General features: G+C 52.7%; 5 protein-coding genes across 10 annotated transcripts in view; 3 read left to right on the top strand and 2 right to left on the bottom strand.

Annotated features, from left to right (window-relative positions):
* Positions 1-2,619: 2,619 nt before the first annotated feature.
* ACADSB (acyl-CoA dehydrogenase short/branched chain) lies at positions 2,620-14,520 on the bottom strand. Of its 3 annotated transcripts, none has more exons than XM_078855223.1 (12): positions 14,446-14,520; positions 12,781-12,955; positions 12,491-12,591; positions 12,092-12,298; positions 11,812-11,982; positions 11,309-11,434; positions 10,939-11,031; positions 10,753-10,842; positions 10,193-10,330; positions 9,576-9,675; positions 9,323-9,389; positions 2,620-6,048 (listed from the first exon to the last, which is right to left on the bottom strand). In XM_078855223.1, the coding sequence occupies exons 1-11, from the start codon at positions 14,479-14,481 to the stop codon at positions 9,325-9,327; spliced, it is 1,302 nt and encodes a 433-aa protein (XP_078711349.1). In that variant the 5' UTR covers positions 14,482-14,520; the 3' UTR covers positions 2,620-6,048; positions 9,323-9,324. The 3 variants fall into 3 exon arrangements, with proteins under 3 accessions (XP_078711349.1, XP_078711348.1, XP_078711347.1); XM_078855222.1 differs by lacking the exon at positions 2,620-6,048 and adding an exon at positions 6,378-8,180; XM_078855221.1 differs by lacking the exon at positions 2,620-6,048 and adding an exon at positions 6,378-8,323.
* A 1,090-nt stretch (positions 14,521-15,610) lies between these two features.
* LOC144931418 (large ribosomal subunit protein uL24) lies at positions 15,611-20,096 on the top strand. Of its 2 annotated transcripts, none has more exons than XM_078855225.1 (4): positions 15,611-15,688; positions 17,310-17,494; positions 18,627-18,767; positions 19,887-20,096. In XM_078855225.1, exons 2-4 carry the CDS (start codon positions 17,327-17,329, stop codon positions 20,013-20,015), a joined length of 438 nt encoding a protein of 145 aa, XP_078711351.1. In that variant the 5' UTR covers positions 15,611-15,688; positions 17,310-17,326; the 3' UTR covers positions 20,016-20,096. The 2 variants fall into 2 exon arrangements, with proteins under 2 accessions (XP_078711351.1, XP_078711352.1); XM_078855226.1 differs by having other exon boundaries at positions 15,648-15,688; positions 17,313-17,494.
* Positions 20,097-21,950: 1,854 nt separating this feature from the next.
* ATP6V0E1 (ATPase H+ transporting V0 subunit e1) lies at positions 21,951-29,236 on the top strand. Its single transcript, XM_078855230.1, has 4 exons — positions 21,951-22,137; positions 23,613-23,660; positions 27,918-28,026; positions 28,422-29,236. Exons 1-3 carry the CDS (start codon positions 22,034-22,036, stop codon positions 28,009-28,011), a joined length of 246 nt encoding a protein of 81 aa, XP_078711356.1. The 5' UTR covers positions 21,951-22,033; the 3' UTR covers positions 28,012-28,026; positions 28,422-29,236.
* Positions 29,237-29,997: 761 nt separating this feature from the next.
* ENTPD4 (ectonucleoside triphosphate diphosphohydrolase 4) lies at positions 29,998-41,194 on the bottom strand. 3 transcript variants are annotated; one of them, XM_078855228.1, is made up of 13 exons: positions 40,922-41,194; positions 38,282-38,386; positions 37,689-37,964; positions 36,733-36,938; positions 36,396-36,546; positions 35,832-35,935; positions 35,664-35,732; positions 34,817-34,971; positions 33,775-33,968; positions 32,536-32,899; positions 32,068-32,153; positions 31,473-31,634; positions 29,998-31,314 (listed from the first exon to the last, which is right to left on the bottom strand). In XM_078855228.1, exons 2-13 carry the CDS (start codon positions 38,287-38,289, stop codon positions 31,074-31,076), a joined length of 2,016 nt encoding a protein of 671 aa, XP_078711354.1. In that variant the 5' UTR covers positions 38,290-38,386; positions 40,922-41,194; the 3' UTR covers positions 29,998-31,073. The 3 variants fall into 3 exon arrangements, with proteins under 3 accessions (XP_078711354.1, XP_078711355.1, XP_078711353.1); XM_078855229.1 differs by having other exon boundaries at positions 34,844-34,971; positions 38,276-38,386; XM_078855227.1 differs by having other exon boundaries at positions 38,276-38,386.
* A 12,326-nt stretch (positions 41,195-53,520) lies between these two features.
* Positions 53,521-69,743, top strand: part of LOC144931421 (mitoferrin-1-like) — a 22,895-nt gene continuing 6,672 nt past the window's right edge. Inside the window, exons 1-3 of the mRNA XM_078855231.1 lie at positions 53,521-53,809; positions 65,209-65,425; positions 66,847-66,903. Of these exons, the coding sequence (XP_078711357.1) occupies positions 53,654-53,809; positions 65,209-65,425; positions 66,847-66,903 (430 nt within the window). The 5' untranslated portion in view covers positions 53,521-53,653. The remainder of the gene's footprint in view (positions 53,810-65,208; positions 65,426-66,846; positions 66,904-69,743) is intronic.

Consider the following 69,743-nt stretch of genomic DNA (forward strand, 5'->3'; position numbering starts at 1 on the left):
TCGGAGACGGAGGAGGTGGGGGCGATCGAGAGGGAGCAAGAATAGAAGAGAGAGTTCGAGGGGTAGAGAGGGAATGGGAGCGAGGAGGGGGGGATCAGCAGTCTTCTCCCTCGCATCCACACCCCCATGCACACCCCCATGCACACCCCCATGCACACCCCCATCCACACCCCCATGCACACCCCCATCCACACCCCCATGCACACCCCCATCCACACCCCCATGCACACCCCCATCCACACCCCCATGCACACCCCCATCCACACCCCCATGCACACCGCCATCCACACCGCCATCCACACCCCCATGCACACCCCCATCCACACCCCCATGCACACCCCCATCCACACCCCCATGCACAACCCCATGCACAACCCCATCCACACCCCCATCCACACCCCCATGCACACCCCCATCCACACCCCCATCCACACCCCCATCCACACCCCCATCCACACCCCCATCCACACCCCCATCCACACCCCCATCCACACCCCCATGCACACCCCCATCCACACCCCCATGCACAACCCCATCCACACCGCCATCCACACCGCTCGGAGGGCCGTGCCGTGCCCGTGTGAGTGAATATATGAATTGGTGGGGAAATTAGTGAATGCGTGAATGTAGTATTTGGTGAGTGACCTGCTGAGGCATGTGACTGGGTGAGTGGATATGTGCGTGAGTGCGTACATGTCTTAATTGTTGAGTGGATGTATGAATGGGTGGGTGTATTGATTGGTGAGTAACCTAGTGAGTGTATGAATGGGTGACTGGGTGACTGAGCGTGTGAATGGGTGATTTTAGTGAGCATATTTATTGGCGAGGGGGTTGATTTTGAATGAGTCCCTCGGTTGATTTTGAATGAACCAATCATTCGAGAGGACATTTAAAGGGTCACTGTATATCTCATCTGAACATTCGTTCATGTGCACCTGCGCAATTCATTCCCTGTGCGCATTGCGCGTGTCGTGGTTAAATATAGAACCCGTGTTAATATTTATATATATATACACGTATATATATGGCAAGATGTGTGTAGAGATGTGTGGGGAGCCGTAGCGCGCTGCGCTAAATATCTGAACCGGTCCTGGGCCTCATCTAGGTCGACTCAGCCTCAAATGAGTACCTGGTGTGGTGTGAAAACATCACCACTGGGTGCTCGCTAACAGCACTTGAGATCGCTGTGTAAAGTGCACACAGTATATATATGTGTGTGTGGTGTGGGATGTTGTTATCACTTCACATCTTTCACCTCAAATATCCCTTGAGACGGAGGGTCTCGTGTGCGAACACGCAATGACACGTACACACAAAGACAAAGATCTCTCGTGTCGCCTTCACAGACTATTGGGGCCAGTGCTGTTAGCGAGCAGCACCGATGAAGGCCAGCACGGCACACGAGAGGGTGGTTGGCCAACACCACGCCCGGCCGCCTTTTTCTCCCCAGTGGCGATGTTTATATACCACACCAGGTACTCGTTTAACGCTGAGTCGACCTAGGGGAGGCCCAGGGCCGGTTCAGATAATCGTCACCGGTGTTGGCCGTGAGCGGGAATCGAACTCGGGTCAGCAGGTTCGTAGCGCAGCGCGCTAACCGCTACACTACCGCTACACAAACATACATTGCAAAAACGTAAGGACGCGTAAACAACCATTTTAAATCTGTAACATATTCATAATTCAGAAGAATGCACGCACAAGTGAATTCTTCACGGTGTGCGTGCATTCTTCACGGGGTGCGTGCATTCTTCACGGTGTGCGTGCATTCTTCACGGTGTGCGTGCCTTCTTCACGGTGTGCGTGCCTTCTTCACGATCGGTGCTCGCGAACAGCGCGCGCGGCCCTGCAGCGCGCGCCAATTCGTTCGCTGCGAGTCCCGCAGCTGCGTCCGTGGGGGGCGGGGGGTCGCCTCGTTCAGTCACCCCCAGCGGGGCGGGGGGCGGGGTGGTGGTGATGTCCATTGCGCGATGACAGTGATGGTAATAATGACGGTGTCTGTGGCCTGGTGATGCATTGATGGTGATGATGATGTCTATTGAGTGATGGTGATGATGATGTCTGTTGAGTGATGGTGATGCTTGTTGTCGTTGATGACGATGTCAAATAATTATGGTGTTGATGTTCATTGGTAATTAATTGATTATAACGTTCAATGAGTGATGTTGCTGTCGATGGAAGATGATGTCAGTTGATTATTAATGATTTATTATCATAATGATGATGGTTGTGATGTTTATGATTGTGACGCTGTCTATTTAATTATTAAAATGATCATGAAGCTGTTTATTAAGGATGAAGATGGTTGAGATGATGTTGATTGGTTATGAACCCATGATGCTGCCTATTGATTAATGGTGATGATTGTGAACGATGATAGATGATGACAGTGCATATTTATGATAAGGATGATTCCGATTGATGTCGATGATTATGATGATGCCTCTTATTGATGACTCAACACGTGGGTTTTCGCAGCCAGAGTTATAACTCGTAATTCATTCATTGGTTAGGCTACGTGATGATGGTATTATTTAGGAAAGCACTGATATGATCATCATTACTTTGAGTGATGATGATTTTAATGACAATGGTGGAGCGACAGTCACGAAATCTATTCTCCATCGACAGCATGGTGATCATTCAAATCAACATTATCACAGATACCAGTCAATATTTTTTTCATCATTCAATTATCATCCTCAATAGACAGCAACATTATCATAAAAAGACATCAGTGTCAATAACATCCCCATCATAATTTCATTATTATAGCCACCATCATACAAGACCGATAGAACGTCTCGTTGTCATCATCATGCCAATGGCACCTTCATCAATTAATAGAGGGGCCGTCATCATCATCACCACCATCATCAGTTGCGCCGTCGCCCTTCATATAACCACGTGACACCCAATTAACATTGACATCTCAAGCGACACAGAGACACATAATCACCATCAGCAGTATCATCATGATCATTATCAGCAATATCCATGAGCCATCCACTGCTGGATGAAGGCCTCCCCAAACCGTCACCACCTCCCGCGTGACCCAGCGATGCCACACTCCGTTACCAGCGTGAGCCGTGATAGTGACGATGGTGGAGGTCCCATGATGTGTGGATCATCATTCAACGAGCAGTGTTGTGCTGTCCGCGTTTGTGGCGCCTACAGCGTTGACAGCAGCATCATCGTCAGCAACATCATCATCAGCTAGTACCGACTATAATCACACAGGAATGTCTGTCCTTAACGCTCGTGACGTCACTCCACATCGACCAGCCCCCCCTCACTAATAATCATGAGCAGGTGACGTGCTCCAAATCGACACCCCCCATTAATAATTAGCGGGTGACGTCACTCCACATGGGGGGGGCAAAGCGCCTCCTCCCCCTCCTCGGCGTCAACTCACAACCCTCACTACAAAGGCAGAACCCTCACGTCACGTGATCTCCGTCACGCTGTTGAGACATCAAAGTAAAAAGGACGTCGTGATGATGAACGAGGGATTATCACCTTTATACATCAAAGAGGTCTGTGTCACCGCGCCCTTACAAATTGCACACGAATGGATGCGATGAATATCACGTCGCGGGCTGCTTTTCGCTTGCAAGTTTCAGATTTACTGCAATACACCCGTCCTTGGACGGGCAAAAGGCGAGTGATGATGATTTGGCAACATCATTCGCGAATCTGTGAAGATGCTGCGGATTAATATATTCAGGTAGAGAAAGAAAAAGATGGGGTAGAGAAAGGTCTCGGAGATTAAATGTCATGGAACCCGATTTGAATGCGAACACAATGATGCTGATGATAATGAGGCGATCTACAAAACAAGGCGCGCAGAGATCCAGAGCAGAGCACGTGACCCGCGTGCACGGGCGGCGAGACACACTGGGGGGGCGAACTTTTCCGAAAGCGCACCCAATCAATGTGCGCCTTTACACGGTGCACCCAATCAATGTGCGCCTTTACACGGTGCACCCAATCAATGTGCACCTTTACACGGTGCACCCAATCAATGTGCGCCTTAACACGGTGCACCCAATCAATGTGCGCCTTTACACGGTGCACCCAATCAATGTGCGCCTTTACACGGTGCACCCAATCAATGTGCGCCTTTACACGGTGCACCCAATCAATGTGCGCCTTGACACGGTGCACCCAATCAATGTGCACCTTTACACGGTGCACCCAATCAATGTGCGCCTTGACACGGTGCACCCAATCAATGTGCACCTTTACACGGTGCACCCAATCAATGTGCACCTTTACACGGTGCACCCAATCAATGTGCACCTTTACACGGTGCACCCAATCAATGTGTGCCTTGACACGGTGCACCCGATCAATGTGCACCTTTACACGGTGCACCCAATCAATGTGCACCTTTACACGGTGCACCCAATCAATGTGCGCCTTTACACGGTGCACCCAATCAATGTGCGCCTTTACACGGTGCACCCAATCAATGTGCACCTTTACACGGTGCACCCGAGCAAAAGGTATGGGGTCTATAAACTAAACTATTTTTTTTATTCAACCAAGTAAGGCCAACTGAGCGAAATATCTCTTTTTAAGAAGCGACCTGGCCACAAATAATAGCCCAATTAAGTGGCTTATCTTGTGGACATGTATATCAGCCAAATACTCTCAACGATGCTTCTAAATGTGAAGATTAAACCCGGAGGACCCGGAAAAAAATCCACGCGACCACGGGGAGAACATGAAACTCCAAATATACAAGCGTCGGGGTCGAACCCACGACCTCACGAATACCAAGGAAGCTCGTTAACATCTCGCCACCGCAGCGCGCCTGTGTGAGTCTGTGGGTCTGTATGTGAGTGACTGGTGAACGGCCCGAGACCGTCAACCCACTCGGCATGAGAAACCGGTTTTATCACGGGCAGCGGCTGAAACCCGGATGGGAACTCAGGTTTTCAAAGTCTGCGACCTCTGCAGTCCACACGAGGGCAGCCTCTAGCAGCCACCGCACGACTCGCCTCCTCCGTACGCGTCTCTGTCTCTCCATGTCAGACAAGAGAAGCATTTGCCCAAAACAATTATATCTGTAAATAAGATAATAATTTTACACCTTATTTTGGTATTTTAATCAAACATATTTTTAATGTCTCATAAATTAACACTATAAGTGTTTATAGTATGAGTACAGTTTATATATATTTTTTATATAAAGCATTTGTTACACATCACATTAGCAACACGGCCTTCAGGAAGTGCATCTTATGGGCTACACTGGTTCAACACCAGCAAAACTCTCAAAGGGCTTCGACATGCTGTGTCTCATTAGCAAAGTTAGGCTTGCTTGAACCATTGGTTAAACACAAACTACTCAATTGGTATCGTGCGCAGCAACAGGAATCGCTCCCTACTGGCAAACCAATGGCCTAGAGAGTACATCTCTTGAGTTTTCACCTAATTAAACTAAATACACGTTCAACACAACCCAAACCCTGGACCAGTTTCAACATAAAGTGTCTCATCAGCAAGTAGAGTCAGCCTTTGCTTGAACGAATGACGGTAAACCTCCAGACGTTTAAGAGGCGAGGACGTTGTCTGTGCGAAGGCTGCGCAGGGCGGGGCTCCCGCACGGCGCTCAACTCACGGCCCGAGGGCGCTGTGGCCAGTGGCCACCATGGGTACTGCGAGCACCGCCCACACCCCATTGGCACCGCCCACACCCCATTGGCACCGCTCACACCCCATTGGCACCGCCCACCCCATTGGCACCGTGGGCACCACAGGCACCGCGGGCGGTCAGTGTTCGAGGGTTCGGTTTGCGTGGGTCAGACTCCGTCCCCAGGGCACGGGCGTAGCTGCGGAGTCACCGGCGGGGAGGCGCGAGGCGTCGTGGCTTCGCGGCGCAGCTCGTCGCACGCGAGGATCCAGGGGCCGGCGCCGTGGGGAGCGCCGCGGAACGCGACGGGGCCCCCTCCCCCCGCGGTCAGCGCCGTGCCAACAGAACCGGCGGAGCGCAGTCTCCGCTCATTGCAGAGGCTTGCGATTCCGATGCAGCTGGCCGCCCTGGTAAATACGGCGAGTGTATTAACCGTGAAATACTATGCGCAATCTGCTTGAATGGACTTTAAGGATCCCGTGATATCATTCGAAAAGAGTAGGCCATTGTGTGCTGGCGTCATGGTTCAAATTTGAAAAATTATATCTAAAATTATTCAATCAGGATCACACAGCGGCAACATCCCCCCAACTGTGAAACAACCGCAGGCCCGTGTCCCACGTGAAACACAGCGACACCTTGACGCCCGACAACTGCCTCGCGCTATAAGCACAGCGTGAATAGCACGCATGGACGACGTTGCTGTTGAAACAAAAATATAAGAAACGTGCTTCAGTTTGTGAGGTTGACCTTACACGTGACTTTATTTTAAGAACATTTCGCTGGACATAACACAAGCAGCAGTGTGCGTGTTTGATAGAGCGAGGCCGCGTGCAACGTCACAGCAACGCAACTCCCAGTCGCGGCTCCTGCATCGGCGCTTCTCAACCACTCCACCACAATCGGGGAAATGGAAACTAAACTCGACACAGCGCCCATCGCAAGTCTTCACGTCACCCAAGTGACTCTGATAAAAATTAAAACTCATTAGAAGAAATGTTCGCGATTGAAAAAGGCCGCAATTTATTAAAATGATTGGCAATAATGCACGAGACACAGCCAACGTGAGGGTCCGGACTCAAGTTCTGGGTCAGGCCATGCAACAATCTGGCCAAATTTGTGCCGTGTGACCCTCCATCATCCGACATAACCAAATTAACTTGTCACGTGGTGCATTTAACAACACGCCAACTATGACTACACCAAGCACCTTGAGGACAAGATCCAGGAAGTAAGAATTTTTATTGTTTGATCTTATGATGGAAAGTTAGTCCATGGCATTATGTGGGCTAACCCAAAAATCAATAACGAATGGCAAGAATAACGGCTCGGACACGTGACCTATGCTGCATCTGACCAGAGGATTCCTGTATCGGCCGTGGCTTCATGGCCAGCAACCTCCTGGCAGTCAGCGGATGGGCTTGGCTCACTGATGAGCCCATGTAATAGCGAACCACAGCCATGTCTCCCACACTGTGCATGCACGAATGCCATTAATCAAGGCCCCGGCAGCTGAAAGACCAACTTGTACTTTTTGGTGAATGAAACCCATTCTTTACATGTTTTATGTATTTTCCTGTTTGTAAAACTCACTGAGGTAGCATTGATATAAATTACACTTAAATACATGAGTGACAGTGGCTTAGGAGTACTCATAGTTGCCGTGTCAGTCCCAGTGCTGACACCACTGAGATCCTGAATCCGGAGTTTCAGCCACACAGTTGCGACCATGGAACTGGGTTCTCAAGTGCAGTGAGTTGATGGTCTCAGCCCGGTTACCAACGACTGCACCAAAGACGCATCGTATTCAGTTTGGGTTTTTCATAATGGACGTTAAAGATCCCTTGAGCTCAATCGAAAAGAGTAGATCACCGAGTGACTATGTCACGGTCCAGATTGGCCAAATATGAAAGTGTCTCTGCAAATCACTCAATTGGGAGAAGGGACTTGGCGACATCACCCCCTGCTGTGAAACTACTGTAAGCCGAACCCCCCCTGGGAAACAGAGCCTTGCTTCGTGAGAGCACCCGCGCTATAATAAGCATTGTGTGATTATGAACGTACTAATGGTAGAGTGGGTGAGTGAGCGAGGATTTGAGTGAGTGAATGATTGGATGGGTGGCTGAGTTCCCTTGATGAGCAGCAATTGAAGATAAAGAGTTTCTGAAATACGGACACACATTGAAATTTACACTCGTCTACCACTCATCACTGTTCTGTTTATGCCTTTTCCCAAATTTTATATTAAGAGTCATTTTGACCATATCTTTTTTTATAATTTGATCGGGGTGTAGTACGCGAGGGGGGGGGGCTAATGATATTCTGCAGAAAATTCCAAACATAACCAGTCAGACACACCGAGGGACAAACAGCTGTTCCCACAGGATGAGAGCGAAATCAAAGTGGGTTCCGGTCCTTTGTGAAGCGACGAGCCGAGGTGGGAGATTTTCGAATATAACAACGAGCAGAAACAACGCACATCAGCCTTGCTGCGGCAAGCTCCGGGAGTGGGCCTCGAAACCAACCATGGGTGTCGTGTCTGGCAGATGAGAGGGACGATGTATTGTTCAGTGCTCAGTTCGGCACTGACCGACAGAGTATCGCTGAAAGTTTATTCTACATTGAGCCATCCTAGGAGAAGGGCGGGAGAGGCACCCCAGGACGCCTGCGCGAATCTAGCAGCTGCAAGAGAGAGAGAGCAGTGGAGAGAGCGTGACCCGCGCAACCGAGAAAGAGTGTCGGCGCTGGCGAGAGCACCGAGGTTTCGACACACACACATCGACGCAGATGGAACCTAGACAAGTGTGAGGAGCAGCGGCAAGCAATCGACCTGGAGGAAGGGCGGAGAGCACCAAGCATCGACCAAGCGAGCATCGCACAGGACCAGCAGCAGCAGCAGCGGCTAACGACTAACCACGAGCGGAGGACTCGGAAGCCGAGCACACTCCTGCAAAGGTGGAGTCTACAAGGATCAACCGTGCCTGGTGTCAAACGGGGGTGACGCGCGGCGGCCAGCGGACGATTTAAATTAATTCATTGATGTCTACTCTTGCCTTGGGCACACGTTTCTTTATCACTGCTCGTATGACTATTGTCACATTATTGTTAAAGGACTTTCCTATCGCCGTGTATGGTCTCGCTACTCTGAGAAGTCAGCCTATTGTTACATTGCTCAGTTTAAACAAACTTAACCTTTGAGGGTTAATTGTGCGGATTAATGAGTAGGACATCTCCAGGAGTACTGTGTTGACAATTCCGAGCATAAAGTGTTCGCATATTAGAGTGTTTTTAGATATTAAAATTGCTTAACACAAAACTCGGAGTGATTATTTCCTAAGTTGATGCATAATAATCTTAATTATAAGAACTGTATCCTGCGGTGAGATCTGAAATCTGAGACCTGACATAAACACACTCAAATATAATCAGTAAAAGTTAAAGCGAGACTCATTGTATTATCACGATTGACAAACAACCCTAGACAACGAAGCCGAGCCTAATTATCATAATTGCATACTTTCATAAATTACATATTTTTAATTGTATTATCACAATAGGTAATACACCCCTAGACAACAAAGCCAAGCCTAATTAAATTAGCATAATTTCGTACAAAAACACATTTAGCATTTTTCATTGATTTTTTTATATTTTTCAAGACACAATATATACATCGCTCACGGTCACTGATCCATGAACTTTGCGATTGTGGAGAGCTGTATGTTGGAGGTTCCTTCGTAAATGGTGCCTAATAAGGAGGTGGAATGGGGAGAGAGAAGTCGCAGGTCAGGAAATAACTTGAACAGCAGGCGAGACATTGTGTGCTTATTCCTGGAAGATGGTGATGATGCTGGTAATAATGATCATGACAGCGATCCTGCTTTTGATGACGAGTAGATGATGTGGATGATGTGGATGATGTGTGGGACCGTACCGACTTTGCAGTCCCGGTAGTACTTCTCGATGGGGTAGCTGGTGGTGAACCCCACTCCTCCCATCCACTCCATGCACTTTGACGTCGTCAAAGATGCCACCTACACGGAGAGAAAGATCCCCCGTATAACCTTCGCTGTTAACGAGCACCTATGAAAGCCGACACACCATGCCCTACCGCCTTTATCTCCCCAATCCTAATGTTTACACACTGCATCGTGTACTCATTTAAGGCTGAGTCGACCTTGGGGAGGTCGTGGACCGGTTAAAATATTCGCCATCGTTGGTCGTGAGCAGGATTCGACCTCGGGTCACCGGGCTCGTAGCGCAGTGCGATTACCATTTGTCGGCACCAGTTCTGCCGTCAACGAGTGATTGGGGCGCCGTGTCGGCCTTCACGGTACTCCCTAAACAGCGCTGTCCCCCGTGCAGCCTGCGTGGGCTACATGGGGGACTCTCTTGCTTTGTGCGTACATGGTTCTTGTGTGTTCAAGTGTGTGTGTGGTGCTTGTGTGTGCAAGTGTGTGTTTGTGTGCAAGTGTGTGTTTGTGTGCAAGTGTGTGTCCCAACAGGCAGTTTAAGGATATATGGGGGATCACTGTATGTCTTTGTGTGCACCTCAGAGGTGAAGTACTTGGCCATGCAGGCCTGCGTGAGGAAGGGCAGGCCGGCCTCGCGCAGCCGTGCCGCGTTGTACGTGAGCAGCCGTGCCGCTTCGATCTGTGTCGCCACGTGGGCAATCTGGTGCTGCATGCCCTGGGGGGGAGGGGGGACGGATACGTACTCATCACCCGCTCGTCCACTCAACCTCGTGCACAACAACAACAGCAGCATGCACACAGAAACACACAATCACTTACACACGCACTCATATTTACACATGACGAAGACACAGAACCCCTGTACAGCCTGAACAGCCTGCTGGACCAAGTGCTGTTAGTGAGCAGTGCCTATGAAGGTCGGCACGGCAGACGAGGGAGTGGGTGGCCAACACCACACCTGACCGCCTTTGTCTCCCCGGTGGTGATGTTTACACATCACACCAGGTACTCATTTGAGGCTGAGTCGACCTAGGGGAGGCCCATGACTAAACTCAGGATGCCTTATTCGTAGTGCAGCGAGCTAATCGCACACTCACTGGACCACACGCGTGTACCACGCTCGGCCAGGGAGCGAACCTGGAAGTCGTAGATGCGCTGGCCGAACTGCTTGCGCTGCTTGGTGTAGGCGACGGCGTGGTCGAAGCAGCCCTGGGAGAGCCCCACCATCTGCGCGACGGCACACCCGCATGTGTTGTTAGCGTGCAGCGACACACGCGTGTCCACGCACGGCGTTCACGCGAGTCGGCGCCATGACCCCCTCACCTGCGCGGCGATGCCGATGCGGCCCTCGTTAAGCATACCGATGGCGTACTTGTACCCTTGTCCCTCCTGGCCCAGCACGGCGCTCAGCGGAACCTGGGTCGCATCGCAACGGGCGGAGAGAGGGACGGCGGCGTACAGGAGTTATCATCCTCTCGTACGTGTCATGGGATTTCTCTCATTTCCTCAAATAGGAAGCAGCGGTAAGACGCCAGTGCAGCAGTTGCCGGTGTGAAACACGTTCATCTTGCAGACACGCTCACCAACAAACACGCACTCATTCACACACAAAGACAACAACAACAAACACAGTTGCTGGCCACAGGCCCAAGGGCCCAAAACGCCAAGCGGCCAGCAAAAAGCAGCGGCGGACCTTGACGTTTTCGAAGTGCACAGGGCAGGTGGAGGAGGCGCGGATGCCCAGCTTGTCCTCTTTCTTGCCGACCTGCAGGCCCGGCGTGCCGCGCTCCACCATAAAGCACGTGATGCCCTTGTAGCCCTAGTGGCGGTCATACAAACGTACGAACACAAACAACGCCACACACATATACAACAACAACAACCGGCGATGTTTAAATACACACGTGAAAACGCGCAAACACAAATATACACGCAAATACGTGCAGGGCATTCACAACAATACACGTCACCAGGGTAGCTGATGTATAAACATCGCCACTAGGGAGATACACGTGGCTGGGTGTTTGCTGGCCACCTACCTCCTCGCCGACATAGGCATTCACTTACAGCACTTGGCCCAAGTCTGTTAATTACTATATGGGGGATCTTTGTCTTTGTTGTATGTGGGTGCATGTGTGTGTGTGTATGTGTGTGCGTGCGTGTATGTGTGTGCGTGTCTTTGTCTTTGCACCGAACCCTCTCTGGCGCGGCGTTGGCCATGACGAGGAAGAGCCCCGCGTGCTCCGCGTTGCTGATCCACATCTTGGTGCCGTTGAGGAGGAAGTGATCTCCGCGTTTCTCCGCCCGCGTCTTCATCGCAAATGCATCGCTGCCCGAGCCCTCCTCCGACAGGCAGAAGCTCCCAACCTGCGAGCCGGGTTGAGGAGTTCTCACGTGCGCTCTCGCTGACCACGTCTCTCTCACCCGCCGCGTCTCACAATCGCGCGCTCACTCACAGCGTCAGCATCTCTCTCACCGTGTCGCGGGCGAGCCGGGGGAGGTAGTGTCCCTGCTGCTCGGTCGTCCCCAGCTTGCGCACCATGGTGTTGATGAGCGTGTTCTGGATGTCGCACAGCACGGCGACCGAGGGGTCGACCCTCGCCAGCTCCTCCACGGCCAGCACCGACGCGAAGAACGTTGAGCCCGCGCCACCCAGCGCCACGTCGATCTCAATACCCATCAGCTAAGAGCCACGCACACGCAAGATACACGTGTGTGTCAGTGTGCGTGGGGAGCAGTGCGAGGGAAGAAGCAGAAATAGAAGCGTTGTGACCTGCAGCGTGGTGGTTGAACACGGTATCGATGAGTGCGTATCCCGTTTGTGTACGTGTATTCCCCGTGTGTGTACCCCCGAGTGCGAATGTGTGAGCCATACCCCCTGCTCAAAGAGGCCGTCGATGACCCCCTGGTGCATGACAGACGCGCGATCCATCTCCGCCACGATGGGCGCCAACTTATCCCGAGCAAACTTGGCAACTGGGGAGACATGGGAGATATGCGAGTGGGTGAGCGTGTGGGCGAGTGAGCCGGCGAGCAAGTGGTAGGATTGCCCTATCTCCGGGTAAAACCTGGACCGGTGGCAACCCTACCACAAAGGTTCCCCACGATGGGTCCGTGAGCTCAGGAGGAGAAATAGAACCCTGGATGATGTCTGCGGGGTCTCACCCGCATCTCTCATCATGGCCTCCTCCTCATTCAGGCTCTGCAGCGGGCCCTGCACAAGAGTGGCCGCGCCGTCATGGTGCGGGTGTGGTGCTCCGGACGATAGGGCCCTGCAGCAGCGGACACGGGCGCCGCCACTGCGCCACACTGCCGCCCTGCCCAGCCACCCCACGCACGCCTACACCACCGCGGGAGAGAGATTTACGATGGGTAGACACGTGTTCATTAATTGATTAAAAACACTTTCTGTGCGCAATTAACTAATTACACGGTAGTGTACAGATTAATTACAGCTATTTGAGTTTAACGATGCATGCGATTAGATGGGTATCCATGAGTCGATGGGTTTCGGACGAGTCATCAGTGGCCGGGCTGAGACCATCAACTTGCTACACTTGAGATCCTGGATTAATCCCAGTTCCGTGCGAGTCTATGGGTAGTTCACCTGCATTTGTTTAAGCAAATCTGACTATGCTGTCAAAACCCATCCAAAGTTGTCCTATTGAACCAAAGCTGCTGAAATGATGCACTTCAATCTCATGTGTGGCTGATGGGATGTGTACAACATACTTTTGTGTCGAGCAACATTGGACGTTGGAGGTGGATTGTCTGCTCATTTATGGTGTCAGACTGAGATCGCCGCTTTGGGCCGGTTCACAAATGAGAGGTCGGGAGTGGACCCCGCAGGGGCCCGGGAGGGAAATACAAACTCGGTGCTGCTGGGATTTGTTCTGGACAAGGGCCCCATGGATCGCAGCCATTGGCGAGAAGTGCGATTCATTGGCGAGAATGTTTCTGGAGTTGCGACACAGAGGTCGTTGTTGCTGTTAGCGGTGGTGGTGGTGTGAATCAGTGTAGGGAGCATGTTCGTGTGTGGCCCGCGGGGTTGATATTTTTTACAATTAAAACATTTCAAACCCCTTAAGATGCAAACACATAATACATTACACCCATAGAAAGCACGTAACAAATGGACACCAGGACTGTGTATAATAGAGTCATACACTTTCTTTTCGTTCATTACCGGCTGACTTTGTACAACAGCACAGACAGGACCAGCGATGCAGACAGAACAGCGGCAACACGGCGGAAGGTTTGCAAGTTCTCAGCCCATCCCTCTTGGGTCTATAAAATTAGTACCACTTTGTGGAGAAGTGGTACTATTGTCCTATAGATAGACTCGCCCCTGCCAGAGGAATGTGGAACTTCCACCGCTGGCTCTGGCTGCAAACATGACATGAGCACCGCATCAACGCCCAGTTGAGCAGGAAATTCCACATTCCCATGGCAGGGGCAGTCAATACAGTAGCTGCAAGGTGCTAAATGGCAGCCGTGGTCGATCCACTGCTGGATGATGAAGGCCTCCTCTCCCGGCCGCCAGTCTCTCGCTCACCACGTGGCGAGGACTCGGCCTCGCGGTCAGCTGCTCGAACTGAACTCTCGCGGCTGCGAGTCGACAAGTTCTGCGGTTCCACGCTCACGGAGGGAAACCTGAGAATCTTAACCGCGTCAACTCCGTGACGCGTTTGACGTCACCAAACAAACACAAGTGTGTGTTTTATATGTCACCGCCTTCAAATGAAAGGCGATGGTGAGGCAAGTGAGTGTGCGTGCGCGAGTTTAATGGACGCGAGAGAAAGGCCGCGATGTGCGAGGTAGCGAACTCGCCTTGGCCATCGACCCCACCGCCGCTGCAGCCGCCATGTCGGGGTCGTCACCGCCAGCTCGCTCCTGATTGGTCCAGACGGCAACACCCCCCTCGTCCCAATCACGTGACCGCTCCCAGCCAATAGCTAAATCAGTGACTTCGTCCCACACTGGATGACGCGCCGTGCACCTAGCCTGGCACAATCGCTGCGGTGACGTCACCGCCACTTCTTCATTGAGCATACACAGAGGCACAGTGGGTAATACGATTTGGAAGCTGCAATCGTTCACACTATGCGACCTTATGATAATCACATGAAACATGTTCTTGTGATGACAGGTTTCACGTCTGTGAAAAAGAGCTTCATAGCTCATCGGATTCCAGTCGTGAATTCGAGGCACTTGGCCACCGCTCAGTTTGTATTCTCTCTTTAGCGACTCGCCCTGCCAAGCATGATTATTTTTCAGAATGAATCCATTCAACTCCGTGCTCGCGAACTCGGCTCAGGGAGTTGTTGATAGCGTGACGTCACCCCGACTCAAGCTCACTGTGGACTGGTTCCGACATTCGGTGGCTCATCAGCAGAGCCAGGGGCGCATGAGCCGGTGCTGGTGAACGACGACAACTCGTCTTGCTCACGCGCAGGAACAGTTGGGGGAGGGAAGCGTGTTGTCTGCTCATTCATGTGGCACTTACACTCTCTTCTTAGGTTTTTTTTCGGTAAAGTCACGTAGAAAGTAAAATAAAATAAAAACAAAAATCACGACGTTTCGGAGGCAACACAAGTCTCCGTCATCAGGTGGGACCGTCACAGCCAGATTAGCTGTATCACTCTCCACCACGACGATAATGATTCTATACTCTTTGGGTTTTTCGGTAAAGTCACGTAGGTGAAAAATATAAAATAAATAATAAATGACAACAACTAAATTCAATCACGACGTTTCGGGCGCAACACAAGCGTCCTTCTTCAGGTGGGGGGAACGAAGCGAAAGCACAAACACTTATTTTATATTTTTTACCTACGAAAAAACCAAAGAGTATGGAACAAAAACTTCAAATATAGAGATAATGATTCTGTTTTAGTTTCATGACAAAATAGTAAACGGAAATAAATATAGATTGACGTCATCTGTGCTTACCTTTTACTTCACTGCGGATGACGTCATGTCACTGCTCCGCGCGGTGACGTCATCACTCTCGCCCTACGTAATCGCCTTTTGGTGACATCACGATCTCCCTTTCGGCCGCCATCGCTGAGCGGTAAGTGACCGTGGTTCCTGGGCGCCGCGAGCAATCCGTGAACATCGACCCCATGAGGCATCCCCTCTCTCGTTGGGGGCCCAAGGAGTGCGGGGGGATATAGCGCCTGTCTCCTCGAGGGGATTTGGTGGCGTTGGGGCGAGAGGATGAGGCTCCCGAGCGGGCGGCGGGTGTCGGTCCATCGCGATGTTGGACCCGATGGCCGCTAAGCGCGGTGAAACCGTGTTTCATGCTGCTGCTAATGTTGAAGGGGTTGTTTAGCACGGGAATCACCGTAGGGATGGAACTATGGAGGGATTTAGGTACTTACGGGAGTGAGATGCGTGGTCGGAGAACGGGATGGGGACTGCATGGGTATGCCTTCATCCAGCAGTGAATACACCATGGGTGATGATGCTGTTATAATTGAGTAGTGGCAATGGGTTGTATTTAAATGTTGCGGTGGCGTAATTTTAATAGACCAGCACTATTGTGCGCGAGCGGCATGACCCCATCATTAACGTGGTAGGGAGAGACGACACGTTGAGTGGGTGAACTGGGCCCCGTCTCAGAATGTGAAATTTCCACCACTTGGGCAGAACTTTTAAGAGCCGAGTGCCGCCACGTTTGTCCGCCGTGTATAGAAGCATCGCCTCTGTGTATGACCCGCCTCTTGCCATGGGAATGTGGACATGCATGATTATAGTGAGGACTTGGTGAGGCCTTGCTACCGCCGCTGCCTGACGATTGCTAAACTCGTCAGTTGTGTTTTCTAATTGTAGCGGCGCGTTCTGCTTAACACGTGGGGCATGGTCATCCAGCATCAGGCCCTTGCCGCGTGTGGCCATGTGTATTCGTGCCGTGGTGTGTATTTTATACACGTGGTAAGTTCAATTAAAAACAAGTCGAATTTTACCACGTGGAGGTGAAAGTTGGAGGCACAGCCTTGCAGGTCGCTCACGCCTCTACTGGCCGAAGGAGCGCCAGAGACGCCTTCCTCTCGAGGGTGTTTGGTCTACTCTTCCGACTCGCGGGTCGGACGTCTTGGAAGACCTCGTACCCACATTGGACTCGACACGCCACCTGCTGATTGACAAACTGTAGTGTACCCATTTGTATACCGTGATGTTATGCTTTGTGGTGGATGCATCCATCACATGCTTACTGGGTAGGTGACGTGTACAGCACTTTGTCACGAAGCTGCTGGATGAGAGCGTCCCCATGCCTGGGAGGGTTATTTAACAATATTTCACGCTCGTCTGTGGGTTGGAGAAGCATGAAAGCGTATAAATACAATCCTGCAACAAATTGTTCTTAAAACCAGCTAACAGAATGTGTTGCCTCTGTTTTCTCCTCTCCATCCTTTCTGCTCTCCACAACTACACCAAACAACGACGCTACAACCACCACCTCCCAATCTCACCTCTACCTCCCACAACCACCATCCCACCTGCCACTCCTTTCCACAACAAACTACCACCTCCCTGCTACTCTACTTCCCTCTTTACAATAACAACCACCACCTCCCTGCCTGATTCTCGTCTCTCGCCACTAACAACCACGCATCACCAACAACACAACCACCACCTCCCCACTCGCACCTCTCCCTTCCCCTCCACAACACCACGAACACAATCTCCAGCAGCACCAGCAGCCGCCATGAAGCTGAACAAGTTTGTGACGTCGTCGCGGCGCAAGAACCGCAAGCGGCACTTCAACGCGCCGTCGCACGTGCGCAGGAAGATCATGTCGTCCCCGCTCTCCAAGGAGCTGCGGCAGAAGTACAGCGTGCGCTCCATGCCCATCCGCAAGGACGACGAGGTCCAGGTGCGTGCGACCCCAACGCGACGATGACAATAGTTTGCGTGTATCAAGCTTCAAGGTATCGTCATGACCAACCCGATGATGATGATGATCCCACCACCTCCCTCTGTTTGCCACTCGTCTCCACCATGAGCGTGGCAGATGCGGTCGTGTTGTGGCTTTTGTCTGGAGGGGAGGAGAGTTGCAGGAGGGATGATGATGGTGGTTGTGTTGGTGTAGTTGTTGAGGTGGGGAGGAGGAGGTGGTTGTTGATGAGGAAGAAGAAATTGGCCAGCAACGCCTTTCACCTCGGCCAAATCCAGCAGCTCCTGCTGCTACACAGGAGAATCGCAGAGGCCCTGGCAGTCTCCAACCACTCTTCTTTGACTCGCATAGAGATCCATATATTCACAGAGACACATAGATCTGCCCTTGCATTATCCCACCATCTGGCCATTAGTCGCCAGACTTGTGGAGATCACTTCAATGCCCATTTCTGTAACCGGCCATCTTTTGTCCCGCACACGTCCTACCCAGCGCTGCCGTTTTTTGCCAAATCACTTTTTAACACTAATCCTGTGTTTCTCTTCTGGACTTCATGGATTGTGAAAGGGATCTATAACATGTTTGTTGTAGGATGTTCAGGCATCTGTTAACAACCCTGAGCCAGTGATGCAATTCCACATTGATTTGGTGCAGGCGAATCTTCCCATAGGACAACCACTGTTGACTCCCCCACAAAGTGGCACTTGTTTTGTCGACCGATTTGAGGGACGATTGGCTGAGTGAACCCCAACGCAGGATTTGAACTCGCAACTCTGATTACGAGCCACTGGCTCTGCAGCTGAGCCACCTGGTCTCGTGTATATGGTGCTTGAATGCCTCAGGATCTTAAAAAAGTACCTTGTATCTCATCTCAAACATTCAAAGGAGACCCCCCCCCCAGTGGCAGCTGTCCCTGTGTGGCAAGGTGGTCCAGTGTGCAAGTGGGAGTTCGTGTGCCGGAAGGGGGGCAATGATTGCGATGTCTAATCTTGTGTAGCTGATGGGATGTGTGGAGGGACAGATATGTGGTGTCTTCTTATTCGTCTTGTAATCACAAAGACGAGAGGCCATAAGTGATCCTTGTCACGTGTGTGTGCGTGGCTGTGGGCAGGTGGTGCGCGGTCACTACAAGGGCCAGCAGGTGGGCAAGGTGGTGCAGGTGTACAGGAAGAAGTACATCATCTTCATCGAGCGCATCCAGAGGGAGAAGGCCAACGGCGCCAGCGTGCACGTGGGAATCCATCCCAGCAAGGTGGGCGCGAGGGTGCAGGCGTTCTTGCTGAAACTGCCTTCATTGCCGAGTCGTCATCATCAATCGTCACTATTCCAACTTGTCATTATCACCATATTGTATAAGCTGCCACCATAATCACTGCTGCCAACACCATCATTGTCATTATTGCAACCACCACCATGGTTATTATTATATCATCACTGCGACTGTCGCTACTATCATCATCATTGCCATTTTCATCACGACTGGCATCCTTGTCATTGCTCCGGCCACCACTGGCATCCGTGACTTCCGCTGCTGCTGCATTACCATGTTTTCATCGATGTCTTGGTCATCCTTAACTGCTGTCATTGTTATCCCTAAAGCCACCACCATCAGAATCACTCCTGTCATAACCAAAGACAAAGGTCCCCCGTATAGCCTTTACCACATTGTTGGGGAAAGTGTTAGATATGAAGGTCGGCACGGCACACGAGGGCGTGGGTGGCCAGCACCACGCCGACTGCCTTTGAATCCCGAGTGGCAATGTTTACATATCACACTAGGTACTTAAATGAGCCTGAGTTCAAATAATCGTCACGCTACTGCTCCACACATCAGCATGACTGCTACTGACACCACCGTTGTCACAGCTGCTACATCATTAACTTAATTTCCAAGTTCACGACCTGACGAAGCAGCTGAAAGCGGTTTCATTGAAACGTCATCCTACGTTGATGTTGAATTCGGCCACCAAAAGTCTTAATCCACTGGTGTGAGGAGGGCGCCTTATTAGTCAGAATTAGATCAATACATTTTCTACGTATGAATTGCATGAAAACGTTACCATGGTATTGGATGGTAGAGGGTGAACAGCAAGAATTTTAGCATAAGACTACCACCACGACCCAACCCAACGCTGATACGGATCATTGTTGCTACCTTTGTCATTGCTACAGCCACCATAATTATCAATGGCACCTCTTCTGTCGTGGTGGTAACATCGTTATTGTCGGTGTAGCCAATGCCACGGTTATCCATCATTGCTAGTGCAGGTTATTGTTGCCACGTGCTTTTAGTCGATTGGTCGACTAATCGTGCCGGCTGTGGTTGTCATGAGGACTAATATCATGGCGGTGACGCCTCCTTGGCCTGCAGGTGGTGATCACGAAGCTGAAGCTTGACAAAGACCGCAAGAAGATCCTGGAGAAGAAAGGCAAGTCCAGGCAGCAGGGCCAGGACAAGGGGAAGTACAAGGAGGAGACGATCGAGAAGATGCAGGAGTGAGGACAACCAACCTCTTCCTCCTCCCCCCACTTGCCCGCCTGCCCCGGCAATTACAATAAAAACATCGTTGTTTCACAAGAACGCTCTGTGTTGGTTGTGTGGATGTGTTGGGTGGTGGAGTGTTTGAACAACTCCGACTGTTGGTTGCTGAGTATTTAGCCCAAAAACGTGAGGGGCAGCAACAAACAGGACTGTTAGACATTTTTTTATTGATAACAGTAATATTTAATTAAGCAAGGTTCATATTCTTGGTTCTTTCGGTAAAGTCACATACAAGGGAAATAATAAAACTAAAATAAAACAGGATAAAATTCTCACGACGTTTCGGCCACAACGCAAGCAGCCGTCCTCAGGTGAAGAACGGCTGTTGGAAAGACAGCGTCCTAATGAACACTGCTAAGCTCGGCAGCGTATTTTTAAGCTGGGTCGGAGGAGAGCACCTTGACAAAGGAGTTTACATATCAACAGAGGAATTTAGCATATTGATGACATGCAGATATGGGATTAGTCACTACTTGTGGAATGTGTACGCCTACACAGCTTAAAAATACGCTGCCAAGCTTAGCAGTGTTCATTAGGACGCTGTCTTTCCGACAGCCCTGTTCTTCACGCGAGGACGGCTGCTTGTGTTGTGGCCGAAACGTGGGAGTTTTATCTTATGTTTTATTATTTCTCTTCTACGTGACTTTACCGAAAGAACCAAGAATACGAATCCATGCAGTCACGAAAGCTTTAAATCGAAATTTAAGCAAGGTTATAAGAGCTTGGGAAAATAGACGATGGGAGAATTCTCAAGTACGTAGAAGGAAGCAATAAGTGACCTGCAATGTGTTGGATGGTTGAACACGAAGCTGAAATGAAGGTCTAGTCGACGCTAGTTGTCAACGTGGGTGGACGAAGGAGAGAAGTTTCCAGGAGCAGTCACCATGGTGCTCACTAGAAGAGTGATGGTCAATTAGCAAATACCACTTCGTCATTTCTCCAGACTGCTTCACTTTGACGGTGATCGGACGCAGTGAGAGAACTGGGTGCTCACCCCTTCCGGAAGTTTGTACTTTGGAGATTAATTTGGAATGTGGTGAGCATTTGTATTAAGTTAATAAAGAGCGAAACAGCGTTTTTGAGTAATTTACAAAACCTGCTATTTGGAGGATTTTTAGTCCACGAACGTCGAGTATTGAGCATTGCACTCCTGATCGCACACACAAGAGGGCGTACCAGCCGCCGAGAACCCATGTTACAAGTACTGTATGGAGAACTCTTTTCACACCGTACGTAGCTAACCTTGCTAATCGGAGGTGCGGGGGAAGGCCAACAAACTAAACTCAAAAAGCAGTTCTAAAGAAATTAGTTTTCAATTTATACCAACGAGAGAGTTGAGTAACAAGGAACACGTCCACACAAGTGACGAATACAAAATAATCGGCGGCGTGTGGAATATAAGCAACAAAATACATTGATAGGAAATTTGCCTTTCATTTGTCCCTGCAAAATGTGTACACATTCTATTAGCCCAACGACCTGGGAGTGCATACTTTCATCAGAATTGCAATCAAACTGGGCCGCTTTTAACATTCGGCGTCTCATCAGCAGAGTAGCTTGCTGAAGATCTGCCACATGCAGCTCGTATAAAAACAGACTCGGAGCACGTGTTGGCGAGCAGCTATTAAGACCGACACGGCGCACGAGGGGGTTGTGTGGACAGCACCACCGCGCAGTTCACGTGAGTCGATCGGCAAAACGAAATGTCGAGTAGACCCAGCACCCTCTAGAGCCCCCTATGGTAGGGCACTCTTCTGCCGGCAGTGGCGTGGGTAGGCAATTGCGGGGCTGCGCCTGGACATGGCTTGAGACGATCAGCTGAGCAGGGGTATTAACGCGGCTCTAATTCCATACACTGGATAGGCAGCCACGCCCCCGTGCCAATCCGCGCTGGGAAATGTAGAGCACGTGCGTGCATCACGTGACACGGGGCGATCTTCTCTCGCGGTGTCGCTTCTCGCCGCCGTGTCGCCAGGATGGGGTACCACGGCCTCACCATCCCCATCATCGTCATGACGGTCTTCTGGGGCATCATTGGCTTCGTCGTGCCCTGGTTCATCCCCAAGGGGCCCAACAGAGGGTGAGTTCTCGGCAAACCCTTTTCGGGTCGTCACGTCGCTCCGGCTGGGAAGGAGGCGGGGTGGTTTCCGCCCCGGCCGCTTAGGCAAGGGCGCAGGCTACGCATGGACATTTGAGGCCTACTGGGCAAATATGTTCTGTACATAACATCTGAAATGTAAATACCAGTTGTTTGATATACGATAAGGACGGCTGCTTGCGTTGTGGCCGAAACGTCGTGATAATTATTTTATTATGTTTTATTTTAATTATTTTATTATTTCCATTCTCCGTGACTTTACCGAAAGAACCAAGAAGATGAATCCCTGCAGTCACGAAAGCTTTAAATCGAAATGTATACGTTAATAGTGAAAGCTTACACTGGTAGTCGTTAGTACAAATGAAAACTATGTTTTATCAGTATCGCACGTCTCATTCGAGTTAAGTACGTGGTGTGAACATGAGCATTGGGGATACAAAGGACGTTGGACTGGTCACCGCCGTAAGGCGCTCTGCTCGCTAACAGCGCCTTGGCCCGGCAGTCTGTAACCCTGCACGGGACATTAGCTACGGAATTCGCCTCCTTCCCATATCACCTCCATAAAATTCTTATTTACATATCTCAGCAGCCTTCAAAGAGTCCATATCAGCGGCAGCAGCAGCCGCAGCATTGATTTAACGCAAGCCAAACGCTGGACCGGTTTCAATATTCATTGTTTCATCAGTGGAGTGGAGTGTTTAATCAGCTCGCTTGCTCCAATAGGTTGTGTTTTCGGCATTTGTATAGCGTATAATTCTTAGACCAGCAGTGGCGAAAATAATTTTAGCGAGAACCTATTAAGACCGACTAGAATGCGTTACCCGTTGTGTGCTTTGTCAAATACGACCAGCACGGCTGGCTACGTAGAGTGCGAAAGAAGTTCAACATAAAGTGCCGAGTCGACCGAAGTGGTGGCCCGGGTCATGTTCAATTTCCACTTGTGACTGATGTTACCCATGGCTGGGATTCGAACCCAAGTGTGTTGCAGTGGTTCTTGCATTAAACCTGACTCCAAAATAATAATTATGGTCGTTGTGGAGAAGAATAAATAACTAAATATATAAAAGTGTGTTTTTTTTCATGTGGACGGACAGATATGGGAGGCGGATTGCTTCATCATTTCGTTTTTTATATTCTCAACAACGACGCTGGGAGTTGTTGGTGTTGATTGTAATCGAGCTTTGTGTTGAATTCGCACCCAATAACGAACAGAGGAGGGTCCTTGCATTTGAACATCTGGCGTTCAGCATTGGTTCAAAGAAAGCCACACTGCTGATGAGACAATTAATATTAAAAGTGGTCCAGTTTTCTTGCATTTAACTGATTGTGCTGAAATTGTGTGCTCCCAGAACCTGGCTTGCTGATGGGATGTGTAAAAAACAGTTTTTTATACGTGGAGAGACAAATATACATTTGTGTGCTTATGATTATTCCTGACTCCGCTCTTCTTTCCACAGAGTTATCAACACCATGCTGGTGACATGTGCCGTTTGCTGCTACCTCTTGTGAGTTCCACAGCACTCTACACTCACCACTCCACACAGATGGATTTACTAATCCATTGCTATACTGCCACTTCCTGGCCACCTTGCAGTACGGGCCTACAACACCGATCTCCAGGCACTTGATAAGATCAGGCACGTTGAGGGTGGTGGTCGGTGTGTGTCATTGACTTGCATATTTATACGTAGTGAAAGGTCTATTCATTAAACACTGCTATCGTAAAGGGCTGTATGCAGGTAATGGCTGTAAGTGGGTAATTGTCAGTGGACGAGACTTGTGGTGGAATAACGGCCAAATGATTAAGCACGAATGAGAGCATGACCATTGCTAAACGCGGCTATGAGGTCAGTAGCTATGCAGGACCGGGATGGATTGTGGCATCACATGGTCATGAGGAATGGCCATAGCATGGGCACACCTTCATCCAGCAGTGGATAGACCATCATTCGTGATGGTGAAGAGGGCCTACTTAAAATCAAAAATCCACAAGTTATTTTCTGGTTGAGGGTCAATTCAGCCCATTATCCATTCGGGGTACATACAATTAATACCAGGCACTGCAGAAGTACACCATAATTATATGGTAAGACTAGTCCACACTGTATGAATATGGAGTGGTTAGTAATAGTTTTCTGTTGCATGAGGTGCTACAGTATGATACATTTTTACACCGCACGCATAAATCCTTTTCCAGCGCTGTGCTGGACTTTTAGCACAATCTCCGCGGAGGTGTTTTGTGAACGCTGCAGTAAAAACGACATGGTCACTGAGCGATGGAACATTCACAACGCGGGAAAGCAACTCGCGGTGACGTTGAGCTGGGGGCAGCTGAGCTCCTAAGTGGTGGATAGCGGTGCCTGGGTGACTAGCTGATAGGCTAAGTCGTTCATTGGATGTGTTTCTATCTTACTGGTTGTGTAACTTTGAGGCACTCTGGTTGACTAGATGGCTTACTTCTGGTTGGATACAGTTGGTGTCTTAGTGACTGGCCTTTACGACCAGTAAGTATGTGTGTGTTGTTGTGTGTGCTGTTGGTAATGCTTGGCGTATTGCCGGCTGGCTGAGAGGCTGGCTGGGTGGGTGCGTTAGTTGTGTTCGGTAAACACCGCCCTAGCCGGACCTGTCCAGTCTCCCCTCGCCTGTGTCGCCAAACCTGGACCCCGCCGCTCTGGGGCGGCAGCAGAGGACAAAGAGATCGGAGTCAGGAGACGATGGCGCTCGCTCAGCCGACCTCTGCAACACACAAATCACTCATTCATTCATGAATTATATTTGGGTTACAGTGCGAATAAAGTCCAATATACACACATAGATACGCACATCATCCTCGTAGACCAAACAAGTACATACTGCACTTGAACGAAGACACCACATTGTTTATGTTGTATTAGCTTCATTTGCAGCCTCGTTTACTCACTTGGTCTGCGTACAATTGTGCAAACTGTGTAAATCACTAATAATTATTTTAATTTTACTTAAAACTTTCCCGCTTTTTCTCTCTGCCTGATGACGACCGCTTGTGTTGCGATCGAAACGTCGTCAGTTTTGAAATAATTTTTATGTTATATTATATCTACGTGACTTTAATGAAAGAACCAAATAATATGAATTGTTATCATGCACGTATCAAAGGATGTATGGTGGTGATCATAATTAAGTTAAATCTACGAGTCGTTAGAAGCCTGCCAATGTTTTGTGATCATTGAACCGAGTTCTGTAGCAACAGCAGGCGGAAGGGAGCGAGTTCCAATCCTGTTTGAGACCGACTCGGCCCATCATCATCTTTCCCTCCGGGGGCCAAATGAATGAGTACCACTGTGTGGGGAACAGTGGTTGTATATACTCGCCCCCGCCATAGAAATGTTGGGTTTGCACCACTGGCTCCGAAAAGCCCTATAAACAGATGATGAGCAGAAATGGCCATTCGAACAGCAGCAAGTCGCTTGTGTTGTACCGGAGCTTCGCCACCGGGTGGCGCCCAAAGACCGGGAATCGGGGCAAAGATTCACCCAGGAAACCTTCCCGAGTCTTGTGGTCGTGTTTTCGAGACTTGGCCAAATCTCTTTTCATGAGAATTTGTCATCATGTGGGAGAACCGGAGAAAACCATGCGTACGGCTGCAGCAACCAGCAATATCGACATTCTTATAGCATTTGTTTATGCAGGAATGCTCCAAACTGATTTCAGTTTATCTGAGTCTCATCAGCAGGGTGTGGCCTCTTAAACCGCCGAGAGATTTGCTTGGTGTTATAGGCAGTTTTATACTAACGCTACGGAGTGCATTCAATGCAGTACAGCAACTTTGTGCAAGATTATCAAGTAACAACAGCACGAGCTGTGTCTCCATGAGGATTGGTAACCGATAACCATTTTCAGAATCAATAGGCCGTTCCAAAGGTCAGAGACTGGTAACGGATTCCAGTGGTGTAACAAACGCACTGACTGGCATGCGTGTACGTACACTCCGCATGGCGGCAGGCCTGAGGGTAAATCATCTATGGGCAAATAAAAGGTAAACATGCAGCCCTGCAATTGCCAGAGCACATCACTGCTGACGGAAAGCGCCTCCACTCGAGGCAGCTCTAGATTTGGCCTACTCTTCCATTGTCGACTCAACTGCTGTGCGGAGAGATGGAATCGAGCCCGCAACCTGTGTGTTCACCATTCCACCACCCCTGGCGGCAGCTTGCTTCGTTCCTCAGTTGAGAAGCTCAACACGTCCGGTTTGTTGCTCGAGACGTTCCTACGTGTGGCAAACCGCTAACCGTGGTTTTACCGGTGAACTCGTGCAGTTTACCAGTCGGTTCACACGCGGTGCTCCCTGTCCTGTTGCGGTGCCGAGCACAAACATGAATGATCGTGCTCGGGATTCTCCGCTGAAAACCCCAAATATCTGGGTTCATGGCCTGGGGGTTGTTTAGTCTGGCGCGAGTCCCCTGCTCGTGGCCTGTCGCCGTGATGCCCTCCGTCCTCCGTCCTCATCATCGCGACCCCCGTGGCCCCGTGGCCCCGTGTCTCCCCCCGATCACCCTCCGCTAATGGACGCAGAATTGAGACAAAAAAAATACAACCCCTGTATGAAAACAACAACAGAGACAGACGTTCCGGCCTCCAGCGTTTGGGTGGTGGTGACATTCGTTTAGCAGGGAGTGGATTACAGTTGGAGGAAGAGAATGTGGGGAGCAGGTGTGTGAGAGAACTACGGATTTCACAGCAGTGTAGAGTTGCGGTGAGTAGATATTTGATGGTCCTTGCCTACAAACATTTGGCAATTCATCATGGTTCAAACGAGTCTTACTGCTGATGAGATGGTAAATATTGAAACCGGTCAAGTCTTTATTTTGTTGAACCAATGCTGGTGAAATTATCCACTACCATGTAGGCCGTGCGGCTGATGACCGGGTTCTCAGGTGTAGCGAGTTGAGAACCCGGCGTGGTCACCTCTGGGCCGCCACGCCGCCCGCCCGGTACACGCCAGACCTGCCGGGCTGTGGCCGGTGGTTGGGTGAGGAGGATCGCTCACGGGGACGCTGTTTGTTTTGGGTCGTTCAAACAACAACAAACGGAGGCATCAGATCTGCATCGCCACCACCCGCTCCAGCCCCTACTACCGCCCCTGGGTACGAGAGGAGGAGGACCAGGGAAGTGGAGACCCCGTTGAGACCGCCACAGTTCAGTTTGGAGATTATTTGTCGTTCTTTTTTTTATTTAATACGGGGGGGGGGGGTGGGGGGCTCGCCGGAAGAGCGCACGGCCTGCAGTCGGAAGGTTGCGCGTTCTGACTTTGGCAGCGGTAGGGGGGGGATGATGAGCTGGGTCACCCGGTCAACTCCCCCCCCCCCCCCCCCACTGTGTGGGGAAGATCAACAGTGAATGTCCTCTACATTGACTTAACCCCTGTGAGTCATAGGAATGTTCAATTAATACCACTGGTGCAGGGATGTTCATGGCTCTGCTCATTTGATCTCGGTGAATGCCACTCAACGTCTCGAGCCGGGGCCATGTGCGGTTAATCTGTGTTGTGTTGTTCGTGACACCAATGCCACTCTCCCCCCCTCTCCACTTCCTCCCTGATTTCTCTCCACTCTCCCCCATTCTTTCCCCTCTCATCTCCACTATGTCTCTCGCTCCTCCACTCTCCTCCCCCCACCTCACTCTTCCCCCCCCACCTCACTCCCTTATCTCTCTCCCCTCTCCTCTTCCTTTCTCTCCCACCTATTTTCCCCTCTCTCGGCCCACCCACCCATCTCCCCCTCTAGCTGGCTCATCGCTATCCTGGCTCAGTTGAACCCGCTGTTTGGGCCGCAGCTCTCCAATGAAACCATCTGGTACCTCAAGTACCAGTGGCCCTGAGGAGCGATGGCACCGGTACGTGGCTCCTTGGACACTCGCACACACGTGGGTTCAGGTGTTGCTGGGGTGGTGTAAACACCATCGACGTTCCATGCCGTCTGCTTCGGTGGACGTCAAGATACCTTGCTCCAAAATGCGGAGGTCATTGTGTGCCAGAACTACGGTCCACATGTTTTAAAGTCAAATATTACACCGCACAACACTCAATTGGGATTTCACACGGAAGCAGTCATCGCCCCCTATCAGCAAACGCCCGCTCACTGCCAGGTGCTGAGTGGCCGTGCCATACAGGGGCAGCAGGAGCAGGAGGATGGCTCTTACAGAAAGATCACTGCTGCTCCTGCGACGACACAAAGCCCATCCCCACATAACTGTAAATGTCCTCACCCCCCTGCCTTCTTGTTTCTCAGGAATCCGGTGACACCACCTACTGAAGACGGGTTCCACCAACTCCCTGGTTTCCCGGATCCGGTGAAAAATGTGAATTGAATCTTTGGTGTAATTTGAGATTTTGTCCTCCCATTCTCTCCTGCTGCCCAACCCCCCACCCCCCCCCCCCCTGTGTGACTGGTGTACATTTTAATGCTGCCCCTGCCCCCCTACTGTGCACCCACAATTGTGGACGCCCTCGCTCACTTCCTATCACCATGGCGCAGAGTAACGAAGCGGACGCTGCCACCACCTCCTCGCGTCCGTCCCTCCTTGTAAACGACGCGTTCTTTACGCGTCCCTTCGACCACCACGCGGCCTCGTGGGCATGCAGCCTTCTTAAAATAGTCGTGCATCGAACGAGCACCGCTAATAGAGAGGGCCCTTGCCTGTAAACATCAAGCAAGCCAGACTCCCCTGCTGATGAGACACTGAATATCAAAACCCCTCTAGCTTTGCTCCTATTGAACCAATGCTATCAAAAATACACACTCTCAGCAGGCTATTTGGCTGATGGATGTGTAAATGTTGGCAGTGTTTATGTAGAAAGACAAGAGGTGGAGAAGCAGTCTGCCCAATTGCGTTCTCCACGATGCCACTGGTGGGTCTGGTATGGGGCGGCCTGCGTCCACTCGGTCTCACCGCGTCGCGTGTCGGCACCATTCCCAATGACGGTTAGATTTTTTAAATGATTTTTTCTGTGGCAATGCTTTTCCCATCTCGCTTGTCTCATCCCGTGCGGTCTGATTCAAACCATCGGCTTGAGAGCAACATTACCATAAACCTTAAAACACTCCTTTCCTGCGTGCGGGATCTTCCTAAGCCATTCACCGATTCTGCCAAATCTCAGAAGCTAAGCGAGTTTAAGTCTGGCGAGTACTTGGGGTCGGATCCCTGGGAACACCAGGTGTAGCAGGATAAGTGTTTCTGCATGTGGGAGGAAATTAGCAATTCTCAAAGACCATTCATCAACGTTGGAGCAGCTCTATTTGGTGTCTAGTCTTAAGAGCAGATAGTGGCATGTCGTGGTGGTCGCTGCACATCTCCTGAGGTGCATTGGAGGAGGTGGAAGGCATCGGTGACATGAACATCCAGGGCCACGGTCGATGTTTAAACGCACGGTGCCACTAACTGTGCCTCGCTGCAAGCGCCTGGGTTTGACTAGACTCGGGTACCTTTGAGTTTATTGTATGTTCCCCCTTTGTTCTGCATGGGTTTCCTCCAATTGTTAATTAAAACAGTAATTGATGTTGGCCAAACATCCTAATGCTGACATACTCCCTGAGCATCACCCCCTACTCAACTTGGCAGGATCTTCCTAAAGTCATGAGACTCGGTGAGGCTTCCCGGGGTGAACACGCTAAATCAAAATTGCCCAGCGCTGAAAGTGAATAAGACCGACTTACCACCCTTGCCAATGTGTCCCAAGTTCTTCAGTGGTGTGGAATATTTGTTTGTGCTGTGCCTAGGCTAGCGTCGTGTTTGAGTAGCTGCCACTTCACGGTGTAAATGTCGTTGGGTGTTGTGAACCACCCAGAGAGTGCCGCTGGTTGGGAGGTTGTGCGCTTTATTCCGTCCGCAAGATTCACGCCCGCGCGCTCTTTCGCCACTCAGTAAACGTCCGGGAGCCAACCCCCCACCACCCTGGTCGCTTCCACTTGTGTGTCCGTGCACATGGGGGCGGAGCGGTGGCGCAGCAGTTAGCACGCTGCACTACGAACCCTGCTGTGTAAACATCACCGCGAGGGAGACAAAGGCGGCCGGACGTGGTTGATTCCATCCACCCCCTGGTGCTGTGCCGACCTTCATAGGTACCACTCGCTCGCAGCACTTGCCCCGACAGTCTGTTAAGGCTATACGGGGTTGCCAGTGCACTGAATGTCTTGGTGCTGGAATGAGTTGCCTGGCCGCCTTTGTCTCCAATGCTGTTTACACACTGCACCAGATATGTATTTGAGGCTGAGTCGACCTAGGGGAGGCAGAGGATGGATTAAGAGGTCACCGGTGTTGGCGTCGAGCTGAGAGCGAACCCGGGTTGCCGGGATAGTAGCGCAATGCATTAACCCGCTACGCACGCACACACACACAATGGGAGAGGTACCTACAACCAGACGTGCAGAAATTCTCTGCAGCATTCATTTCACGCTAGCAAATATACACACACATCACCGTGATAAATTATACAAGCAGCGCACTTCCAAGCATTGGGATGATTGCTTTCTCTCTATAGATCTCTCTCCAGCCGTCTCTCGCCGCCCCAACAGCACCACTAGAATGTACATCCAACGTTGCTGTTAATGAGTGCACAGGCGGTGCAACTGCACCAGCTCTGCAGTGGGTGCCAGATGCCTGGCTACAAGATTCTGAGGGGAGGAGTTAATTAGACAGGGTCGGTTGTGCGGGCTCGTCCGTGGGAATAGTGGTCTGGGTCCTGCACCGCACACGGTGGTCAACGTCAATCGGCCGTCGGCGAACGGGCTTCGATGTCCTCACGACGGCGATCTCCAACGATTCTCTACGATCCCGAACACCGGCCAGCGTCGTGGCGCAACCGCCGCCGCCTTCCTGCCGCCACAACTCCGACCTCCCGACCCCCAGAGGCTGGACACCCCGAGAAGCCCCCTCGCTCCTACTCAGGGGGCACCGCCCTCTTCCATCCACAGTAGCGCAGAGGAGGCGGACGAGGCAGGGGAGCTGGCCGCCAGGCGGCGGTGGATGCGACGCAGACGGAGGAGGTACAGCAAGATGGCGAGAGCGACGACGAGGAAGCAGGCGGAGAAGAGGTGGGGGTTGTAGAGGAAGGAGGAGTAGCGGCGCCATGGAGAGCGGGGCCCACGTGGCCCCTCCCCCACTCCCTGCTGCTGGTTCATGTCCCTGTGGGGTGGTGAGCGACGATGATGATTACGCGTTTATAAAAACCCTCAACGCACAGGCTCTGCACTGCACCCAGTTCCGTGTGCCCCGTGCTCGCCGCGGGTCCCTGTGCGGCACAGTCGGCTATGTACAGTGCGAAATGAGTTCAACATGCATACCTGAGTGGTAAGAAGCGTGTGCGGTAGAGGATGGCTCCCAGCGTCCACTGCACCTCCTTGTCATAGACTAGCTGCGCGGTGCGGAGCCCAGCGTAGCTCTCGGGGAAGCCCAGGCCGGAGTGCAGCATCTCGTAAACCCACGCCGACTTGAAGCACTGGTACCTGCGTCGCGCCGCGGCGGTGGTGATGGTTACAACGCTCTGCCGAGGAACGCCTAATGACTTTTATACTTTGCCATCGTAGCGCCCCTAGTGGACACGGCTGTCAACGCCAGTTAATTCGTCTACGCATCACTGCCGTCAGCCATGACCAATTCACTGCTAGATCAAGGCCTCCCCAAGGCATAACCATCCCTCTGGATCCTGCGTCTCCTTCCCGGCACGTCCCACCGTTGGCTGCCGCCACCTTCCCACGCGTCCGGCCCATGCCCACACCCAGTGTGCGACGGTCAATGTCACGGCGACGTCTCTAGCCTGCACGCGTTCCTGCGTCTGGCACGGGGGATTAATTCACAGCGTGCGTCTCTCCTTGTTCCTGTGTGCACTGTCGGTGTACCCTCGTGCGTGCGTCGGGAGCACGGCTCCATGCCACTCACTTGAGGCGGTGCGTGTCGGCGTGCGGCGAGTAGAGTTTGCGCTCAAAGCGCTCCACCAGCGTGCCCCAGCGCGTCGCACAGTACTCCTGCCGGCAGAGTACACGCAGCACGCGGTGTTCAGCTTACAGAGCACGCAATGCGCAGGCTGCGGTGCGCAGGAAATAGCACAGCACGAAACACTCAGGTGCACAGCATAAAGCGTGCACAGTACATAGCGCGGAGAGCACAGTTATACATAGCGCATGCATCGCATACAAGATTTGGCCATGAGGCAGCCCCACCAAAAAAATCAATGACGAATCAAAATACGGGTGACAAAAACCCATAGCCGACTCACGAATAGAATATATAGCACAGGGCATAGCACAAGCATGAGACCGGACGAGTGAATCGTTACATCATCGCAAGCCAAATCACTATCACTGACAAACTTGAGGCCCGGCGAGCCGTGGCGGCGCGAGCCCTCACCGCGGCGGCCTTGGCGTATCTGCGGGCGTCGTAGGCCCCGCCGATTCTCAGCACGTCCTCGGTGCAGTAGTAGAACTCGGAGAAGCCGTAGAACTCCCCGGCGCCGGCAAGAGCCGGCAGGTCCAGGGGCGGCCGCAACGCACCGGTCAGGAAGGGCCGCACGGCCGCCCGGCACCCATCAAAGTCTCCGGCGCCACGCAGGAGCAGTCGGCGAGGGGGGGTGCCCCCCCCGGCCCCCCCTCGCCGCTCCACCGTGTCCGCCGCCTCCGCCGGGAGGCAGGGGTCGTCCACGAGGGGGGGGGCCGGGGCGCCCCCCACCGCGGGGACGAGCGCCACGGACGGAGACGCCCGCACAGCGGAGGCGCTGGGACGGCACGACGGGTGGACGAGTTAAAGAGTGGGTGGGTGGGTTGGTGGGTTGGTGAGTGGGTGGACGAGTTAATGAGTGACGTAGTGAGTGGGTGGGTTGGTGAGTGAGGTAGTGAGTGGGTGGGTGGGTGGGTTGGTGAGTGACGTAGTGAGTGGGTGGGTTGGTGAGTGACGTAGTGAGTGGGTGGGTGGGTTAGTGAGTGACGTAGTGAGTGGGTGGGTGGGTTAGTGAGTGACGTAGTGAGCGGGTGGGTGGGTTGGTGAGTGACGTAGTGAGTGGGTGGGTTGGTTGGTGAGTGACGTAGCGAGTGGGTGGCGGGGCGTGTTGTGAGCTGCAGTATGGTTGTTGAACACAGTCCGGCAGACCAAATCTTTGCCATGGGCAGAGGAATCAATGAGTGATGTTCACAGGAACGTTCACAATGGCAGTCGTAACTATAAAACTGACCGCGAGTGAATCGGTGCCAGACCATTGATCACCCGGACTGCTGCCTCATTGAACGCTTCCCAGTGCAATGTGACAGCAACACCCACGCTCCCTGAAGGGGGGCCCACACCTTCCCTTGACCACGCCAAACCGGAATCCCTCATTGGGATTCCGGTTTGGTCCTACGAGGAGGACGTGCCGTGCACGACCGGTTCACTCAAGGCAAGGAAGCCCGTGTTTAAACACCCGGTCACGCGTGTTTAAACACCCGGTCACGCGTGTCAGGAATGAGTGCGAGCATCTCGCACACTCGTACACCTGCTGGTGCTCACTCGCTCAGACGCGCAACGTAGACTTGCACACGTTTATATCTACTCGGGCACACTCTGCGCAATCACTTGCGCGTCCTCTTGCTCGCACACTCGCGACGCCACCTTGCTCACCGCGCGGTTCCGTTGTCGCCGTTCAGCGCCGCGGCGGCGTCGGTCGCGTTGAGCAGCGCCTGCTCGTAGCGCTGGCGCACGGCGTTGGCACCCGAGCCCAGGAAGGTGGTGACGAACACGCGGTAGATGTGCTGCGTGTGGTGTTCGTCGCAGCCCAGGTTGAACTCGGCCAGGGACGACTTCGCGATCTCCTCCTGAGACACGCGCAGACAAAGGTGCCCCCCCCACCCGTGTAGCCTTCACAATCCTGCAGGGGAAAGTGCCGTTGGGGGGCAGCGCCTGCAACAACTGGCACGGTGCACCCACGAGGAGGAGGAGGGGGGGGCGGTGGGGCCGACACCGCTCCTGGCCACCGTTGTCAAAGTACTCAAAGTCGACATTCAGCCCAGGAACCACTTCGGATATTCGTCACCGACGTTGGCCGTGAGCGGGAATCCGACCGAGTTGGCTGCAAGCAGGCGACTGTGCGGCCACGCGAGACCAGACGGTCGCGGCCGCGTGCGGTTGGCGTTACTCGCGAGCGAGTTGCTCGCGCAGCAATTTACGCAACGGGGGCAACTATGAGGAGGGAGGAGGAGGAAGATAAGGGTAGGCCTCCGCTAAACGCCGTGGCACGCAAGCGGAGAGGCAGCACGTGCAAGTGGCCGGTAAGCGATGGGATGGGGGCGGGGGGGGGGGTCGCCACCTGCCCGGGTTTGACCGACTGGACACTCCAGGAATTGGCGTCTGTGTTGGGGTGGCGAACCCAGTTGTACCGAGATCCGGTGCCTGCATTGCCGGTGCCAGCATTGCCGTGGACTTTATTGCAAGAGGCCGCACGGTGTTGATGATAGCCCCAGGCCAAGAAACATGTCTGGGTTTGGTCACCGGAAAAGGTAGCGACCCTTAGGGTAGGCGAGTAAGTGGTTAGGGGAGGGTGGTAAGCAACTGTGGGAGAGTGTTTGTGCAAGTGGTGGTGCGTGTGTGTGCGGGGGGGGGGGCACGTGTGAGCATGTGTGGTGGGGGAGAGACGAGGAAGGAAAGGAAGAGGAGGGCTAGTGACCTGTGCGGCGCCGCTGCCGAAGCTTACGCTCTTGGGAACTTCGTACGCGACCTGCGTGGACGCGCCGCCCATGTCCAGGATCCCCACGGTGCGCTTCCTGCCCCCGCCCGCGTGGGGGGCCCCCCCGCCGGGTCCCACCGCCTCCTCCCCCTCGTCTGGGCCATTCGCAGGTCACAATGAGAGGAACGGAGGTGAGAGGACACAACAAGGCACAGAGACCTATCGACAGATTGATAGAGACCCATAGACTAACACGGAGACCCAAAGACAAGGATTTGCACATATAGGGCACTTACTTGAAGGCTTTCGCATCTCAACGCTTCTTAGATCTCGTCTCAACCATTCTATTTCCCTGGAGCAGTCTAGCCTAGGGGACCCCCAGTGGCAGCTATCCCAACTTGACATAAGTTGTACGCAGCACTGGCCTGCAAGTGGGAATCTGGCAGGCATTTAGCTCCCTAACATCTTGCCATACGCAAGAACAAAATAGTCTGTTAGGGGGAAATGTTGCCAAGTGTTTTTTTTCCAATTCAAATTATTTGCGGTGTAATTTTTCAAATGTGGTCAATTTTCACCAGGATGCCAGTGCCCATCGTGGTTCGGATAACATAACGGGATCTGTAACATCTATTGTGAAGCAGACAGCGCACAGTATTTATACGGTTAATACTGCAGTGTTAACCAGGGCAGCCTGCCACAGCCTCACCGCAAACCTCCGCAACGAGCGGCGAGCACGCCACCACCGGGCCGCGTCGCCTACGAACAACTGACGATGATTCCGGTGTTGGTAAAGAATGTTAGGAATGATGACAACGACCGATAGCGATGACGCCGGGCAAATCCTCACCCTCCTCCTCTTCCTCCACGTGATTGAAGCGATCCAGAACAAAGTTGATGCCAATCCACGCGTATACACCTGGGACGCACACGCGCACACACATACCACAATAACTCGCGCACATACAACCAACTGGGTTGGCACCACTGCATGAGATGCGTGAGCCAGTGACCTCACCCTCCTGCTTGCCCGAGATGACCTCGACGTGCGAGTCGGAGAAGAGGAAGTCAAACTCGAGCGGGATGTCGGTGCGCAGGTCCTCCAGGATTGCCTCCTGCAGACTGCAGAGACAGACAGTGAGACACAGTGGTACGGTCCACCACACTCTTCGTGACACAGTCCACTCACCTCCAATAAAGGTACACTGCTATTCACTAATGGTACAGTCCACTCTTCTAGTAATGGAATAGTCTACTTTGAATGGCATTGGAAACGCCACTCACAATCCCGAAGACACGGTCGAGTGTGCATGTACAAGAGACACGTACACCCACAAACTAAAATAACAGCCGCCATTCACCACTAAATGGTGGTGACGTCACCACAGCACTTGTACCGGGCTAGGTGCATTTTGAGGCCCTTGAGTGAAGTGTCAAAGGCTCGCTACTGGCAGTGAGTCGATGTTGGGCATGAATGGAACTCGGGTTCATCGTGCAGTTCGCGAACCACCTTGCCTACCGCTCCCCACACACACAAGACACACGCAGACACGCACGCCGCAGTAGCAGCAGCAGGCATCACCTGTCGGGCAGCAACCTCATGCCGGCAGTGCACAGGATGTAGAGCGGCGTCTCCCTGTGCTTGCCCAGGGGGATGTGCGACGCCGCAAAGCTGAGCAGCGGCCGGATGTAGTCGCTCGCCTTCTCGGGGCTAGGAGCCAGCGTGGAGATCCCTACCACAGCACGGCACGACAGCACAACATAGCATACAACATAGCACACAGCAAGGCAAACAGCAAGGCACAATGCAGCACAACACCGGTGGGGCGAGCGCAGAATATGAAAGAGGACAATGAACGGACCGTGCCGATGCCGACAATGACCCCAACGTGGCCGACCCGGTGCTGCCGGGCACTCACCGGGCTTGATCTTCTTCACCACGGGGTTGCGACTGCGGTCTCGCATCTGCCGGATGTCGAGTAGGTCGTGCGGGTTGCCATTGTGCGGCGGCCACACGTACACGAAGACACGCGTGCCGCTGCTACCGCAGTCCACCACCACGCCGTACGACAGCGCCGCGTCCAGCGTGTCCGTGGCCTCCGCCTGCAGCATGTGCTCCAGGAACCTGCACGCACCATCACCACGGTGACCACCATCGGTGACCACCACCGGTGACCGCCACCACCGGTGACCGCCACCACCGGTGACCGCCGCCGTTGTCACCACCGTCATCACTTTCACCACCGGCGGCGTCTGCATAACCATCACCATAACCACTACCTCCAATATCACCACCACTGTCAACGTTACCACCACATCCCATCAGCCACATGGCGGTTCCTTCTGGGAGTGCACCTTAGTAGCATTGGTTCAACACAACCAAATTCTGGACTGGTTTCTACATCGAGTGTCTCATCAATGCTCGTGATGGTAATAGATAACTTTCCATTACTTCACGGCACACACCCTCCCCAGACCCTCCATTATATTACCACAATCTCCTCCGCCGCCTCCTCTTTAATATTTCACAAACGCTTTTACTGCCCGGGCGGAGAGCGATCGCGAGCGCCGTGCCAAACTCCGTACGGCGACGTGGCACTGGCAGCAGCTGCCACGTCACACAACAGCGACACCACTCACCCAGCCACTCGCCCAGCCACTCGCGAGACCGCTCATGCAGCCACTCACCCACCACTCGTACCGCCAGCCACTCCAGCGAGCGCTCGAGTGGCCGGGTGCCGGTTGTCGTTAATACGACGGCACGTGCGTCGCGATGCTGTTCAGACAGCCGGCGGCCATTCAGCCGGCTACTCGAGCGCAGCACGGACTCTGGTACCGCGTGTGCCCGTTGATCCCCCCCTCCCCCGGCTCCCACCTCTCAAGGGCACGGCTCCCCGTGCGCTGCGCGCCGGCCGAGTGCGCCGCCCCCAGCACGTAGAGGCCGCACAGCAGCACCAAAGTGGCCAGCGCCAGCAGCAGCGCCAGCAGCCTGCGTGGCGCGGGGGGCGCCCCGCCTGCCCCCCCCGCTCCCAGGCAGCACGAGGAGATGGCGGCGGCGGCGCCCGGTGGCGCTCGCGGAACGGCGGCGGCGGCGGCGCACGCGGCGCAGCTGAAGTGCCACGAGGCCGGCAGCCGGCACCATGAGAAGAGCCTGAGGGAGCGAGAAGGTGGAGGAATGAGGAGGGGGGGGGATGAGTGTGGATGGAGTGAGGAGGAAGGAGACGTGAGGTTGCGAGTTAAAATCCTGCTTGGGGGGGGGGGGTGCGGGTGCTGTGTGTAATGGGTTGTGTGTGTAATGTCTTTGTTGTTGGTGTATAATTAGTTGTGCACGTAACAGGTTTTGTATCATTTTGATGTGTGCATGTGCAATGGGGTGTATGTATAATGAGTTGTGTGTGATGTGTTGTGTGTATGCGTGCACGGTGTTGTGTATTGTGTACAAGTGCGTGCGTCCACGCGTACCAGCACCTGGCCATCAATCAGCTGCTCCCCCCCAGCAAGACTCGCCGTGTAGCCTGTGGCTCATCACTGCGCACCGCCTGGGCCTCCCCACGGCATCGCCACCGCGTCTGACTACAGACCAACATCATCACCATCAGCATTACTCACCCCATCATCACCAGCAGCCTTATTCTCATCAACATATTTTCTATCGCTACCATCAGTACAATCCTGTCATCATGCGTGACACCATATCCGTCTCCGAGATAACACCAACATCATCGTCATTATCACTAAAGTCTTGCAGGAGTAGGCTGTGGGGTGGATGCCGTGCAGGATATACGTAGTAGCTGTTGTAATGTCTTTGACAGCATCATAATCATCATTATTAACAACATAGCCAACAATATCAATTAATATAACCAGAACCCTATTGAAAATATCATTACCACCACTAGCATCAATTAAATAGTCATAACTGTCATGATTAACATCACCCTCATGAATAACATCACAAAAACATCATCACAATATCAGCATTAATATCATCATCAGCATCCTTCCCAGCGTCACCAATATTGTGACACGAACTCCACCAATAAATCCACCAGCCAGCACCGCGCCTCTGGACAGCGTCACAACTCGAAAGGCCACCACCACCACCACCACGCCTCTGAGCGGCGTCACAACTCGAAAGGCCACCACCACCACCACCACGCCTCTGAGCGGCGTCACAACTCGAAAGGCCACCACCACCACCACCACGCCTCTGAGCGGCATCACAACTCGAAAGGTCACCACCACCACGCCTCTGAGCGGCATCACGGCCACGCGTCACCGCACCTCCAGCTGCGCGGTTTCCCACCGCGTCACTCGATTACAGCGCAAAGTCAACAGCGCACACAGCACACACACAGCGTACACACAGCACACGCACACACACAGCGTACACACAGCACACGCACAAACACAGCGTACACACAGCACACGCACACACACAGCGTACACACACAGCGTACACACAGCACACGCACACACAGCACACACACAGCGTACACACAGCACACGCACAAACACAGCGTACACACAGCACACGCACACACACAGCGTACACACACAGCGTACACACAGCACACGCACACACAGCACACACACAGCGTACACACAGCACACGCACAAACACAGCGTACACACAGCACACGCACACACACAGCGTACACACACAGCGTACACACAGCACACGCACACACAGCACACACAGCACAGAAGGGAAAGGTCCCCCGTGTAGGCGACGCGGACGATCGAGGGCAAGTGTTTTTTAGCAATATCCTGGCTGGCCGCCTTTGTCTCCCCACTGCTAATGTTTGCTACATGGCGCGCTGGGTATTCATTCAAAGATACAGTACAAGCACACATTACATAGTACTGTACTTGGCGACACGTGTAACCAAGTGCAGTGTGTACAGTGCACACACGAGTACAGTCGACCCATGATCGCCGATACCCGGACATGAACCCCTCTGGCTCCGCGTCTGGGTCAGTAGGGAAGAGGAGGCCAAGCACCGCCAGAGCTCAGTCGAGCAGTGCGGGCCCGACCGCCGCCAGCAGTGGCGTCGAGCGGGCTATTGCAGCGCTGCGCCGTTCACTTTCGAGCTGGTCGACTGCGCATACACACAGCCATGTCCACACGGCACGGGGTACACACAGCCATGTACACACGTCATGTCCACACGGTACTACACACGCCATGTACACACGCCATGTCCACACGGTACTACACACGCCATGTACACACGCCATGTCCACACGGTACTACACACGCCATGTCCACACGCCATGTCCACACGGTACTACACACGCCATGTACACACGCCATGTCCACACGGTACTACACACGCCATGTCCACACGGTACTACACACGCCATGTCCACACGGTACTACACACGCCATGTCCACACGGTACTACACACGCCATGTACACACGGTACTACACACGCCATGTACACACGGTACTACACACGCCATGTACACACGGTACTACACACGCCATGTCCACACGGTACTACACACGGTACTACACACGCCATGTACACACGGTACTACACACGCCATGTCCACACGGTACTACACACGCCATGTCCACACGGTACTACACACGCCATGTCCACACGGTACTACACACGCCATGTCCACACGGTACTACACACGCCATGTACACACGGTACTACACACGCCATGTACACACGCCACTACACACGGTACTACACACGGTACTACACACGTCATGTCCACGCGGTACTACACACGCCATGTCCACACGGTACTACACACGCCATGTACACACGGTACTACACACGCCATGTACACACGGTACTACACACGCCATGTACACACGCCACTACACACGCCATGTCCACACGGTACTACACACGCCATGTACACACGGCACGGGGTACACACGGAGGGTACACACAGCCATGTCCACACGAGACGCGCTCGGAAAGTAACCCAACTGCACACACACGCAGCCGCGTACAGTGCGCGTACTGTACACATACTGCACGTACAGTGTGTGTACAGTACCGAAGTGCGCAGGCGAGCAACTCCGCTCATTTATCCGCCGCCTCCGCGGTGGTCGCCCCGCGCGGCCCGCGGTCGCCACTCACCCTGCGGCAGCGCCTCCTCCTCGCCGCCGCCGCCGCCGCCGCCTCCTCCTGCCGCACGCCCAGGCGACGGCCACTGACCAACACGACGCACGCAGCCTCGCTGGCCGGCGTCGTTAAGGAGCAGCAGGAGGAAGAGCAGGAGGAGGAAGCAGAGCAGCAGCAGGAGGAGGAAGCAGAGCAGCAGCAGCAGGAGGAGGAAGCAGAGCAGCAGCAGCAGGAGGAGGAGGTCGAAGAAACGAGGAGTCGGCCTCCCCCACCTCCTCTTAGCCGGGATGCCGTAAAGGAGCTCACGGCGCTCAGCACGACCACTTCGCGACACTTCACGACCGTGTGGCCACGTGTCGCTGGGAACACTGGGAGGCGACCGGCTGCGGTGGGAAAACTCGCTTCGCTGCTGCACCGATGCTGAACTTGACATCTATTAAATACAAAAAACTCCTTTAAAACGTTTTTTTTAAGCAACGTTTTTATTAACAACTTCGTTTAACTCACGGTCGAGAAGTGCGTCGATGATGCGGTGCCTGATCCACATCAACGCTTTTACTTGAATTAATTGATTACTTCCGCAACTCGTTGACACGGAGCGTGCGCGCCTGGGACACCGCGTGGCGCCTGCTTCTTGGGCGAGGCGATTCCAGAGTTTAGGGACCGCGGCGTTTTTGACGTACACAAATAAATATTTAATTAATAAGCCGTCCATACAAAATGTGAATTGCTTTAAAAGAGCCAATTCATTTATTAATCGATGCCGATTTTGATACAGGCATGCATTGTCTCCGGAGTACGTGTGCAACATTTTCTATTCATTGGACAACAGGAAGTAGACTACATTTAGATTGCAAGATTTGACCACGACAAACATAGAAGTCAAGTTAAGTAAAATCGTTGAAAAAAGCCAGACGTTCCGTTTGTCTGTCAACAACAACTATTATTATTAGAGCCTTTCAGAAGGCCTGAACCAAAAAGTTATAGAAAGTCGATCCCCTCCCCGAGATGTGGGGGTAAAAATTTCATCCAACAGCTCTCCAGAAATTGTCGACCCCCCCCAAAAAGAAATGTATTTTGTAGGCAAGTAACCCCCAATACACCCTATATAGTATACAGTACCTACACGCCCTATATAGTATACAGTACCTACACACGCGATATAATATACAGTACCTACACGCCCTATATATACAGTACCTACACACCCGATATAATATACAGTACCTACACACCCTATATAGTATACAGTACCTACACGCCCTATATATACAGTACCTACACACCCGATATAATATACAGTACCTACACACCCTATATAGTATACAGTACCTACACGCCCTATATATACAGTACCTACACGCCCGATATAATATACAGTACCTACACACCCTATATAATATACAGTACCTACACACCCTATATAGTATACAGTACCTACACGCCCTATATATACAGTACCTACACACCCGATATAATATACAGTACCTACACACCCTATATAGTATACAGTACCTACACGCCCTATATATACAGTACCTACACGCCCGATATAATATACAGTACCTACACACCCTATATAGTATACAGTACCTACACGCCCTATATATACAGTACCTACACACCCGATATAATATACAGTACCTACACACCCTATATAATATACAGTACCTACACGCCCTATATATACAGTACCTACACACCCGATATAATGTCCCTACACACCCGATATAATATACAGTACCTACACACCCTATATAGTATACAGTACCTACACACGCGATATTATAGTAGCTGCACACATGAGGGGGGAGAAGAGGACATCAGTGGGGGCGACGAGTTCGAATGTCGGCCTTAGTGCTGCGTGGAAGCAAATCATCAAATAATATTCTTTAAATACATGCCTATAAAGGGCAGCATACTTCAACAGGGATTAACCGTTGGTAGGGCTATTTTAATACACATAATAGACAGGAAGGACACGATCAAAGGGCTCGCATAATGCACGTGCATCATGTACGTTGACTCGGCAATCCCCCCCCCCCACTTTGTGCAAGAGCGCAGAAGCGTGGTCACCACATCTACGCCTCGATATAAGGAGTGAAACAGGTGGAGGACTTCTCCACAAATCGGGCTGTCGCCTGATGAAGCTGGTTGTAATTACTGGCGAAACGTCGTACTCAGATTGTGAATGTCGTGGCTTGGCTCTCCAACACACCGGTTAGTGCTGTACTAGTGACGAATTGCCCACGTTCTGTTTACGTGACAACCCTTACTAGTTGGCTGTGGCGGGTTTTAACGACACATTTATATATTTACGCGATTTCACCCAAAAACCCTCTATTATGAACGAAATTATGATTTACACATCCCATCGAGCACGCGGCTTTCCGTTTGGATGTGAATATTTGTTTTAAATCAGTGTTGAACCAATGGTGGGGCCCTCCCAGATGTTTATAAAGGCGATGACCCACTGCCCTGTGTTGACGCAATACTGCTGGGGGTAATGCACTCCCAGAAGGAAGGCCGTGGTGCTGATGGGATGTGTTAAACATACATTTATACGTGTTTGTAGAGGGACAGCTGTGGAAAGTGCATTGTGTGGTGTGTTCAAGTCAGGTGCAGTTGCCATTCGCCCCGAATGCGCCCGGTCTCGTCTGATCTGGGCAGCTCAGCTTGGATGGGAGGATGTATGGGAACACCAGGTGTTATAGGCTTGTGCTGTGAGATGGCCAGAGATTATGGCGGTGCAGCAATGAATGTTAAATATATCTGTGTGGAGCTCTGAGTGTGTGCGTCACCTCTGGGTTCTTCGCTTCTCCTACATGCAAATTCATGATGAGTGTGTGCGTCTCTCTGTGTACCATGCTTTGTGTATCTTTGTGTCGGAATCCTTGTTTTTTCTGTCCGTGTGTGTCTGTCAGTTTCTTTGTGTCTCTGTGTGTCTGTATATACGTGTGGTGTGTTTGTCTCTTTTCTTTGTTTGTGTCTATGTGTGTATCTTTGTTTCCGTCATATGTATTTGTGTGCGCTTGTGTGTGTCTGCCATTCGCCTTGTGCGTCTGTCTCTCGGTCACACCCGGTGCGGTGGGCAAACATCAGCGCTGGGGAGATAAAGACGGGCCGCCTTGTGCGTTGTGTGCGTGCTGGCTCGCGACACTCGCCTCAACGGATGTGTGAGCGTGTCCGTGGTGGGGCCTGACCATCAGCTCCAGAGTGTCCGATGGTGAGTGTCCGATGTACCATCGGACACTGCACCCACACAACTCCCAATTGGTGATGGGGCAGTTGTGGAGAGAGTGGAGAGTTTCCCATACCTGGGCAGTGTGCTTATGACCGGCTCCAGTTTAACAGCAGAAGTCTCACTCCGAATCAGTCGAGCGGCAATATATTTTCATCGGCTGCGTAACGCCGCTGTGTGGAAGCTACCTGGTCTGTCGCTCCGCACGAAGCTTCAGGTCTTCTCGGCCACGGTCATTCCCTCCCTTCCCTACGCTTGCGAAACGTGGACCCCCCTAATGGAGCATCTTCGCCGGTTAGAAACATTTAGGCTGGCCTGCCTACGATCCATCCTGGGTTTAACCAGGCTGGATTGTGTGAGGAGCTCACAAATCCTTGAAAGATCTGGGCAAAGTCCCATCGGTGAGCTCCTCCGGCAGGCAAGGCTGCGTTGGCTGGGTCATGTAGCCCGCATGCCCAGCCACCGCATGCCGAAACAGCTTTTGTTCGGCCGGATCGAGGGGGCTAAACGGGCGCGGCACGGGCTAGAGAAGAGATGGAGTGATGTGGTACAGGAGGACGTGGAGCTGAGTGGACTTGCCGATGACTGGTACCAGTGGTGTCAAGATCGGCCTCAGTGGAAGAGGCTCGTGGAGGACGCTACTGGGCAGTTGGAGGCAGTCGCCCTCCAACAACAACAGAGGGCGGAGGAGCGACGCTCACAACAACGAGCGGAGCGCCGGGTGGCTAAAGCACAGCAAGTTGGTACAGTAGGGGGCACAGGTGGTGCATCAGCCAGTCATCTCGGTCATCTCGGTCAGTCGACCCGTGGCACCTGGGTCTGCCCCGTCACCTCCTGCCAGCGGGCGTTCGACACTTCACGTGGCCTCAAGGTGCACATGGCCTGGCACAAGCGTCGTGGTGACGTCACCGCCACTGAGTGATGAATGGCGGTTGTTGTTGTGTGCCTGTGGCGTCGCTAGGCGGCGCAGTTGAGGAGCGCACCACGCGGTTTGTGAGCAGAGCTCGAGCGACGGAAGCGGAGTGGGGGACTCGAGGACGACTCGAGGACTCACGCAGCAGGGCAGTCTCACGATCATCGCGCCCGCCGGGAGACGCGAGCGGGGCCCGGGCATCAGCAGCAGCAGCAACTCGTCAGGGCCACGGCGATGGCTGCCGGGCGAGACTAACGACGGAGCGGCGGTGGAGGATCGGATCGCGTTCGAGATACGGGACGGCCACCCTGGTGGAGATGGAGCGATTCAATTGGAGAGGCGTCGCTGGGTGGATTGTTACGTCGCAGGGTCATGAGAGGTGGCAGCGGCTTGGGGAGCCCTCATCCAGAAGTACATAGACCACGGCTGATGACGATCATGCGCCACAGTGGTGCGAGAGGAAAGTCTCCTGGCATCGTGACCAAGAGTCGTGCCATGATAACCGATTTGTCCGGATATTTTTCAATCGGCGACCGGTTACGCAACGTCACATTTAACAGCCTAGTTCTGTGCAGGTCCGATTTTGGGGGTGAAGTCACGGGGGAGCCGATTGAGAACTAACCCTGCCCCCCCCCCCCACACACGTATGGAGAGCCCCCCTAAAAAAGAGTTCTTGTTTTATCCGTGTATGGTGTTTGTGTTTCTGTGTCCTGCATTGCGTCTTCTCTGTGTCTGTCTCTACCCGTGTCCCGTCTCTCCATCTCTCTGTTCAAGTGGCTGTGTCTCCGTGTCTCTGTGTCTCCATGTCTCGGTGTCTCTGTGTCCCCATGTCTCTGTGTCTCCATGTCTCTGTGTCTCTGTCCCTGTTTCCACACACCTCTCTCTTTCCATGTCCGTGTGTCTCTATCGCCAATCCCCGTCTTTCTGTCTCTCGCCAATGTCTCTGTCACCCTCTCGGCCGTGTCTCTTTGGCGGTCGAGAAGGAACCACGTGCCGCTGGTGCTAATTAACTTCTTTCGCGCCGTACGTAGCCAACGACAACAAACAACACAAAACGCAATTTGAAATAAATGAGTTTTCAATCTAAGAGATTAGTTTTCAAACTGCTCTCTGCTCTGCTTATCGCAGATAAGGCATCGCCACCTTGCCTAAGCGTGGCGCCACTCTGCATCTCGGTGTCTCCATCACGAGAGAGGAGATCTGGGGGCACAAATCGCCGACACATACAGTTCACGTCCTTGCACAATTCCCCCATCCCTCCGCGAGCCACCAACCCGGCAACTCCACACACCACGGGGGGACAGATAATGGAATCAGGGTATTTATTGTGTGCTGTGTTATGTTCATATTTTACACGTCCCATCGTTCTGGGAGTGCAGAATGTCAGCAGCGTTGGTTCAATATGGCAAGGAGTCGAATTGTCCGCTTCGTCATTGTGTTGCTCATTCTCTACAACCACGCGACTGACGATTCTGTGTTGTGTGTTGGATCGAGTTTCTCGTCGCACTCGGATCAATATCTCGCAGAGAGGGTCCGTGCCAATTAACATCTAGAAGTTCACCATCATTACTTCAAACAAGCCTCACTCTGCTGATGAAATACTGAATGGCGAAACCGGTCTGGAGTTTCGAACCAATGCTGCTGATAAGATGCACTCGCAGAGTAGAAGCCGTGTGGCTGATGAGATGTGTAAACAACATGGTCGTCTGTAGGTTACATGGAGGTCCAGAGGTGGGACACGGACGCGTCTGCTTTGCCTCTTCAACGCGCATCGCCGTCGTATTCTGACAGCGGTTCGTCACGAACTAAACCCCACCGACGCAACCGCTCCCGTCCTCTCCATCGGCGAGCCTCGCCTCGACTCCCGGGCGGGGGGCCGCGCGAGGCGGCTCTAGAACGCGCAGCAGCAGCCAGGGCAGCGGCAGCCAGGGCAGCGGCAGCCAGGGCAGCGGCAGCCAGGGCAGCGGCAGCCAGGGCAGCGGCAGCCAGGGCAGCGGCAGCCAGGGCAGCGGCAGCCAGGGCAGCGGCAGCCAGGGCAGCGGCAGCCAGGGCAGCGGCAGCCAGGGCAGCGGCAGCCAGGGCAGCGGCAGCCAGGGCAGCGGCAGCCAGGGCAGCGGCAGCCAGGGCAGCGGCAGCCAGGGCAGCGGCAGCCAGGGCAGCGGCAGCCAGGGCAGCGGCAGCCAGGGCAGCGGCAGCCAGGGCAGCGGCAGCCAGGGCAGCGGCAGCCAGGGCGCGCTGTCTGCCGAGCCCGGCCGAGCGGCAGCTCTGGAGCCAAGCCGTCGCACTCTGCCATTGAGGCGCCGTATGTCGAAACAGGTCCAGAGCTTTGCTTGTGTTGCACCAATAATGCTGCGAATGGCATGCATTCTCAGACATGCATTCTCAGACATGTATTCTCAGAAGGCCGTGTGGCTAATATGATGTGTGATAAAAGAGTTGTGCTTTGTTTTGTTATGAAGAAAGATGGATATGCAAAGGAGGCGAATTCAACACTATATAACATAATTTTTGTTCCTGGGTAGTAAGTGTTATTTCGTAATTGCTTATGCCTAAAAAGTATAGAGAATGGCTATTATTCCCCACAAACTTTGCTTTTGTGACCAGGACAGTGATATTTTGATATTGATTTATTTGCAATGAGAAAAAGGGCGAATTTGTGTCTTTTCGTTCACATAAAGTCAGAAAACAAAACATATGAATCAAAATTAACATGTATTTACACTAAAGTAATACAAAAATGACTACAAAAGATTTAGAAGTAAGTAGTTTTTCGAGATTTACGATTATACTGTGATTATATTGTACACTTTCACGAATCAGCCACCAAATGTGGTCTCCCATCACGTTCTCGTTATACTGTCCTTGGTAGTGGCGTTCAAAGTCCAGTATATACTGATGGAAGCGCTCGCCTTGCTCCTCCGAGTACGCTCCCATGTTCTCCTTGAATTGATCAAGATGAGCATCAAGGATATGGACTTTGAGGGACATCCTACAGCCCATTGTGCCGTAGTTCTTCACCAGAGTCTCAACCAGCTCCACGTAGTTTTCGACCTTGTGATTGCCCAGGAAGCCACGAACCACTGCGACAAAGCTGTCCCAAGCCGCTTTCTCCTTATTAGTGAGCTTCTTGGGGAATTCATTGCACTCCAGGATCTTCTTTATCTGTGGTCCCATGACCTATGCCTCAGACAGCTTCGGGAAGAAGTCTTGAAGGCACTTGAAGGCTGCCGACTCCTTATTTACAGCTCTGACAAATTGTTTCATGAGGCCCAATTTGATGTGCAGTGGTGGCATCAGCACCTTCCAGGGGTCCACCAGTGGCTCCCACTTGACGTTGTTCCTACCCACGGAGAACTCGGTCCGCTGTGGCCAGTCCAGCCTGTGGTAGTGCACCTTGGTGTCCCTGCTGTCCCAAAGGCAAAGAGAGCAGGGAAACTTGGTAAAACCACCTTGCAGAAGCAGAACCCATCTTAACAGGTGAAGAAGTGCAAAAAGATCACGACGTTTCGGAGGCAACACAAGCTTCCGTCTTCAGGTGGTACCGTCACAGCCACGACAGCTGTATCAAGTAAATGAGAGATTGCAGGAGTTACCACTGCGTTTATATAATGGTTGGAGAAGGTGGTGGGGCAAGGGCCGCATACTTATTATTAATATGGTAAGGTGAGGTTTGAGACTAAGAATAGACTGCGTAACAAAGGCTGAGCCTTTGTTATGGAGAGGTGCGGTTTGTGACTCAACCTGTAACAAGAAGGCCACCACTAAACATGGTAAAACAGTAATGGTTGTCTGTCAAATAAGATTGGCAAATAAGTGTAGTTAAATCTTTTTTGCATGGTTAATCACATCTTTCCAATGATTACTCAGTTTGTAACCGTCATCACGGTTGAAATTATGTCTGTGTTTGTATATTTGTATGGCTTCGTGTACAAACCTTTGATGGTAGCCAGGAGGTTTGCAGAGAACCTTGGTCTCGGAAAATACAATTTCATGAGAGCCCACCGAGTTGTAGCAATGATCGGCAACGGCCGAAGAATCAGTTCTGCCGTGTTTCAGATCTGACTTGTGCTCGCGGACACGATCAGAAACATGACGTTTCGTTTCTCCAATGTAGCAATCACCACAAATGCAACTCAATTTGTAGACTCCAGGATACTGTAAGTCAGGAACGACATCCTTCACAGATGGAATCAAATCACGTATTTTATGCACTGTACTGAATCGGACTTGGATCTTATGTTTGTTTAGAATTTTGGAGATCTTTTTGGTCACGCCTGCTATGTATGGCAACGTGATAGTTTTGGTCGGAGTTTCATGTGGCTGTTTCTGTATGGTGGGAGAGACAGCTTGGCGGATAGTGCGGTCAGAGTATCCGTTCATCCTGAGGGCCCGATGTACATGTCTTAATTCACCGGCCAGGTGGTGTTGGTCAGCAATGCCATGGGCTCTGTGGTATAGCGTTTTGATGAGAGAATTCTTTTGAGATGGGTGGTGGTGGGAATCCGGTTTCAAGTAGGAATCTGTGTGGGTGGCTTTCCTGTAGATAGAATGTCCCAAGGATCCGTCAGGCCTCCTCTCAAACAGAATATCCAAGAATGGTAGTTTACCGTCTTTCTCCACTTCCATGGTGAATCTGATGGATGGGTGTCTATAATTGATGTTATTTTATTTTACTTTTTAATGTTTTTACCTACGTGACTTTACCGAAAAAACCTAAGAATATGAATCATTGCAGTCACGAAAGCTTCAAATCTAGAATTAAGTGCAAAAAGGTTGGTGACGCTTCCTCTGATCTGCGACTTGCACACTTTCATCCAACAAGTTCCACTGCTTGAGCCGAGATGTCAAAAGCGGCATTGGACTTGGTGAGACCAAGATCTCTGATCAAGTCGTTGAGGTCTTTTTGGTTGGGGTAGTATGAGTTTCTCTCCTCAGCTCCACCTCTGAAATTGTCATCTGGATCTACAACGTCTTCCTCGCTCTCTGACTTGCTGCTCTCTTCTAAAGACGACTGCTCTCGCTCCGGAGGAGTGGGTACGGGGAGCTAATGACAGTGTGGCACCGGGGCGATGGATGAAGGAAGGTCCGGATACGTGATAGCAGGTGCATTCTTGCCAGTCCGACGTTTGGAAGGGTCCACCTTGCAGAAGTAGTTGCTTGAGTAGTTAGTGGGTTCCCGCCAAATTCTTGGGATAGCGAACTTCATGGCTCTCTTTTCCCCTCTACCATCCTACAAAAATAAATTTATTTCCCCCATGATAATGTGTAAGCGATTCTCGCAACATTTTTCAAATATGATATATTTTTTCAATAATTAAAACTGTAAAACATTTAAGAATTGAAAACTTTTACAATTTTAAAATTTTGAACAAATTGTCCATCTTACCTTCCAGAGTTTTTTTGCATTGCTCGCAGGTGAAATGAGGTGCCCTGGGTTTGTCTTGATCTCCGACAGGCATGCCGAAATATGCCTTGTAGGCTTCACACATTTTAGCAAGATGCTACCACAGAGTACTTTTTTTGCTCTTGTCTTGATAAATTGGCCGCAGACAGAGCAAAATGCGTCTGCCGGATGCTTGTAGCCTCTTGATGCCATCTCAGAAAAAATGCTGATATATATCCACTTAGGCAGCTGGAACTAAACTGAACTGGTGGGCTTAAAGGCCCCTGTATTTATACTACAATTTATAGTACTGGAAAGTTCTTGAATGTTCTAGAAGTTACTCCAAATTTACTCAGCACTGAATCTATCTGGAATGTTCTGGAAAATAGGTAAATTTCAAAATATCACTGTACTGGTCACAAATAACACTTACTACCCAGGCAAAAAAATTGTTACACAGATAATAATCTGCTTATTTTGCCTCTATCGGATGGCCTTCTGGGAGTAAACAACATTTCAGTAGTACTGTATTGGTTTAATACTAGCAAATGCTGGACTGGTTTTGACATGCAGTGTCTCATCAGCAGAAACCGGGTGGGATTTTTGTTTGTATCAATCCAATGCTGCTAATGAGACGCATTGGGATGTCTAAAAGAATACGTTGTATTTGTTTATGTGGAGAGGCAGATATGTAAAGGAGGTGGCATGTTGTCTGATTATTTATGAATTACAATGTCCACTATTGGCGCCAATGGTTGCCTTGTATTTTGAACGCTTTAGTAGTGTGGCCTTATTGGAGCCCCGCAAGCAGATTACAGTTCCATAAATAAATCATTTGAAGAAAACAGGACAAGGTGCTTGTACAAGGTGCTCGTGCAAAAACCCGCCTCGACACGGCCCTGCTCACCAGATCAAACCCACCACGTGACGTCTCGCACGCTGCCTGATGTCGTCATCCCCACCGCAACTACCTCCGCCGCCGCGTATCCCTCCCTGCCCCCTCCACCCCATCATCATCCTGCTTCACACCGCAGCTCCGGAGCCGCATGCGGCGCTTGAAGGACTGCTTCGTGGCGTTATTTATGAAGGACCGCCGTTTCGTATTCACATGCATTGTGGCTCTTGCATAATTTTTTTCGAAAATTTTGAAAAAAATACCTATAAGAGTGTGGTCCTAATCTCAGCTCGTTACCTGTATAAAAGACACCTGGGAGCCAGAAATCTTTCTGATTGAGAGCGGGTCAAATACTTATTCCCCTCATTAAAATGCAAATCAATTTATAACATTTTTGACATGCGTTTTTCTGGATTACTCTGGATTGTTTTGTTGTTCTGTCTCTCACTGTTCAAATAAACCTACCATTAAAATTATAGACTGATCATTTCTTTGTCAGTGGGCAAACGTACAAAATCAGCAGGGGATCAAATACTTTTTTCCCTCACTGTAGTCCCTCGATTACATTGCGCATTGAAATTGAACTATCGATACACGGGTAAGGTCAAAATTGCCAATCACATTTTAAAATGTGGCTGTATCTGCACTAATCTGTTTCAGAATATTTTTGAAGGAAGATTTACGATGTTAAGGGAAGAAACAAGTTGTTTCAAAACTTGGTTCTGTGAATATTTAAAGGGAAATTAGATTGACGTCTTAGGTTTCTTGGATTTGACAATGTGGTTAATCAGTGAGCGAAGTATCGGGAAGATTTTCCAAAGTAACTTTCTGGATGAACAGGGCCCAATGTCAATTTCTTCTTGATGTCAGATTGCATTTTAAGTAGAGGTCACAATGGTGGGTTCTGTGTGGTACATCCAGTGCAAATCTAAGTGCAGAATGATAAAGCGGGTTTAGTCTGTTTAGTGATTCATTAGTAGCTGATCTGTAAGCAGCATCACCGTAGTCAAACAGTTGTAGAATGATAGTTTCAACGATTTGCAGGCGTAATAGATCATTCAAACAGTGTTTGTTTCTATATAAACTGCCTATTTTTTTATTTGATTTGCTTTAAAATGTGATCAGTATGTATGCATGTATGTTGAACTTATTTGCCCCGTACGGGGTTGGAATGTAAGTTTTGAATCAATCAGTAAACCCAGTAATTTGAAGCACTTCGCTTGTTTAACGATGTTGTTTCTGATATCCGTAATAGATGAAGGGAATGAAACTGGATTTTTGTTTGAAGAAAACCACATGATCTTGGTTTTTTTGGGGATTTATGAGCAATTTTAGTGATGACAATTTATATTTATTTGAATTTAGATCTTGTTCGGAGATTCTGTTTGACATCGTTTGGATATTTACCCAAGACTTAACATGAGTGTCATCAGCACTGAGATTCTGAGCGATTTAGGTGTCGCGTCTGCCACCATTACTGTCGTGTTCATGACTTTATTCACGAATCGATTGTTTTATATCGGCAAACGAGACGATCAATCCACTGCTGGATGAAGGCCCACTCAAGCTGTCGCCATCTCTCACGGATTTGCGATACAACGATCCGCTTGGCTCCTGCACACGAGCCGATTCAGTCGCTCCATCTCTGCGTGAACGTCCCCTCAGGATCGTTCCCTGACGTAGCTGCTATTCCCGTGTCAGCCCCGACCTCGTCCCATTCCGGACGTGCCCCCATGGCGGGGCGGGTGATTCTGAAATCGAAGATTGAAAGGAGCCAAGCGTGGGTGACCACTCTCGAGTGGGCGAAACGAAGTAAACGTGACCACTGGGGGGGGATTCTTGCAATGAAATACGCGACACTAGTATTCATATTCTTGGTTCTTTCGGTAAAGTCACGTAGAAGGGAAATAATAAATAATAAAACAATAAAATTCTCACGACGTTTCGATTCCAACACAATCAATCGTCATCAGGTGTGAAAACCAAGCAAGAAAATTTGAAAAAAGTGGTATTACCGAACATTGGGTTGGGCCAAGCCAAGTTGGCGGGGGGTTTAAAGTTCGTACGTGAGCTGAAGTGGGCGTGGCCAAGGCGTCAGGCGTGGCCTGAGCCCCCAGAGGGTTGCCTCGAGTGGGCGGAACCCCCAGCGCGTGGGAGGGGGCGGGGCGCGTGGGAGGGGGCGGGGCGAGTGGGAGTCTGCGCCGCGCAGCAGCAGGAGAGACGCGAGCGCATCCCGCGTGAGCGCCGCGCGGAGCGACAGCGGCACCGGGGGGAGGGAGGGAGGGAGGCGGGCAGAGGACGACGGACGAGGAACGATGGAGGAAGAAAAGGACTCCGCCGCCGTCGCCGCGGATGGCGAGATCGAGTACGAGGCGCTGCCGCCGACCGTGTCCATGGGCACGCACATGGTGGCGGGCGCGCTGGCCGGGGTGATGGAGCACTGCGTGATGTACCCCGTGGACTGCGTCAAGGTGTGAGGCACTCACTCGGCGAACTCGCAAACTCCGGCTATCAACTCAAGAGTTACCCCGAGTCCGGGGTAACTGCAGGGAGGCAGGGTAACTGCGAGTCCACGCGTCTCTGGGGACGACTCGGAGTTCACCTTGGGTCGCCTTGGGAGCCGCGGAGCGCTCTTACAATTCCCAGCTCAGATAAACAGGCGAGCCCCCCCTAGCGTGGTGTTGATTGGCGGAGCGTGTTCACGTGCTGTTGCGAGGCGGATACGCTATTGGCTGATAGCGCAACCGTGTTTGGAAATATAAAAGAGGTTCTGGGATAGGACTTATGAGTGAGGGGAGGGGGGTCGAGGTTGGGGGGGGGGCGATGGTCAGGAGGGGTCACGTGGGATGGGATTGCCAGGGGTCACGGAGCGGAGGGGTCACGTGCGCGACGTCTCCCACGTGGGGACAGACAGTGAGTACAGTGTATCAGTACTGTACAGCTATGTGTGCCTCTCACTGTGTGTCACTGTGTATCACTGTGTGTGTGTGTCACTGTGTATCTGTCACTGTGTGTATCTGTCACTGTGTGTGTCTGTCACTGTGTGTGTGTCACTGTGTGTGTGTCACTGTACAGTTACCACTGTGTGTAGCCGTCCTTGTGCGTGTGCCCCTGTGTGTGTGTGTATCTGTCCTTGTGTGATATCCTTTGCTGTGTGGAAAGCTCTGTCTGTGTTAGTGTATGCATGTGTCTTTGTGAGTGGAGCGGTAGCGTCGTGGTTAGCGCGCTGCGCTACGGACCCAGTGGTCTGAGTTCGATTCCCGCTCACGGTCCACACCAGTGGCAATTACCTGAACCGGTCCTCGGCCTCCCCGAGAGTGACTCGGCCTCAAATGAGTACCTGGAGCGATATGTAAACATCGCCCACATGGAGGCAAAGGCTCCTGTGTGTGTGTGTAGCTGTGCTGCTGCTGCTGTAGGCATTGTGTAGCTGTGCTGTTCGGCTAGGGTGGTCAAAGGTGACGATCAGTGGACCTTGTCAATATGGGTGTGCCTGTGGGGGAAGGTGGGGAGTGGTGGTGGTGGTTGCGATCGTTTTAGTAGTGCTTGTGGTGGTTGCTGTGAAGGTGGTGGTTGTGGTGGTTGCTGTGAAGGTGGTGGTTGTGGCGCTTGTGGTGGTCGCTGTGAAGGTGGTGGTTGTGGTGGTTGCTGTGAAGGTGGTGGTTGTGGTGGTTGCTGTGAAGGTGGTGGTTGTGGTGGTTGTGGTGGTTGCGGTGCTTGCGGTGGTTGTGGTGGTTGCGGTGGTTGCGGTGGTTGTGGTGGTTGCGGTGGTTGTGGTGATTGCGGTGGTTGCGGTGGTTGCTGTGAAGGTGGTGGTTGTGGTGGTTGCGGTGGTTGCGGTGGTTGTGGTGGTTGCTGTGAAGGTGGTGGTTGTGGTGGTTGCGGTGGTTGTGGTGGTTGCTGTGAAGGTGGTGGTTGTGGTGGTTGTGGTGGTTGCGGTGGTTGTGGTGGTTGCACCCTCTCGCCGTATAAAAAAACTAAACGATGATCTCCTCAAATGAGCATTGCGGCCGTGATCATCTCCTCTTTACAGCCCTGAGCCAGTGGCAACAATTCCACGTTTCTATGACGGGGGTGAGTCTATCCAAAGGGCAAGAACCACCGTTGACAAAGTGATGCTCATTTACAGACCTCGGAGGGAGGGGGGTGATGGGCTGAGTCAACCCCTCCAAGCTCTACCACAGAGCCACGTGACCGGTTGTTGTTGTTGGTGGCGATGAATATTATGCAAATACACGCCGTACAAGATGATCAAAGTAGATTTTTTAAAATTATTATCAAAGATAATTCTAACGTACGAACAATCCACGCATAACACCGACTCAGCAAACTAAATTGCCACCACAGCGACTGTGACCATAAGTGGCGGTCACGTCATGACGGTGCTTGTGCCAGGCTAGGTGGACAAAGACACGCTCACCCAATCGCGAAGCCACTCGCCGCACCACGGGTCTCTCTGCTTCTGCCCTCCACTCTGGAATCCCGCCCCATCGTCGGCTCTTTCCCCCAAGCTCGTTCAAGAATAACCCGGCTCGGCTCAAGAGACGCGTTACCCTCCCATCCATTTTAACTTTAACAGGGACATTTGTTGCCGGTCGCTTAACATTTCAGAATGCGAATCTTTCTTAATACTTGAAGAGGAATCCGATGAGCTATGAAGCCCTTTTTCACAGATGTCCAGTGGGGGCTGTTCAACGAAATACCCCAACAAACAGTACAAAAGATGATACGACTGCAAAATAGAGAAAATGTCACCAAGTCACTATATAAGTCAATAAAATAAAGTATAGAAGTACAAATTGCATAACTACAAACATTCCTGCTAATTTGTTAACACCAAATGCAAGCTTGGGGCAAGGCAGCAAACAACAACAGTCCCAGACCACACCAAGACAAACACACAGGCCTTCATTTACATTGCACGGAAGAATTGAACTGTGGATACACGGGTAAGGTCAAAGTTACAAATCGCATTTTAAACTGAGGCTGTATCCGGCACTAATCTTCTGCTCCAGAATATTTTTTAGGAAGGTTTACGATGTTAATTGAGGAAACAAGGTTGTTCCAAAACGTTTGTCCTGTTTGCAATGGCAACGGCCTTGTTGCCTTTCCCAGTTCTTGTTCGAGGGATAATCAAAAGCCAAATAGATGGATGTTTTGGGTTAAATGGGATTGACAGTGGAGTGAATGCATTGGATAGATATAGGGAAGATTTACTAATGAGGGTGTTATGGATAAAAAGGGCCCAATGTAGATTTATTATAGCATCAAATGATGTGATTTTGGATTTTAAGTGGATGTCACAATTCTGGGTCTTGTATGGTTTATCCAGTGCTGTAAGCAGCTTCACAATACTCATAAAGTGGTAGAATGATAGTTTCAACAACTTGCAGGTGCAATCAAATCTGAAAACATTGTTAGTTTCTGTATAAAAACTATTCTTGATTAGATTTTCTTTTGAGATGCAATCAATGTGAAGTCGTAAGTTTTGAATCAATCAGTAATCCCAAGAATTTGAAGCACTTCGTTTGGTCAATGATATTGTTTCTGATATCTGTAATAAGTGAAGGAAATGAAACTGGATTTTTTTTAAAGAAAAGAGCATGATCTGGGTTTTTGGGAGATTAAAGAGCAATTTTAGTGATGAAAATAGATTTTGAATTGATATTGAATCATTGTGGAGATCTGTTTAACTTTGTATTTTTATCCGACACTAGCATGACAGTGTCATCAGCAAAGAGATTGGGGCCGTTGGGTCTGTGCTCAGCAAATGCGTTTAACAACACAAAACCTAACACTGATTCACCGTGAGTGGGGACGCTACGCCAGGCCTCTGTGGCTCCGCGAGCCATCCGGGCCACGGCTCGTGACGGGACCCCCACGGGGGGGACCGGCGACGGTGCCAGCTCGTGCACGGCGCCTCTCGCTTGTCGGGGGGGCTCGGGCCTCACAGCAAGAAGAGCCTGAGTTCAATTTCCGACTTAGGCCCTGTTCTGTGTGGAGTTTTGTGAGTGAGCGTGTGCACTTAGTATGTTTTCCCCCTGTTGTGCATGAGTTTCCAGCGGGAGATCTGAGCCATTTTGTTATGTAATAGAGTGCAATGCACAAGTTCTTGCATTCTCCATCCATCTCTGGTCTTTGCCCTCCTCTTAATGTCAACAAACACTCCTTCCTTCAGCTCCGCCACCACCCAATCCTCGGCCTCCCTCACGTTCTCATCCCTTCCGTTCGTCCGTAACGTCCTCGTTCATCAACCTGTGTCCTCGCAGAGCGCGTCCAGTCCACTTTCTCGTCTTCTCCTGGTGACTTCGACTGCCATTCCTTCTTTTGTTGATGTCATTCAAGATTTCTTCATCGGTCTGCTCTGTCCAGCTTGCGCTCCACCTCCTCCATATCCCCGTCCCGAGCGCTTCCAGCCGTTTCCCTCTGTCCCTTCTGTCCGTGTCCGCGTCTCCACCGCGTGCCGAGCTCCATCGTCCCGACTCTGCTCTTTGCCGCTGCTTCACTCACCGCTCTGGTCCACAGCTCACTGAATCAAGGTCTCTTTTTACCATCCACAGTTGTTTTTGCTCTGGTAATTTTTTGCTTCATTGGTGAGTTGTATTTTTGTTGTTGCAATTTTGGTAACCCAGGTCACTCTTGCGAATGATGCTCCTCTATATTGTTCTCTCTATCGTCATTCTAAAGAAATTAGTTTGTCAATCTAGTTGATTTAAAATATCGGAAAGAGGAGCGTTCCAGACGGCCACATAAGCGCATCTGAAAGCGCGCGATGCAGTGACCGTATTTGCTCAATGTCCTACGCGTGTTCTCCAATCCACATATGACACTTTGTGTCTGTTAATGTCACTCGGCGCGTGCACCTCTCCATGCTTTCATCATCGTCATCATGGCCTATCCACTGCTGGATAAATATCAGCCTGACGATGTCTCCAGCCTGCGCGTGTTCTCCACTTGCTCCTCTCTCTCCTCGCGTGCGTCCCAGCACGCTTCTCTGCAACCCTCCAGAACATGTGTTCTCTGCCATTCCTCAACGAATGCGAACGCCCTCCTGGAGAAACCAAACCGCCCCGACTGCGCCCGCGTGTTCGTGCGACACTGCGGTGGAACGCTCGTCGCCCAAACGCGCTCCCAGATCCGCGTTCCATCCCTGCGGCGGCGCCAACTTCACTCGGGCTGAGCCTCTAATTGCTTTTTGCGAGCGAGCGAACGAGCGAGGTGTTGAAGTGGGACTCGATGCCCGAGGCGTGAACTTTCATGGAATTATTAAACTTTTCATACTCTGTGGTTTTTTTGTTTTTCTGGTAAAGTCACGTAGGTAAAAAATAAAATAAATGAAAACAACAAAATTACATCACGACGTTTCGGGCGTAACACAAGCGTCCTTCTTCAGGTGGGGACAACGTAGCGAAAGCACAAGCGCTGAAAACGTCTCGAGTGATTTATCTCTCGCGCAAGCATTGGGGGGGGGGGGGGAGGAATTGTTGCCCACCCTTTTACGGCTGTGAGTCCGTGGTGGAAATTCCACATTCCTCTGGCACGCAGGTGGCAAGTCTATCCATAGAACGGTGGCTGCTGACTTTACCGAGAAAGCGGCAGTTGTTTTATTGGCCCTAGAAGGAGGAACGATGAGCGGAGTCGACCCCCACCCATGATCAGGATGTGAACTTGCAACCTTCCGATTGTGAGCCACTCGCTCTGCCGCTGAACCGCCCGGACGGGTGTGAGATTGTATCTCAGGAACACTCTGAGATACAGTCTCCCATGTGTCTGTTGGCGGCTAACCTGTACGTACGGACAGAAAGAGGCGCACGCGTGGGTTAGAGAACACATGTAGGCCGTGCCACGATTGGGCTGCGGGGGGGACGTCACGGCCGGAAGGGACGACGATGGGCGACGGGCTAGACTAATGGCGGAGCGAGGAACAGAACGCGTCCGAGACACGGGACGTCCACCGCGGAGGAGATAGAGCGATGAGATTGGCTCCTCGTGCGCAGGCACTGGGCATTTTGTTGTTGTATGCCACGGCAGCATTCCAATGGAGCCAGGAGCCTCTTGAACATCCGTCTCAAGTCTTCCGTGCAAAAGTAATAAAAATAATAATTTACTTTTGAACTGCCCCTGTGGTGTGGCGGTCAGCAGCGCACTGGACTCTCCCCCACCCCCACCGCCTTGTCCACCCAGCAGTAGCGTCGTGAATACGTTCAGCACAGCCAGGGCCGGCTCCGATATCGCCCGCCACTGATGACAGCCGTGCCCAGGAAGCGAACCTCGGGGTCACGCGGTTAACAGCACTGGACTGCGTTGGTGCGACCGCCGTGGATGGCGGTGCTCGCTCTGCCAAATGACGGCTCTAAACCCACCACCGCTTTGTTTGAAGTCGGTAGTTTTTAGTCGTACGGATGGGCTTGCTTCCGTACTGGGAATGTGGATTTTCCACCACTGGCTGAGGGTCAGCAGTGAAGATCGGTACTGCCCTTTACATGATTCACCATTGAGCTTTGTTGGGTCAACCCTTACTTTCATCATTATCATCAACGCCGTGATTCATGGTCAACAATGCTCCGAGCTCTTGCTCTACACGCCATGAGCATGATTTCCCCGCTCGTCTCCGCGGTGGCCCTCCTCTCCTCTAGAGGCATCTTTCCGCGCTTTAACTGATTTTGTTCCACCGCCGCATGCAATGCGGAGCGAGCACGGCGAGTGCGGGCGCCCTGCCCGGTCAGCCTGCCCGGAGATGGCAGGATAAGCATCGCGCAGCAGCGCCCTGGCGTTTGCACATCTCCCGGCATCTTTGCACAATGCTTAGAGTCGCAATACATGGGCTTCTCTTGAACTCTGGATGAAGGCCTCCTCCCTCCCCAATCCGTCATTCCTCCTCGCGTCCCTGCGACGTGACGATCGCCCCAGCGGCTCCCTCTCCGCGGTGGCCGTCGTCGCACCGCACAGCCGCGTTCCCGTTCCCTGGCCGCCGCTCCGCTGTGGGCCCCACTTGCCGGGACGCGTCCTCGACCCGAGTAACGACGCCGCTCCACGTGGGTGAAGTCGGGCGGAGGCCCCGGAGTGCCGTGTGCGGTGTGGGGCGCGGGACGGGCGAGGAGCCGGGCAGCGAGGCGGTTGACGTAGAACGGCGACTGAGGGGCCCCGTTCACACGACGGGCCCCGTTCACAGGACGGGCCCCGTTCACAGGACGGGCCCCGTTCACACGACGGGCCCCGTTCACACGACGGGCTCATTCGCCGTGTTGAGTCGCTACATCGCGGCGCCGGCGTCGGCGTCGTCCGTGAAAATTACGTCTCTCGCAAGCGCATGGAGGGGCCGCACGCAGGGGCCCTGCTGCCATGAGTTTCTCAGCACTGGAGATCTTTGGCCAATACGGGTTGACTTGTGTGGTGTCTTTTAGCTATGGGGGGCAACGGGAGAACCCGGAGAAAACCTGAGCAGAAAAAGGGGAGAACACCCGAGTTGGGATTGAATCCCAGCGCCGCTGCTTGCCGTGAGGCGGCACGGGCGTGTCCACTACTCCGCCCTGCCGCCCTCATCATGGCTCTTGAGTGTGATTAGTGGTGAGTGTGATTGGTGGCGAGTGTGGTTGGTGGCGAGCGAGAGTGTCGACGATTGGCGTCGCTCGTTAGCGAGACGCTACGGCGGCGCCGTTTCACCGCACGCCGCCGGAGCGCTCACTCCGTCATCCCACGCGACGCGGTTAAAATCACTGGCAACACAAGCGCGGTCACGGCCGCTGCCTCGCGCAGAGTGGCGCGGCACTCCCGGTTGTTTTTGCTGCGAGCGTCGATTTGGTGAGAGGGCCCTCCGGCGCGCCGACGCATTACCGTTGCCGCGGCCTCGCGCTCCCCCGTCCACTCGGTGCCGCGGCTCGCGGTCGGAGCATCGGATCCCAGTCGGGGGAGGGGGCGGAGTCCATCTGAGAGGCAATAAGGGGCCACGTGGACTAGAGGACACACTCGTGGCAGAGACGTAACTATCATCCTCCCGCTGGGAGACGCGAGTAGGACTCGGGCAGCGGGATGCATCGCGGCCGCAAGGGACGATGATGGCCGACGAGCGAGACTCAAGACGGAGCAGCGGCCGAGGAACGGATCGCGTTTAAAATACGGAACAGCCACCGTGGTGGAGATGGAGCGATGAAATCAGTTGGTGTGCAAGAACTGGGTGGATTGTGACATCGCAGGATCGTGAGAGGTGGGGGAAGCCTTTGTCCACCAGTGGATTGACCATGGCTGCTGATGATGATGACGGTGCGTTCTGCTGGCTGCGTGCGTGACGTGTTGCGCCATAACCTTCGATGTGCGCGCAACGCTGAACCGTTGGGGCCACTCCTTACGACACGACACCGATGTGAAATTCAATTCCCACGAACGCACGCAATCCACCCAGCAGTTGCCCTACGCACGAGCTTATTTTGTTATCGCTCCATCTCCGCGGTATCCATCGTCTCATCTCGAGGCATCTTTCTGTCCTTCCCTCGCACCTCCGAATAGCGCGATTGGCAATGTATGGTGCGAAAGAAGTTCAGCACACAAATGTACAGCGCCTATCGCTGTCCCTTGTGGCATTGAAGCGTCCTGCACCCCCAGCCGCACTCCTCGTCATGTGGATGATCTCATTCGCCCGCTTGTGCTCTATCTTCAGCATGTCGGTAAAATGAATGAGTGGGAAGTCCACAGCGGTTGTTTTATGGATAGACTTGCCCCCGTCATGGGAATGTGGAATTTTCATCACTGGCTCTGCAGGCCTGTGAACGGGAGATAACACCAATGCCTCAATGCTCGTAAGAGCCACAGGAAACCACGGATTGTTGGCCATGGGCTCCACGACCACTTCTATCTGTGGAGGCGATGCCTTCATCCTCGTTCCGCCATCGCACCCGCATATGTTGAACTTCGTTCTCACCGTACGCACACCCTGAGCAGGGGCGCAGCGGTGAGCACGCCGCGTCACGAACCCCCCGGCAATCCACGTTCGATTCTTGCTCACGGCCAACGCTGGTGACGATTTTCTGAACTGGTCCTGGGCCTCCCCTAGGCCTTAATGAGTACCTGGTGCAGTGTGTAAACATCACTCCTGGAGAGACAAAGGCGGCCGAGCGTGGTCCTGACCACGCTCCCCCTCTTGGGTGCACTGTGCCTGCCTTCATAGGAGCTCGTTAACAGCACTTGGGGCAAGTGCTGTTAAGGCTACAGGGAGAATCTTTGCCTTAGTGTTCCTGCTGGAGCGATGCGAGTTGACTGGGATCGTGCCGTCATGGCCCAGGGGCCTCTCTTTGATCTGCCGGGAGACGGGAGACGGAAGGTGTGAACAGAGTGGGTCCATTCACTACTGGAGTGTCTCACGCACACACACCCACCACCACTCACCCAACCACTCACACACCCACCGACACCCACCACCACTCACCCAACCACTCACACACCCACCGACACCCACCACCACTCACCCAACCACTCACACACCCACCGACACCCACCATCACTCACCCAACCAACCACACACACACCCACCGACACCCACCACCACTCACCCAACCACTCACACACCCACCGACACCCACCCAACCACTCACCCAACCACTCACACACCCACCACCACTCACCCAACCACTCACCCAACCACTCACACACCCACCACCACTCACCCAACCACTCACACACCCACCGACACCCACCACCACTCACCCAACCACTCACACACCCACCGACACCCACCCAACCACTCACCCAACCACTCACACACCCACCACCACTCACCCAACCACTCACCCAACCACTCACACAACCACTCACACACCCACCACCACTCACCCAACCACTCACACACCCACCGACACCCACCACCACTCACCCAACCACTCACACACCCACCACCACTCACCCAACCACTCACCCAACCACTCACACACCCACCGACACCCACCACCACTCACCCAACCACACAACACACCCACCACCACTCACCCAACCACTCACCCAACCACTCACACACCCACCGACACCCACCACCACTCACCCAACCACACACACACCCACCGACACCCACCCAACCACTCACCCAACCACTCACACACCCACCGACACCCACCACCACTCACCCAACCACACACACACCCACACACACACACCCACACACACACCCACCGACACCCACCACCACTCACCCAACCACTCACACACCCACCCAACCACTCACCCAACCACTCACCCAACCACTCACCCACACACATACATGCATATACAAATACAAAGATCACACGTATAGCCTTGACAGAATGTTGAGGCAAGTGCTTTTAGCGAGTAACACATGAAAGCCGGAACTGCACCCTAACGGGGGTGGTGTGGCCAGCGTGACAGACTCGCACTCAGAACAAACACTGTGATACATGCACGGTTTGTGTTTATACAGTGACCAAAACCAGACGCATTGTCTCAACATGAGGGACATTTCTAGCTGCCGTTCATACTGACGACGCAGCTGCTGGTTCCACTGACGAGGCAGCTACTTGTTAAACTCGCCTGTACCCCCCCCCCCCGTGTAAGTGGCTGTGTGGAGCAGAGTGGGGGGGCCGCTTCTCGTCGTGTCCACTTTGCAGTGCCGAGTCACGCGGGGTGCGTGTGCGGAATGCGCCGCGTCATGGATGATGATCGCTCCCCTGAGAACCTGCTCGGTCCAGAGATCCACTCCACTGTAGACTCGTTCCACTATAGACCCGTTCTGCTGCGGATCCACTCGACTATAGACCCGTTCCACTATAGACCCGTTCTGCTGTAGACCTGTTCCACTATAGACCCGTTCTGCTGTAGATCCACTCCACTATAGACCCGTTCCACTATAGACCCGTTCTGCTGTAGATCCACTCCACTCTAGACCCGTTCTGCTGTAGACCCACTCCACTATAGACCCGTTCTGCTGTAGATCCACTCCACTCTAGACCCGTTCTGCTGTAGATCCACTCCACTCTAGACCCGATCTGCTGTAGATCCACTCCACTCTAGACCCGTTCTGCTGTAGACCCACTCCACTATAGACCCGTTCCACTATAGACCCGTTCTGCTGTAGACCCACTCCACTCTAGACCCGTTCTGCTGTAGATCCACTCCACTCTAGACCCGTTCTGCTGTAGATCCACTCCACTATAGACCCGTTCTGCTGTAGATCCACTCCACTATAGACCCGTTCTGCTGTAGATCCACTCCACTGTAGATCCGCTCCAATGTGGATCCGACAAACACCACTTTTCAGGATAAATCGGTGAGGCTGGTTTGTGGGCGATGGTCGCTCGGCCTGTCGCGCCTGTGACTGGGAACTTCGGAGAATCTCCCCATTGCACCCGGGACCCCTGAGAGATGAGTGGAGGAAGGAAGCTTCACACCCCCCACCTCTTCCTCCTGCTCGCTTATTTCCCCCTGCTCTGGCCTCCCTGCTCCCCACCGTTAAGCCGGCAACCTCCCAGTCATGAGCGTCTGGGTTCGAATCCACCCCGGGGTCAAGTCCAGACGTCGTCCATCCACAGCGACGTGGTGCAGCCGTGGCATCCTCGCCGCTCGGTTCACAGACTCACGGTTCAAATCTGCCTGTCCGTTTTTTTTTAAGGATGCATGCTGAGGATTGGTTGCTTGGATTCAGGTGATCATAATTCCTGGAATTCCAGAAAAGGAGCTGCTGTAGATTTGTCAATAGTGCGACTGATGAGCGGGCAACACGGGGGGGGGGGGGGGATCTTCGTGTGCGAGTGGCAGTTTGAGCACTGCGCCATGATTCCAGGAACCCGCGTCTCCCCGTGCCTCACGTCTCCCCGTGCCTCATGTCTCCCCGTGCCTCACGTCTCCCCGTGTCGTCTCCGCGAGCGTGCAGACGCGCATGCAGTCCCTGTTCCCGGACCCGCGCGCCGCCTACCGGAACGTGTTCCACGCGCTGCGCACCATCGTGCGCACCGAGGGCGCGTGGCGCCCCGTGCGCGGCGTCAACGCCATGGCGGCGGGAGCGGGCCCGGCCCACGCCCTCTACTTCGCCTGCTACGAGCACGTCAAGGCCTCGCTCAGCGGGGGGCGCAACTCACACCTCGCCAACGGTGAGGGGGGGGAGGGGGGAGGGAGAAGGGGGAGAAGGGGGAAGAGCACGAGGAAGAGCGGGAGGGGGAGGAGAAGTAGGAGGGGGAGGGGGGAGGAGGAGGAGACGCAGGATGAGGAGGAGAAGCAGGAGGGGGAGGAGGAGGAGGCCGCTCCATCGGGAGGTGGCGCCCCACCGTGCCCATTCATTCCCGCCAAAAATCGGTTGTCAATGGTTAACTGGTTAACTGCTAAATGCTTCAAACTGGTTTACTGGTAAACCGGTAACCGCTCTAAACTACTAACCAGTGTATACCGCCAAACCGGTGTGAGCTGGTGCGAAGCGGTAATGGTGTTGAGAATCGGTGGCCGGTTGTGCACTCGGGGTTGAAGTTCGCCGCTGCGCCGGGGTGGTGCCCACGGCGCTCTCTCTGGTTATGGAGACACTCGAGACAAGTTACGACTGCGCTCCGTGTCAATATCAGCACCGCGTGCGTGGCCTTCAACGCAATGCAGTGATAGGCGACGTTAGTGGCAGGGGGCCTTGCCCACAACGCTGCCCTTTTATTCGTTTTGCTTATAAGCCCCCCCACACACAGCGGTGTTGCTACTGACACGGGTCGCGTTGAGTCGTTGGCTGTGCTCGTGCACCAACACCGCCGACTGCGCTGGACATTGCGGAGCGGTGGCGCAGTAGCAATGAGCCCCCGCGGACAAGTTGCAGGCGGCACCAAGAGCGTCGCCGGAGGAGGTGAGGGCGGTGGGGGGGAAGTGGCGGCGCGGGGAGTGGCCACCAGGGGTCGCTGTGGCCCCGCGCTCCGGGCCGCGCCTCGCCTCCCCGTGTCGGCGGCGCCTGTGTTGGGCTGCGGTGTTCACTCTCGAGGCGTGTGCTGTGTGCGATATACAACGTGTGGGTGGGTGGGTGTGTGGGTGGGTGTGTGGGTGTGTGGCTATGTGGGTGGGTGTGTGGGTGGGTGTGTGGGTGGGTGTGTGTAGTGCAGCGGTTAGCACGCCGCACTACGAACTTGGCAAACCGAGTTCGATTTCCGCTCACGGTCAAGACCGGTGACAATTATCTGAACTGGTCCTGGGCCTCCCCTAGGTCAACTCGGCCTCAAATGAGTACCTGGTGCGGTGAGTAAACATCACCACTTGGGAGACAAGGGCGGCCGGGCGTGGTGCCTGGCCACCCACCTCCTCGCGTGCCGTACCGGCCTTCATAGGTGCTACTCCGCTAACAGCACTTGCCCCAAAAGTCTGTTAAGGCTACACGGGGGATCTTTGTTGTTGTGTTTGTGTGGCTGTATTTTGCCTGTGAATGTTTCTCTTTGTGTTCGTGTGTCGATCCACGTCTGTGCCTCTGTGTGTGTGTTTGTGTTCGTTTCTGCTGCACGCTGGCAATTTAACCCGGTGCCCTCTGCCCCTTGACCCTTGACCCTGGCAGGTCTTGCAGGCTGTGCCGCGACGCTGCTGCACGATGCCACCATGAACCCAGCCGAAGGTAACGCAGCCGCACAGAGATTCATTGACTTGCATAGAGACACATCGACTTGCATAGAGACCCACTGAGTTATCTCTGCCGGCGTGCACCTCACCGCTTTCGCACGTTGACGTTACCATCGGCGGGCTTTGTTGGTTTTCTTGTCCGAGCGTCCGAGCTCCACGATCGACAGGACCCCCGCGAGCCCTGCTATGGTCACCTTCACCACCGTCGCCACCACCTTCACCGCCACCACCAACGTCAACATCACCACCACCACCACCGTCACGACCACCATTACCATCACCACCACCGTCACCACCACCATTACCATCAACACCACCGTCACCACCACCGTCACCACCACCGTCACCACCACCGTCACCACCACCGTCACCACCACCGTCACCACCACCACTGCCGCATTCACCACCCCACCCCCACCGCTACCGCCGCGGTCATTGAGTCATCACGTCTCACGCTGTCGCTCCGCTCTCGTTTCACAACACGGCCTCCCCAGCTTCCTCCTCCTCCCTCCCTCCCTCTCATCAGATTCCTTATTTAAGTAAACACGGTCGCCAGGCATTGGGCGACAACGGCAAGTGGCCAGCAACAAACAGCACTGTCAAAGGTGTTGATGGTATTATAGTCAACGCGTCGATTACATTGAGCAAGGTTGTTGTTACAAGAGCTTGGGAGGAAAAGAGACGGCGATGATGATGATGATGGGAGTGGAACAGTGCGAGAGAATAATCAGAGAGAGAAGGGAGGTGATCTGCAATGTGGTGAGTGAGCGGGTGAGTTGTTGTGCCCTGCAATGTGGTGGCGCTGGTGGTGGCGCTGGTGGTTGATGAGCGTGCACGAGTCCGGTCGGCCGAGTCGTCGGCTCCAGTGGAGGAGGAGTCCGTGAGTGAAGTTCTCGGACTCCGTGAGTGAAGTTCTGGGACTCCGCGATCGCCGCCCGCCAGCATCGCGCTCGGTGCTGGCGGGCGGCGCCGTCGAGAGACGGAACGTTTCCGCTCCTTCACCATTCTTTCATCTTCCCCATCGGCAGCGGAGACAGCTGGCCGCCGGCGCGGCGGAGAGTTCATCAAACAGCCGAGAAGCAAAATAGCGACGCGTTAAGTAGCGCTCGTGTCGTGGGGCGGGGGGGGGGAGGTCAGGCAGCTGAGTGGCGAGCTCGTTAGCGTGACCCGCTGGCAAGGTCAAGGCCGCGCCGGTCGTTAGGCTCCGTCTGGCCTCGTCATCTTTGAATCTTCGTCACCGCCATCACTGCCGTCCGCCGTGATTTGTCTCCGTGCGGTGTCCTTGCGGGGTGGGGAGGAACGGCATTGCCTGCGGCCGAGAAACCGTCGCTGCCGTTGCGCGTTGTGGAACGCGTTGTTGTTACGGTAGCGCGCCGGTTATACCTGCCTGCGATTGGACGGAATCTGTCACGTGTGTCTTATTGACAGTGACTTCCTAACTGTACACGTCAGTTTTAGTGACCATTGTTACGATGCGTAATTGATTGTTGGTATTTCTGGATTCTCGTCGCTAAATCTGTTGGTGAGAATTATTCCTCAACTCTACCGGTAAGTGAGCTGCAACAGTCGGCGTGACAACACCCCGTGACATCGTCGTTTGTTTGGCTGTGTCGGGTGGTGGAGGGTTACATGACACAAATGTGGCCACATCATTACATGGCCAGACCCAAACATCAGTTTTGAGTTGGTAACTTGCTGTTCACAGCCGTCTGTGATTGGATAGAATCTGTCACGTGTGGCTTATTTAAAATAAAGTCCACATGCGTCTGCCCAGCTTGCGGGGAGGGGAGGACCATCTCCATTCATGGAACCAATTATCTGCGAAACAATTACTCGTATGAAGAGAACTCATTTGAGGGAGCGATTGAAGAGATGGATTAAAGTAGTGAGGGGGGGGGGTGAGTTGGATGAGTTAGGTAGAGGGTGATTGAGTAGCTGAGTGAGGGAGTGGGTGAGCTATTGAATGAGTCACTAAGAGGGTCGGTGGGTGAGGGGGTGGGTGGGTGGGTTTGTCACCCCTCGCTGGTGGAGTGAAGTGTTTGGCGTATGTTGTTGCGCGCGTGTTTGAGCGTGAATGCGTGCACACGTGCGTGGTGCGTGTGCGGGTATTTGTCCGAGTTGGTTGTTTGTGTTTGCGCTGCCCGTGTTTGTGTCTTGTATGGGTCTGGGGTTGCGCATGTGTATGTGCACGTGTACGTATTTGTGCAACCGGTCTGCCCACTCACCATCGGCTTGTCATCTGCAAGACGCGCCTGCCATTTTTCCCCTGCGGTGATGAGCGTCCACCTCAGACCCCATTCAAGCCCAAAAAGCGCCTGGTCTCGGTTAGCTAATGGAAGTTGCAAGCGAGAATGTCATCATCGTTTGCAGCTGGGTTTGGCATCGCCTCCCTCTCCTCCCGATGCCGAAGGGAAATGGGCCATGTCCAGGACCTCGACTCCTGCAGCTGCAAGGGCTGCTTTGGGTGCGCAGTCCAGACCTCCCCAGAGACCGTGGCTGATGGAGGAGGTGTTCAGGCGAGCTGGGAGAAAGTGGCAGGTCCGCTCTCACCCTCTACAGCATCCCACGTCCGAGAATGAGGGAGGATTGTTGTAGCCTTTGCTTAGAGGTTCGGTAGAACGATGCGGTGCTGCAAGGATGAGTGGTGGTCGCGGGTTTCTGAAGAGATGGAAACTGCCTCGGTCGCACGCAATCACAAATTACTCTTTAATTCTATCAAAAAACTGACAGCACCACAGCTATCACTGAAGGAAGTAGCCGCTCCCAGTGAGTGGTTGGTTGATGTGCCATCTGTTTAGAAAGTGCAAAAGGCGATGCGCCAGGCAGAGATGACCT

The sequence above is a fragment of the Lampetra fluviatilis genome, chromosome 4 (genome assembly GCF_964198595.1).
Source record: "Lampetra fluviatilis chromosome 4, kcLamFluv1.1, whole genome shotgun sequence".
Lineage (NCBI taxonomy): Eukaryota > Metazoa > Chordata > Hyperoartia > Petromyzontiformes > Petromyzontidae > Lampetra > Lampetra fluviatilis.

Coding starts and splice junctions, on each gene's coding strand:
- ACADSB (XM_078855223.1), bottom strand. CDS start 14,481: ATGGCGGCTGCAGCGGCGGTGGGGTCGATGGCCAAG. Junction 11,032..11,308: donor TGCACTTCGAAAACGTCAAG/GTCCGCCGCTGC, acceptor GATGCGACCCAG/GTTCCGCTGAGCGCCGTGCT. Junction 9,676..10,192: donor CCAAGTACTTCACCTCTGAG/GTGCACACAAAG, acceptor CTCTCCGTGTAG/GTGGCATCTTTGACGACGTC.
- ENTPD4 (XM_078855227.1), bottom strand. Junction 36,939..37,688: donor GGGAGCCGTGCCCTTGAGAG/GTGGGAGCCGGG, acceptor TGGTGCGTGCAG/GTTCCTGGAGCACATGCTGC. Junction 36,547..36,732: donor GGTGAAGAAGATCAAGCCCG/GTGAGTGCCCGG, acceptor GTGCTGTGGTAG/GGATCTCCACGCTGGCTCCT.
- ATP6V0E1 (XM_078855230.1), top strand. CDS start 22,034: ATGGGGTACCACGGCCTCACCATCCCCATCATCGTCATGACGGTCTTC. Junction 22,138..23,612: donor CCCAAGGGGCCCAACAGAGG/GTGAGTTCTCGG, acceptor TTCTTTCCACAG/AGTTATCAACACCATGCTGG. Junction 23,661..27,917: donor GCCGTTTGCTGCTACCTCTT/GTGAGTTCCACA, acceptor CTCCCCCTCTAG/CTGGCTCATCGCTATCCTGG.
- LOC144931418 (XM_078855225.1), top strand. CDS start 17,327: ATGAAGCTGAACAAGTTTGTGACGTCGTCGCGGCGCAAGAACCGCAAG. Junction 17,495..18,626: donor GCAAGGACGACGAGGTCCAG/GTGCGTGCGACC, acceptor GGCTGTGGGCAG/GTGGTGCGCGGTCACTACAA. Junction 18,768..19,886: donor TGGGAATCCATCCCAGCAAG/GTGGGCGCGAGG, acceptor CTTGGCCTGCAG/GTGGTGATCACGAAGCTGAA.